The sequence below is a fragment of the Triturus cristatus genome, chromosome 4_2, assembly GCF_964204655.1.
Source record: "Triturus cristatus chromosome 4_2, aTriCri1.1, whole genome shotgun sequence".
Classification (NCBI taxonomy): domain Eukaryota; kingdom Metazoa; phylum Chordata; class Amphibia; order Caudata; family Salamandridae; genus Triturus; species Triturus cristatus.
This window is the reverse complement of record NC_140586.1, coordinates 349950442-350022530: the sequence shown is the minus strand read 5'-3', so window position 1 is coordinate 350022530 and position 72089 is coordinate 349950442. Positions and strand designations below refer to the sequence as shown.

General features: G+C 46.3%; 1 protein-coding gene and 1 long non-coding RNA gene across 2 annotated transcripts; both read left to right on the top strand.

The window, feature by feature from the left end:
* Positions 1-23277: 23277 nt before the first annotated feature.
* Positions 23278-38280, top strand: LOC146833866 (uncharacterized). The gene is made up of 3 exons (XR_014960280.1): positions 23278-23333; positions 37395-37451; positions 37612-38280. It is a non-coding gene; the product is annotated as an uncharacterized LOC146833866 (long non-coding RNA).
* Positions 38281-38695: 415 nt separating this feature from the next.
* LOC146833865 (collagen alpha-2(XI) chain-like) lies at positions 38696-55395 on the top strand. Its single transcript, XM_085600101.1, has 3 exons — positions 38696-38808; positions 52949-53173; positions 54076-55395. Exons 1-3 carry the CDS (start codon positions 38746-38748, stop codon positions 54223-54225), a joined length of 438 nt encoding a protein of 145 aa, XP_085456227.1. The 5' UTR covers positions 38696-38745; the 3' UTR covers positions 54226-55395.
* The last annotated feature ends 16694 nt before the right edge of the window (positions 55396-72089 follow it).

Genomic DNA, 72089 nt, shown 5'->3' with positions numbered 1-72089 from the left:
GTTCTGCTCTCATGCTGGTTAGAGCAGTCCCAGGATTGGTCAAGGGAGTTGCCGCATCCAGTTCTTGGAAGAAGAGGTCCAGAGCAGATCGTATATGTCTTCAGGTGAGTGATAACTTTTTTTAAAAATATTATTTTTGCGTGCAAAAGTTTGACTTTAATGGAGCAATTACTGGAAGGTCAAAACAAAAAATGGACATTCGAAAGATACAGAGAGGGCACAAAAATGAGTTAAACGAAATAAAGAAAAGTATCATTCATGCTGAAACAACCTAGTTATTTTGTGTAGCTATAAAATGGAAATGTTACATGTTTGTATTGTGTCAGTCACAGAGCAGCAGAGAACATGTAAGGCCTGGCCAGACAAATGTTTCCAGAGTAACACATGGATACCCATCTGACCCTTCTGTGGCTTTTTCCTGCAGGGGACCAAAGGAGTTCTCGGAGTCAAAGGGCGCCGTGGGCCTAAGGGAGCTCAGGTGGGAGACCAGATGTCATTCATGAGACATGTTCTCTGTCTTTTTCTATGCTTTAACCTGAAATCCCAAACTCATATTCCACATCTGCCACTCCCTTATAGAAATATACCTCCGAATTTCTTATCTCCTCTCTCCCTTATTTTATTTTCCAATAGAAGATCTAACCACAGTTTTCTCATCTTTTTAATCCTGCCTGACTGAAACCGGCATTTTATTCTGTAATAGCTCCTGGGTACTGGCAGGTGGTGGCGATGGACTCCATGGCAGCTCTGTGTCACCTCTGGAAATGACAACATGGAGCTGCATATTGGCACCAACTCTGTCTTCCTATTTTTCTATGCCCTTTTTTGTAGATCTGGAGCTCTGCTCCTATCTATTTTGACGTTTTCCCATTTTGCAAAGTGAATTACTGGACAATATGCAGGGATGTCTCCTTCAAAAACTGTAGGGTTTAAGTCATGATGTGCCTGTAGGAATTAAATGTTGGTCATAGACCCATGCAATGATCTGCCTCTAGTTGCTTCGCTCCAAGCAAGGCTCAAAGTCCTGCAACAAATGGTCCTTGATGCACCCGAAGGCAATCAGGGTGCACCAAGCTATGGCAAACTTAAAAGGTATGGCAGGTTCACTCGAAGTCTCACACCCATTGTAGATCATTCTCATTGCATAAGTTCAATTCTAAGATGAATGACAAGTCTTGACGGAAGCACTAGAAGGCCAAACAGTATTTGACTCTGTCTCTCTGTTCTTGCTCCGTAGACAAGTTGTACAGTCAGCGATGGAAACTTCCGACTCCAACATCGTTTGATTCGGACCCAATACCAATATGGGAGTCAATGCACACCAAATTTCCTAGGCATTTTTGACTCCTCCTCAGACTAGGGCTTTTAACTAATTCATGCTGAAATTTGTTTAGAGGGTTCTGGATCCCTCTTGCATGTTTTGGGACCCACAGACAAATCCTGGCCTGCGAGTGGACTTCTACCAGTGGGTCCTTCTACCAGTGGGTCCTTGACTGGCTGAGGTCAACTTCAGCCTGACCCCTGGTCAGGCCATTTATTGACACCTGTGCCACAGGCTCTGCCAGTAATGTTCACTGTGAAGCTGGACTTGGTCTCCAGAGGGACGCTAAGTTCAAATGTCGGATATGGAATCAATTTTAGCCAGATCTCAACCTACGTTGCACTATGAGATAACTGAAGCATAACCTGTAACTTTGGTTGATGATTCACCTACCATTCCTTTGCCCTGATGCCTTTGCTATCCAAGCTTGGAAGCCATTTTGGTCTGACTTTGATGCAGTTGAGGGTCTCGAGCAGGTTCCCTGCTACAAAGATGATGATGAGGAAGTGAACAATAACTCCCCCTCATTATACTGGTGCTGGATTCAACTGTGACCTCCAGAATGCTAGTGATTTAAACATGTCACCTGATATTAAATTGGATTTGCCATTGGCCCACTGAGAAAGGGGTCCTTTGCAGTAGCTGTTCGCAGAGCCATTGAGGTCTTGCATTCACAGTAGCCCAGATTTGAAACCAAGGCAAACATATTGGCAGAAATTTGCAGCTTCTACCATTAACTATGGAGCTCTTACTACCATTTAGCAAGGCTGAAACGGAGGCGTTAGGGCTACCTGGTCCAAACCATATTCTGTATTACCCATGCACTACCCAATTGCTTAGTGCCACAGGGCTGATCCTAGGAACCATCCTTCCTAAGGCAACTTCCAGATCTGGAAAATCTTGTATTTCAAGCTTCGGCAAGAAAGTGTCAGGTTCCCCACCGATTACCTGTTACCAGTGGAGATATCTCGCAGAGACGGCAGGAGCTAACTCTCCCACTCCCACCCTATCCCACTCTGAGTGTCTATACAAACTAGGACAAGGATGGGAGCTGGGATGGTAGCCAATAAGAGTGATGCGGGATCACGAGGAGTGGTGAACGTCCCTCGGTGCGGGTGGAAAGGGAACCCCAACTGCAGAGGAAGATAAGGAAATGGTTACTACCGCATGGCAGACCGGGACCATTCATACCATGCACACATGTGGAACGACGCTCACCTCCGTGACTCCTCCAGAAGGAGTAGGCTACCAGGCTGCTTCGCTGATGTGGCAAGCGCTCCTGCGCTATAGGTTAACCAAACAATAAGGACCCCCCAACTGGTGACGGTTGAGGAATAGAAGCACGTCCGTGCTATGTTTATAAGAGAAAACAGGAAGGTGCCAATCCACACCACGCTGATCAAGAGTTCCGAATCAGCACTGATGCACCGGTGTGGGAGCGCTGTCTGTAGGTGCGTATAGTGCCGTGATCTAGTGGCAAGGCACTTCAGGCACGGAGGAAAAGAGGCAAGCGCTTCAGGCGCTGTGGCAAAGGCAAGCGCTTCAGGCGCTGTGGCAAAGGCAAGCGCTTCAGGCGCTGTGGCAAAGCAAGCGCTTCAGGCGCTATGGCAAAGGCAGGCGCTTCAGGCGCTGTGGCAAGGCAAGCGCTTCAGGCGCGGTGGCAAAGGCAAGCGCTTCAGGCGCTGTGGCAAAGGCAGGCGCTTCAGGCGCTGTGGCAAGGCAAGCGCTACAGGCGCTATGGCGAAGGCAAGCGCTTCAGGCGCTGTGGCAAAGCAAGCGCTTCAGGCGCTGTGGCAAAGGCAGGCGCTTCAGGCGCTGTGGCAAGGCAAGCGCTTCAGGCGCTATGGCGAAGGCAAGCGCTTCAAGCGCTGTGGCAAAGCAAGCGCTTCAGGCGCGGGGACAAAGGCAAGCGCTTCAGGCGCGGTGACAAAGGCAAGCGCTTCAGGTGCTGTGGCAAAAGGTCCAGGCGCTACAGGCGCGAGTACATATGCGGAAGGCAAACAGCGCAACTTCAGGGGCTGTGGCTGTTTCAGCGTCGCGGGGATGAAGATCCAACGGGCTGTTGAGTCCCACCAGGGACGGCGTCTCGACGGCTGCAAAGGCAAGGTCGTTAATCAGAAGCACCGGCCGGGGAAAAAGCCGCCGCTGATAAGCGGATTCCCCTGAAGTGCTGGTGACGTTCCGCTGACGTCCTGAACGACTAGACTGCTATCGACAAACCCGGAAGTGAGGAGGTAGTCCCGCATACATTCGTTCGTGACCGGCAAGCAGGGAGAACAGCAGGCAAAGAAACCGTGAACCTGACACCACCCCCCACCAAGAAACTCTCACCTCCCCCCCCCTCCGGGAACACTGAATCAAACAGGGGCCGCAGGGCGAGGGCTAAGTGGATTCCGCACATGGAAGGCGCGGACCAATCGGGGCACATGACGGACATGGGACCAGGGCTCCCAGGACCGTTCTTCCGGGCCATAACCCTTCCAGTCAACCAGGTAGAAGAGTCGACCCCTGGTACGGCGGGACCCAAGAATCGCCCTGACCTCGTATTCAAGATGGTCATCCCTCAGAACTGGGGCAGGAGGGGAGGAACCATCGCACTCAGGGTGGACAGGGCGGAGAAGGGACACATGGAAGACAGGGTGCATCCTCATCTGAGGGGGCAGCAAGAGCCTCATGGCCACACGGTTGATTACCTTCTCAATAACATAGGGGCCGACGAAACGGGGCAACAGTTTCTTGGATCCGTGTACATTGAGATGGCGGATGGAGAGCCATACCCTATCGCCTTTTTTGTAGGCGGGCTCGGGTTGTCTGCCATCATCCGCATGCTGTTTGTAGTACTCCTTGGCCTTGGACAGATCAAAACGAGCTTGTTGCCAGAGGGCACAGAGTTTGGCGTGGTACGCCTGAACCGTGGGTAGAGGACTGGCAAGCGGTGCTTCCCAAGGCATGGTGTTAGGGTGTTTACCCTGTAGGCAAAAGAAAGGAGACATTCCAATGGCCGAATGCTTGTTGTTGTTTTAGGCGAATTCTACGAGCCAGAGCACTTCTCCCCATTCTTTGGTTCCTCGGTGGTAAGAGGACCACGAATGCTGCACTTCTCCCCATTCTTTGGTTCCTCGGTGGTAAGAGGACCACGAATGCTGCCTATTTGCATTGGTTCGGGCGCCTCGCCGGGCGGTTTCGGCTCCTCCTTGGTTTTCTCTTTCAAAGACAGGAATCGTGGGTCGCTTCCTTTGGTCCTCTCGTTTCTGCGTTCTTGAAGCCGGTAGTTGACCTTCACTACCAGATCTATGAAAGGGCCTATCTCTTCTGGTGGATCGGTTATTTGAGAGATCAGGTCCTTGATATCATCACGCAGGCCTCTGTAGAATACGGACACTTTTTTACTTTCGGGCCAGCATGCCTCAATGACCAGCCTGCTGAAGGTTGTGACATAGTGTAGCAGGTCCATGTTGCCCTGTTTCAGATTTAGCAGCTCGTTGTCTGCTGCTTGGACAAATGTGTGACGGGCAAACATGCGTCTCATGGATTCCTTGAACACAGGCAGGTTATACAGCATAGGATCGTCAGTGTCTACTAGTGGAATGGACCATTGTGCAGCATCGCCTCCCATATACGAAAGGATAAATGCGACTTTGGAAGCGTCGTCCGGGAAAGCCGTTGCTCTGGCCATGAAGTGTAGATGACATTGATGCAGAAAACCACTGTACTTGGAGCTGTCTCCATAGAAGCGTTCAGGTGGCGCTAGTTGGACGGGGTGAGGTGTTATGACCCGTATGGTGCTATCAGGTTGGGCCTGAGAAGTGCCCTCATAAGTAAACACGGGAGGTCGTAACAGCCCTTCTAGTCTGACCCTAGGAGAAGGGGCAGTACCCCACGGATTGGTTCTATCTGCGGCTACTTGGCTTTGTAAAGCCGTCATATCATGCAGTAGGCTCAAGTTTTCAGCCTGAATGTTTGCAAGCACAGCTGCTATGTCTTGCAAGGTGACCTCGGTGACGCTCATGCCGTCTGGGCGAGATGGATATCGTGGGCTTCTGATTCTGTCAGGTTCCCCACCGATTACCTGTTACCAGTGGAGATATCTCGCAGAGACGGCAGGAGCTAACTCTCCCACTCCCACCCTATCCCACTCTGAGTGTCTATACAAACTAGGACAAGGATGGGAGCTGGGATGGTAGCCAATAAGAGTGATGGGGGATCACGAGGAGTGGTGAACGTCCCTCGGTGCGGGTGGAAAGGGAACCCCAACTGCAGAGGAAGATAAGGAAATGGTTACTACCGCATGGCAGACCGGGACCATTCATACCATGCACACATGTGGAACGACGCTCACCTCCGTGACTCCTCCAGAAGGAGTAGGCTACCAGGCTGCTTCGCTGATGTGGCAAGCGCTCCTGCGCTATAGGTTAACCAAACAATAAGGACCCCCCAACTGGTGACGGTTGAGGAATAGAAGCACGTCCGTGCTATGTTTATAAGAGAAAACAGGAAGGTGCCAATCCACACCACGCTGATCAAGAGTTCCGAATCAGCACTGATGCACCGGTGTGGGAGCGCTGTCTGTAGGTGCGTATAGTGCCGTGATCTAGTGGCAAGGCACTTCAGGCACGGAGGAAAAGAGGCAAGCGCTTCAGGCGCTGTGGCAAAGGCAAGCGCTTCAGGCGCTGTGGCAAAGGCAAGCGCTTCAGGCGCTGTGGCAAAGCAAGCGCTTCAGGCGCTATGGCAAAGGCAGGCGCTTCAGGCGCTGTGGCAAGGCAAGCGCTTCAGGCGCGGTGGCAAAGGCAAGCGCTTCAGGCGCTGTGGCAAAGGCAGGCGCTTCAGGCGCTGTGGCAAGGCAAGCGCTACAGGCGCTATGGCGAAGGCAAGCGCTTCAGGCGCTGTGGCAAAGCAAGCGCTTCAGGCGCTGTGGCAAAGGCAGGCGCTTCAGGCGCTGTGGCAAGGCAAGCGCTTCAGGCGCTATGGCGAAGGCAAGCGCTTCAAGCGCTGTGGCAAAGCAAGCGCTTCAGGCGCGGGGACAAAGGCAAGCGCTTCAGGCGCGGTGACAAAGGCAAGCGCTTCAGGTGCTGTGGCAAAAGGTCCAGGCGCTACAGGCGCGAGTACATATGCGGAAGGCAAACAGCGCAACTTCAGGGGCTGTGGCTGTTTCAGCGTCGCGGGGATGAAGATCCAACGGGCTGTTGAGTCCCACCAGGGACGGCGTCTCGACGGCTGCAAAGGCAAGGTCGTTAATCAGAAGCACCGGCCGGGGAAAAAGCCGCCGCTGATAAGCGGATTCCCCTGAAGTGCTGGTGACGTTCCGCTGACGTCCTGAACGACTAGACTGCTATCGACAAACCCGGAAGTGAGGAGGTAGTCCCGCATACATTCGTTCGTGACCGGCAAGCAGGGAGAACAGCAGGCAAAGAAACCGTGAACCTGACACCACCCCCCACCAAGAAACTCTCACCTCCCCCCCCCTCCGGGAACACTGAATCAAACAGGGGCCGCAGGGCGAGGGCTAAGTGGATTCCGCACATGGAAGGCGCGGACCAATCGGGGCACATGACGGACATGGGACCAGGGCTCCCAGGACCGTTCTTCCGGGCCATAACCCTTCCAGTCAACCAGGTAGAAGAGTCGACCCCTGGTACGGCGGGACCCAAGAATCGCCCTGACCTCGTATTCAAGATGGTCATCCCTCAGAACTGGGGCAGGAGGGGAGGAACCATCGCACTCAGGGTGGACAGGGCGGAGAAGGGACACATGGAAGACAGGGTGCATCCTCATCTGAGGGGGCAGCAAGAGCCTCATGGCCACACGGTTGATTACCTTCTCAATAACATAGGGGCCGACGAAACGGGGCAACAGTTTCTTGGATCCGTGTACATTGAGATGGCGGATGGAGAGCCATACCCTATCGCCTTTTTTGTAGGCGGGCTCGGGTTGTCTGCCATCATCCGCATGCTGTTTGTAGTACTCCTTGGCCTTGGACAGATCAAAACGAGCTTGTTGCCAGAGGGCACAGAGTTTGGCGTGGTACGCCTGAACCGTGGGTAGAGGACTGGCAAGCGGTGCTTCCCAAGGCATGGTGTTAGGGTGTTTACCCTGTAGGCAAAAGAAAGGAGACATTCCAATGGCCGAATGCTTGTTGTTGTTTTAGGCGAATTCTACGAGCCAGAGCACTTCTCCCCATTCTTTGGTTCCTCGGTGGTAAGAGGACCACGAATGCTGCACTTCTCCCCATTCTTTGGTTCCTCGGTGGTAAGAGGACCACGAATGCTGCCTATTTGCATTGGTTCGGGCGCCTCGCCGGGCGGTTTCGGCTCCTCCTTGGTTTTCTCTTTCAAAGACAGGAATCGTGGGTCGCTTCCTTTGGTCCTCTCGTTTCTGCGTTCTTGAAGCCGGTAGTTGACCTTCACTACCAGATCTATGAAAGGGCCTATCTCTTCTGGTGGATCGGTTATTTGAGAGATCAGGTCCTTGATATCATCACGCAGGCCTCTGTAGAATACGGACACTTTTTTACTTTCGGGCCAGCATGCCTCAATGACCAGCCTGCTGAAGGTTGTGACATAGTGTAGCAGGTCCATGTTGCCCTGTTTCAGATTTAGCAGCTCGTTGTCTGCTGCTTGGACAAATGTGTGACGGGCAAACATGCGTCTCATGGATTCCTTGAACACAGGCAGGTTATACAGCATAGGATCGTCAGTGTCTACTAGTGGAATGGACCATTGTGCAGCATCGCCTCCCATATACGAAAGGATAAATGCGACTTTGGAAGCGTCGTCCGGGAAAGCCGTTGCTCTGGCCATGAAGTGTAGATGACATTGATGCAGAAAACCACTGTACTTGGAGCTGTCTCCATAGAAGCGTTCAGGTGGCGCTAGTTGGACGGGGTGAGGTGTTATGACCCGTATGGTGCTATCAGGTTGGGCCTGAGAAGTGCCCTCATAAGTAAACACGGGAGGTCGTAACAGCCCTTCTAGTCTGACCCTAGGAGAAGGGGCAGTACCCCACGGATTGGTTCTATCTGCGGCTACTTGGCTTTGTAAAGCCGTCATATCATGCAGTAGGCTCAAGTTTTCAGCCTGAATGTTTGCAAGCACAGCTGCTATGTCTTGCAAGGTGACCTCGGTGACGCTCATGCCGTCTGGGCGAGATGGATATCGTGGGCTTCTGATTCTGTCAGGTTCCCCACCGATTACCTGTTACCAGTGGAGATATCTCGCAGAGACGGCAGGAGCTAACTCTCCCACTCCCACCCTATCCCACTCTGAGTGTCTATACAAACTAGGACAAGGATGGGAGCTGGGATGGTAGCCAATAAGAGTGATGGGGGATCACGAGGAGTGGTGAACGTCCCTCGGTGCGGGTGGAAAGGGAACCCCAACTGCAGAGGAAGATAAGGAAATGGTTACTACCGCATGGCAGACCGGGACCATTCATACCATGCACACATGTGGAACGACGCTCACCTCCGTGACTCCTCCAGAAGGAGTAGGCTACCAGGCTGCTTCGCTGATGTGGCAAGCGCTCCTGCGCTATAGGTTAACCAAACAATAAGGACCCCTCAACTGGTGACGGTTGAGGAATAGAAGCACGTCCGTGCTATGTTTATAAGAGAAAACAGGAAGGTGCCAATCCACACCACGCTGATCAAGAGTTCCGAATCAGCACTGACGCACCGGTGTGGGAGCGCTGTCTGTAGGTGCGTATAGTGCCGTGATCTAGTGGCAAGGCGCTTCAGGCACGGAGGAAAAGAGGCAAGCGCTTCAGGCGCTGTGGCAAAGGCAAGCGCTTCAGGCGCTGTGGCAAAGCAAGCGCTTCAGGCGCTATGGCAAAGGCAGGCGCTTCAGGCGCTGTGGCAAGGCAAGCGCTTCAGGCGCGGTGGCAAAGGCAAGCGCTTCAGGCGCTATGGCGAAGGCAAGCGCTTCAGGCGCTGTGGCAAAGCAAGCGCTTCAGGCGCTGTGGCAAAGGCAGGCGCTTCAGGCGCTGTGGCAAGGCAAGCGCTTCAGGCGCTATGGCGAAGGCAAGCGCTTTAAGCGCTGTGGCAAAGCAAGCGCTTCAGGCGCTGTGGCAAAGGCAGGCGCTTCAGGCGCTGTGGCAAGGCGAGCGCTTCAGGCGCGGTGACAAAGGCAAGCGCTTCAGGTGCTGTGGCAAAAGGTCCAGGCGCTACAGGCGCGAGTACATATGCGGAAGGCAAACAGCGCAACTTCAGGGGCTGTGGCTGTTTCAGCGTCGCGGGGATGAAGATCCAACGGGCTGTTGAGTCCCACCAGGGACGGCGTCTCAACGGCTGCAAAGGCAAGGTCGTTAATCAGAAGCACCGGCCGGGGGAAAAGCCGCCGCTGATAAGCGGATTCCCCGGAAGTGCTGGTGACGTTCCGCTGACGTCCTGAACGACTAGACTGCTATCGACAAACCCGGAAGTGAGGAGGTCGTCCCGCATACATTCGTTCGTGACCGGCAAGCAGGGAGAACAGCAGGCAAGGAAGCCGTGAACCTGACAGAAAGGTGAACCCACAAACTTTCCTCTCTCCTCCTACAGATAGAGAATCCTCAGAGATTAATGCTCTAGGCTGAAGAGTTGTTTCTTTCTGCCAGTTTGGCCCTATGCTCAGTGAATGCTGTCTGCCTCTTGGGCTGTTATATTGACGTAATTTTCAATAAGATCTTCTCTGCAGTCCCTGAGGACTTTATGGCTTAATTTGCTCAAATTGTATGTGATTGCCAAGATGCAGCCAAATACTTCCGTGGGACCGGCTGGACTTTAGGAGCTGTGTCATTTGTGGTTAGATTACATGTTTGGATGCAGGCTACCGGATTTTCTGCGGCCATCCAGGTATAATTAAAACATAAGCCCCCTCATGGGGCCATGCTCTTCAGAATTAATCCGGATTCAGTGCTGGAGTCCTTGAAGGCTACCGGTGCCAGGGTGCACTCCCTGGAAATTCTGGCTTGTCAGTTCCACCAGCAATATCAGAAATTTTGGGGGTACATGAGGGGCATTGCCTGCTAACAGAGACAGCCTTCATAGCCTGTACAGCAGCTTTTCGTAGCTCCAGAGAAAGATGGTGTGAGATGCTGGGGCCAACAGCACACACAGCAGTCCTCACTGTCTTTCTCACCTGCGACAGCCCCCTCCAAAGGTCATACATAACTAGAAATGGGCAGCGTTCAAATCGGTCTACCCGGTTGGCACAGTTTCTTCAGACCGATGGGAACTTCCAATTGTTCCATTTTGTTACACCTTTCCCTTTTTGTCCACTCTTCCACCACTTTGTACTCGGGCACAGGCAAAGCATGCTGCTGTCTTAGCCAGAGAAGTTCAGACACTGCTTGCCAAGGGTGTAATTGAATTTGTGCCCAAGGTGGAGAGGGGCACAGGATGCTACTCCTGGTACTTCTGGGTCCCAAAGAGCAGTGTGGGTTTGATGCCAATATAGGATAGTAGGCTTTTAGATGTCTTCCGCAGAAAGGAAGGGCTGGTTTCAAAATGAAATAGTGAATAGCAGAGGCCAATCTGACAGGTGGTGGGCCATTCTGAGCTGTCCCATCCAGCGCTTGTGATAGTGACAGGCTGGGGAGGTCACCTGTGGAGTTCAGAGGACTCTGGTCAACAGTGGAACAGCATCACCACATCATCCTTCTGGAGATGTGTGCCATATGCTTGGCCCTCAAGACCTTTCTGCCTTCCATTAAACGCTGGTCAGTCCAGTCTTTGGTGCACAACATTACTGCCATATGTTACTGAAACAAGAAGGATGCAGTGGTATTCCATGTCCTCTGTCTACATGGTCTGAGGCTGTGATGGTAGCAGGGCCTTCACAGGATATATCTGACAGTCAGTCACAGGCAGGTATCCTGAACATCAGGGTGAATACGCTCAGCAGGCATTATCTTGCCTACCATAAGTAGCGTCTACTCCCAAATGTGGCTCAGGGCATCTTCATGCAGTGGGGTGTGCCCTCACTAGATCTGTTTGCTATAAGCTAGAATGTTCAATGTCCCTGAAACTCCCTAGTCTAGGTGATGCATTCTACATTTTATGGGATTCTAGGCTCTTTTATGTATTCCTGTCTATATTGATAATCCTGCGGGTCCTGAAAGTTGTCAGAAAGGACCCTGCCCGCCTCATCTTGATAGCCCTAGATTGGACTTGGAGGATTTGGTACCCCAACCTGCTGGATCTGAACATCTTCCGTCCACTTAGACTGCCTCTTCGGGAGGATCTCTGTCCCATCAGGGTGGCAGAGGCCTGTGTGAGACCATCCACAAACTACAATTCTCGGCATCGAGATTGAGCACAACTAGCTGAGTGGCTCTGATTTCTCTCTGGAGGTGCTGCATGTGTGATAGCTCTCCATTTATCCATGAAGTCCATCTACTCTGGCTGCAGGTGTAATTTTGTCACCTGGTAAGAGGACAGATATAATCTATGCTCTGGAAAAAAAGGATCCTCCTGAGGGTCTTCAGACTCATTCCACCGATGTGAAAACTTCACCCATAGCCAAGCTAGAAGTATTTTGATGTTAACATCTGCCCCTATTCTAGATGGGAGTCACGTAACCTTAGTTTGAAACGTACTTAATACATGTGATCAAAGTTTCAATAATCATTCAGTAAAAGACACAAAAGCACACACATATACCGATTTAAGAGATTCTGAAAATGAAATCCTTTTCACTCTGTTATATAAATCAACCAGATATTTAGCAAAATATTTACAGGACTAACCAACAATAAAACACATGGACCGTGAGACAATTAGTGACTAATAGTGCTTAGTGACATAGTGTTGACCACAGATTCACATATATAACACATATTTACAATAATGGACGCAGTTTTACAAAGAAAGTCCAAAGTCAAAAGCATAAACCACAACAGGATATAATATTCCTTATTCTAATTGTGGGGTTGCGTGGCCAAGTTGAACGGGCGACGTTTCGACCCTATGTAGTAGTGCAGGTTTGTAAGCATCTAAAGCGGGTCTTCATCAGGACAAAAAAAGGGGAATGGCAGCCAGGAAATATATGATTTGAATTCCTGGTATCCCATTTAAGGAGATGTCAGCCGACACCTCTCTAGGTCATCTTGAAGGTTATTTGCTCCAATGGGAAAGGTGGTGCCGTCAACGATCGCCACAAATTAGTGTTATATGGAAAGACGTCCGTGTCCGTCAGCTAACGGACGCGGACGTCTTTCCAGATAACACTTATACGCCCAGGTTCTGAGGGTTACTGGGTTACCCATTATCTTTAATGCCTATTCTAGATGGGCATCTATCCTTAACTTCACCAGGAAGGACTGCATCGACTCTCAGGTTTGTGGGCAGCATCATTTTGCCCACTCAGTTCTTTTTTAATTTAATATCCCTTTCTGTAGTCTTCTTATTGCCCTTCCCATGTCTTCATTTCAATGTTTCTATATTTGTCTCTTCACCTTCCCTGTTTTCTCCTCGCTTTCCTTTCATTGCTCTCTTAGAACATTTTTCTCCTCTATCCACGGTTCATACTCTCCACTCTCATTTTCAGCAATCTCCATACTGTTCACTTCATTCTTTCTCTCTATTTCATACCATTTACAGGTGTTCCTTCTCGCTTAACTCTTTCTCGTCTTTCTCTACTACTTCTCTTATTACCCCTCATCGTTCTCTATATTTTATGTTCTTGCTTGCCTTTTCTGTGTTTTTTCTTTCATCCTTCATTCAACTTATCTCCTAAATCTTTTTTCAGCTTGCTTTTCTTCCTCTGTCTTCCCCAAATTCCAACACTTATTCACAATATAACCTCTCACACTGTCCCCTAAGTTCTCTCTTGTCTCGTTATTTGTCTTGTTATTTTGTTTTTGTTGTGCTTTCTCGTTGGTCTCTTTCTTTCTACATCCTATTTCCTTTATCTTCCTTTGCATTCCTCCTTCCTTTCTTGTTCATCCGTCATTTGGGAAATACTTATTTTTATTTGTTTCTTTTTCCTTCCTTCTTCCTTAGTCTTTTCTCTTCCCACTCTTTTATCCACCTCCCTCCTATTGTTGGCCTCCATCCTATCATTCTCTCCTTGCACTTACCCACTCTCTGTTCTTTCTGTATACTTCAATCTATAATTTCTAGCACGTTCAGCCTCATTCATTACCCTTACTTCTCTGTTTCTTCTTTGTTTACAAATGTTTGAATATATTTCTTTCCTTTTCATCTATTCCAGGGAAGTGATGGAATTCCAGGCCCACGGGGACCCCAAGGGCCCCCAGGAGCCACAGTAAGTGATTGAAATTCCATATAGCATTAAAAAAAACATAGAGCTTTCTTAATCATAAATGAGTCTAGCTACATCAGAAGGATGAAAATGAAACTGAGTAAAACGTGCCAGGAGTTGTTCAACATCTTTGATTGACACTGCATTTGTCCATTGTATTGAAGTTTTAATTGGAAGCAGTTAAGCAAATCTTAAGGTGGTCTTCAGTAAAAACATACCTACCTAGAGAGAGCCATGTAAGGAATATACAATTTTTGGCAATGTGCACTGCACTAAAGTAGATCTTTTTTTATTCGGGTGAGAGGGGATGTTTAATCATTAGTGGGTTGAACAAATTATCCCCAAATGAGTCAATAAGGTTAGACCCAGAGGCCGAAGATGCCTCGTCAGATGTCCCTTGTTTACTAGTGGGTGTATCATCATAGTCAGAGTTGAACTCAGAAGAGCAGGATAGATCAAGCTCTGGTTCATAAGTTTGGTCCTCATCTGAGTCAGTATCTATAGGGACAAATGGGCCGTCATGCCCATCTACAGTGTCCAACACACTGAGTCTATCACCGGCGTCATCCGGTACACCCTCAGTGGCTCTTTTTGATTTCTTTGATTGTTTTCTGAGGGTGCTCACCCGATGGTCTTTTCTTCTGCGACTTATCTTGCCAAGTAGAGGAGCCAGGATCATTATTAGGAAGGTTAGAGAGGTTATATATCTTTTTATTGATGGCGTCATCCAACGACCCCATCAGTTTCGTTAAAGCCTTATTAACAAGATTTTCCAATTTGTTTTCAACTAGTGGATCTAGTTCTTGCTCAGACATTCCCCCCCCTTTTAAAAAAAAATATATATATTAATTAAAATGAGTAAGTACAGTTTAATTATAAGGACAAGAGTAGTTATGTAGATTTTAGGTAAAATATTATTAAATTGTGGGAGTATAAGGGGTTAAAGACTCCTATTTAAGGTAATTTGTTGAAAATACTGATCAGCAGGGGACAGCTACGTCCAATAAATCTTCTCTTCGGTGAGGGAATGTTGTTTGCGGTTGAATCAAGGGTTTGAAGGTGCTCCTAAGGTATTATAAAGGGTCTTTCCTCTAAAGGGTCAAAACGAGGCTTATTTCCTTGTTTTGAAACGAAAGGTCCCGGTGCGGTCTCGTTGGAGATTACAGCCGCACCGGGTGCGAGATGAATATCGTGCCCCAGGAGGTAAGGGGTTAGTTATATGTTTCTTGAAAATCGACTTTGTTTAATGGGACGTGTAAGCGCCGGCAGCAGAGCCGGTCGCGTGAAGGGCAATGAGAATATACACTGCGTGCGGGGCCGCGAGAGCAAGATCGAGGCCCTGGCGCGTCTTTCAAGAGCGCATTTTTCAAAGGTGAGCAATGTAGTAAGCCTCCGGTGTGTGTTCGACAACAATAAACAGAGCCGGTCGCGTGAAGGGCAATGAGGATATACACTGCGTGCGGGGCCACGAGAGCAAGATCGAGGCCCCGGCGCGTCTTTCAAGGGCGCATTTTTCAAAGGAGAGAGGTGGAGTAAGCCTCTGGTGTGTGTTGGGACAATAAATAACACATAATTTTGATTGGTGTCTCCGTGTGAGACGGGGGAAGGGAGGGTTGGTAATAAGTACAGAGGAGAAATGAGGTAAAAGGATGCAAATAGTGTGCAAAGATTAAAGAAGTTTAAAATAGCATCTTGCAGGCATAGAGATGAGATAACAGGAAATAGCGCTGATACATATTAAGACATTTCAAATATAAGTAATAATGTAAGCATTGCTAAAAATGAATTGGAAGAGAGAAGTAAGGAGTACTTATCTGGTGAGCAGCAGCAATAAAAGAAGGAAGATGGCTACCTGTTACTAGACTATATACATGTTCAGAATGTTTTGAAAGTTTTAAATTCTTACTTATTGTTGCTGCTGTGTGAGCTGGCAATAAAAGCAGATTGCATAATCTTAGCCTCCGTGTCCTTAATAAAATCCAGATTTTCTTTTCAGCAGGCTGTGGAAAATCTACATTTTTCGTACTTGTCGGAACATTTAAATTTGTAAGGATTACAAGAACTATGGACATTTTAATGCACCTGGATGAAAAGGCGTGGGCCCACTTTCTAACTGTTTTTGTTTCAAGGGTGAAAATCATTTACAAATCACTGCATTTTTTACCCATCTCTAACATTACAATTTTCTGATGGCTACATCTCATGCAGATTCCTTACCTGGTGAATGTTCTGCAGGTAGGGTGACTACCTTCCTCCAAGTCATAAGGGTCTCTGTTTCTAGTCCTGAACATTTGTGTGAAGGTCTAATGCATTCTGGGTATTGTAGTCTTATGTTGCTTCCATTGAACGTATTAGGCTAACAGTCCTGAAATCGCTGTTTTTGAAGGGGCAAAGTTTGACCTGGAGAAATGTCCGCAATGTCCTGTAGTGAGGTGGTCACCCTGCCTCTAGGCACCAGACTTGATATGGAAACTAATCCGCAGCATTAGCTATCCAACATCCTCACAAGTGGAGCTTCCAACCTGCTCCACCTGAAACTCTACCTGCCTGATGTGATGATTTTAGAGTATATCTGACAGAGACTTCTAGCCACAGAATCCTTAGCATAGAAATAATCCCCAGGCATCAGACTGGATCCAGAAATGTTCAAGGAGTACCCCTGTGCACCAGTAGGTGGTGTAGTTAGGCTCTGTGTCAGTGGCATCTGCACCAAACGTGACGTGTGCAATGTCTATACAGGTAACACCCCCGCACGCAGACATCAGTTCTTTTCTTTCCCTGCTAGTCAGCGCAGTTCCGAGAAGTGCTACCGCCAGGCAATTTTTGACTGACATTTTCTCGACTTTTGTGCAACACTTTTTGAGAATTTCTTCTCCTGCTATGCTAAGGATGTCTCCTAAGAAACCAGTGAGTTTCAAGCCATGTGATGCTTGTTAAAGGCAGATGTATGTGACAGACCCACACTTGGTTTGTCTTTGGTGTTTGGAAAGGGACTATAGTTCCAAGACCTGTAAGCATTGCTGCCCCATGCACCTTAAGGCACCAAGGGACTGTTCCCTCAAGTTCCTCACCACCCAACATTGGACGATTCTGCAACGCACACGATCCTGGCCACATGGAAGGTCATGGGACCGCTCGTGGAACTGCTCCAGAGTTGCCGTCCAGCTCAAAGTCGTTGCTTTTGAGTTCTCTGCACCCGTTCAAGTCCTTGGATGAGGTGTGGAAGCGTGGGCACTCTAGGCCTCACTCCTCCGTGGAGCCCATGCCATGGTCCACTCCGCATCACCCTGATTTTCCCAGAGCCGGATTGATCCCTGCCCAACTGAAAGAGTTCTATGAGGCCTTGAACCTTATCTTTGAGTGGCCCGACCCCTTTAGAGTGCCTCTGGGCCTGCAGGTGTGAGAGGGGCCCCCACTGGATTCACGCAAGCATATTCATCCACTGCACCAGTCCGGCCCACTGATTCCAGTGCTTGATCCGAAGCGGTTCCGCCTTCGAGAATACAACCTTCCTCACCGCCTGCTCCAGTACCTCCGTTCCCAGCGCCGCTGCCACCGGCCAGACGTTGGAGCCAGAGCCTTTTTCATTTGACAGGCCTGGACTGGGTCGGATGATCCTTATGGACACCTAAATCTCCTAAATGACATAGAGGACAACTGGTATGAGTAACTGGCGCATGTTAATAGTTTGTACACCTCACTAAACATAGGCTTGGTCTCTTCCCCTACCGGATCGCCCAGAGCTCCAGCAGGTTGATGTGAAACCCGGACCCTGCCGGAGACCAGAGTTCTCTGATCTCCACCTCTCCTAGACCCCTGCACAGGAGTGCCACATCTGTCACTACAGTCAACTTGGGGGGATCATCAGTGATCCAATAGCGATATGTCAGCCACCACTGCAGGTCTTCTGCAGTTTCTTCAGAGATCTGAACCATGTTGGAGAGATTCCCTGCTGCTGTGCCCACTGGAACTTCAGGTCCCACTCCAGAGCCCTCATATGCCAATGGGCATGTGTCACCATAAGGATGCAGGAGGCCCAACACCCTCATTGTCATTATCACAAAAATCCAGGCTAGATGCTGAAACATCAGTATCATGGCCTGACTATCCTGGACTCGCCTTTCACGAGGATAGGCCAGAAACTGCAGTGTGTCAAGAACCGCTTCGATGAAAGGGAGCATCTGAGAGGGAGTCAGGTGTGACTTTGGCAAGTTGATAGTGAACCCCTGCGAATGCAGGAAGTCTGCCGTCAGATGACCTCCAGTCTACGGCGATGAGTTCCGCAGATGAGCTGCAACCACTGCCGGATGTATGACGTTACAACGCATATTTTTACAACGCATGCACTTACAACGCAATTTTTACATCGCAACATCCACTACAACGCATTCCATTACATCACATGACACTACAACGCATTTTAAAAAACTACCTTTACAACGCATTCCATTACATCGCATACTACCTTTACAACGCATACCATTACAACGCATACTGTTACATTGCATTTACGGTAAGTATTGGATAGTATAGGGGTAAAAATTACTATTCTTACTACAGGGGGTGCAACAGTAGGGTAAGTGTTGGATAGTATAGGGGTAAAAATTACTATTCTAACTCCAGGGGGTGCAACAGTAGGGTAAGTGTTGGATAGTATAGGGGTAAAAATTACTATTCTAACTCCAGGGGGTGCAACAGTAGGGTAAGTGTTGGATAGTATAGGGGTAAAAATTACTATTCTAACTCCAGGGGGTGCAACAGTAGGGTAAGTGTTGGATAGTATAGGGGTAAAAATTACTATTCTAACTCCAGGGGGTGCAACAGTAGGGTAAGTGTTGGATAGTATAGGGGTAAAAATTACTATTATAACTCCAGGGGGTGCAACAGTAGGGTAAGTGTTGGATAGTATAGGATAAAAATTACTATTCTAACTCCAGGGGGTACAACAGTAGGGTAAGTGTTGGATAGTGTATGGGTTAAAAATTACTATTCTAACTCCAATGGTATGCATTGTAATGGTATGTGTTGTAATGCCTGCGTTGTAGTGACATGCGATGTAGTGTCTGCGTTGTAATGGTATGCGTTGTAATGGTATGCGTTGTAGTGTCATGCGTTGTAAAGGATGATCCGTTGTAATGCCTGCGTTGTAAGTGTAGTGCGTTGTAATAGTTGCGTTGTAAAGGTTGTTTTCCACCACTGCCATCACCTTTGTGAACACTTGAGGGGGCTGTAAGGCCAAAAAGGGAGCATAGCAAAATGTAAGTGCTCTTGGCCCACCCTCAACAGCTGGATAAATCCTGTGAACAGGCAAGATGGGTATGTGGAATTATGCATCCTGCAAGTCCAACGCTACCATCCAGTCTACGGAGCAGACAGTTTTTCAGGAATCAGCCCAAGAGGCATGTGGTGTTCACGGACCGCAGTGTAGGCTGGAAGAAGAGAACATCCTCTTTCCAAAGGTGTCTTGTCTCTTGGATTCCCAATCCAGTGGAGTGGTAGCGAACTCTTGGACCACCAAGCCCTCCAGTTCAGGCTGCTGGGTGAGGAAGACAGGAGCAGGGCAATGGTGCAGGGCAATTATCCTGTGCACAGGAGCTCCTGTGCAGGGCTTGGCCCAGGCACAAAGAAGTAAGGGCTTCATTGAAAATGGGTGTAAGGATTCTGGGAGAGCAACTCCAGGCTGAACCACCCCCGTCAAAACATTCATCTTGACTGCCAAAGAGGGTAGTGTAGGGTCCAAGACCTAAGCTGGCCTCCGTACCACCATTGCAAATGAAGCATTGGAACTACGTATACCTGGTGTAAGGCTACGTCTATCATTTTGACAAAGATATCTTGCAGTTCCCCATTACAGTTGGAAAGTGTTTGCTTCCCTTCAATAAGACACTTCTTGAGCCTGTTTAATTTCAGATGCATGCTTCTACTGCAGATTCCTTACCAGCTGAATATTCAATGGTGCCAGAAACATTTACATGCCGCTTACGTGCTGTTAAGAAGGTGCTGGCTCCACCATGGGCATGTCACTGGAGCCTTACAGCGCCCAACCGGGTGAACGGACGTAATTTCCCTTTTTTACTACGCTCTTTGATGTGGAGCTCCTGTCCTCCATTTTTGTTCCAATTTTTTTTGTCCCAGTCCAGTGCATAAGCAATATCACTTCTGAAGAAGTCTTGATTTAAGTCCTGTCACAGCTGTAATGGAAAATGCCCTTCTCAGACCCATACAAGGTCTTTGTTTGGTGCCTGTGGTTGAAGCACGATTCAAGGTCATGAGAGAAATTCAGACTCATGCACCCTGAAGCCAAAAAACAGTGTGAGGCCAAACTTTTAATGGCTCCTTTCCGCTACGAGTATACGGCTCAACACTGATTGCAATTCAGATCGAAGTCTTCATCTAAGTTGCTCTCCTCTCCTTCATTGAAGTCCTCTAAGGAAAAAAAAGAATTAGCAAATAAAAACAAGAAAAACACAGATATGACTCCCCTCAATGCTATTTGAGGTCGAGAGGCAAGTCCTGTTGACATACTCCACCTCCTACAAAGTTCTATTCAGAGCCGTAGAGGGATGATGATATGTCGCCTGAGGAGCATCCTACAGCAGTCCCACTGTTGCAGCCCATACCAGGATTTCCTCTTGCTACTCCGTCACCAATTTAATGTGCAGTACTAACACTGGCTTATCCAGATCCACCTCTTTTCTTCAATGGAATTATGGAGATATTCTTGCATGTTTTAGTTCTCTCGGGCGCGCCATAGGGCCCAATAGGACGTTTTGGAGCACCGTTTGGGTTCCTGCCATCAGGTCGTCCCCAGGCACCATGCGAACCCACTGTTCCTTGGGAAGCACCTGCATAGACCGTAGATAGTCCGGTGCGGAGACCCTCACCAGTAGCTTCTGCATTGGCACCAATACCGGGCCCATCACTGTCTCCACTGACACTGACCTCGCCACCACTAATATTAGTCCCACCTACAGAGCCGGCTGCGTCGAAATTCATCCTCCTAAGGTCAGGGAGGGGAGCCCCAAGGATAGTGGTGGAGGTTTGATACAGACAAGAACTCCAACAAGACTAATTCTCATGATTGCATTGGTAAGAGAAAAGAAAACTGTCATAACTGTATAATATGTGGGAAAATAGGACTTCTATGTAAAAATTTTCTCTTGAAAACCAAAAGTAAATTCTTCATTAGAATCTTCCTAGCAAAGTGCAAAAACAAGAGCAAAGTTTAAAAACAAGAGGGCTGACTATGATCCTTAATATAATTTAAGTTGACTTTTCTTGACTTTCATAAACTCACTAAAATGGTTACATCATCAGGAATATCATCAGGAATATTGTCCCTTACTTAATATGTACCATTTGACTGCCTCTTGGCAAGAACACATTTAAAATTGTACTAATCATAGCAGTCTCATTCTGCCACAGGTACTGTTATGTTCCTGTGAAATGGCAATTGTTCACACCATCCATTGTTATATTTACCAAAGAGACCTGTTGTGCGAGGAACTACATTTAGCCTCACTAATACAATAAATGTACAGTTCTCTTGTGTTCTAGCAATCACCTTATATATTCATTTGAATATTAGCACCAAGACCTCTTTTATGCATATTTAGGGACATAGCAGGCACTTAAGTGAGACTGTGTAATAGTAATAGTGAGGGTGCCTGTACTTGTCACAGCTGTTTCACCTCGCATTTTATTATAGTGGAAAGTATAATCATATTGTAAACAGCAAATTGTGTTCTACTCCTAGTATAATCATATTGTAAACACTAAAATGTGTTATATTTCTAGCTGGTGTATTCACCTCTTTTAAAAACCACAATGTGTTCTGATGTCAGCTGCTGTATTCACCTATTGCACAATTGGAGTAAAGTTAAAATATTTATGTTTTTTCAACAGGGACCTGCTGGTGCTAAGGTAATGCATGCCTGTACCAATTACTAACCCTCATACTTGACTTCAAGGAGATTGCTATCACTTGGGCTATCAAGGGCCAAGGCGAACAGTGTCAGGTCTCTAAAAGCTGTAGTACTAAGAAGCATGTGATACCATAGTTCAGGTGAGCATAGCTTATTATACACAAGTTTGGGGCTTACAAGGCTGTAGTGCAGTGGAAATACTGACATGTTGTGCATGTGTGTGGTATCAATGATGCTGTAGTATTGTTGCTGTGACTGAGTGCTGGATCCATTAAAGTTGTAGTAAAGCTCATAGCAACACAAAAAAAATGATGGAAGGCATGCTGAACATTGTCAAACATTCACCCCAGTCACAGATCTGGGTTAAATCCATTATTGTTTTGCTCACTATGCTAACCCAGTTTGGACTCAGCCTTATGCAAATCAGTCTTCACCCTGCTCCCCATGGGGACAGTCAAGCCTGAACCGCCAGGCCAGGTCCCCCCGGACCAGAAAACAAGCATCCTGGGACCAGTTATCTGTGACTGGGGGTGAATGTTTGACAATGTTCAGCATTCTGTCTATCATCTTTTTGTGCTGCTATAGTCACCCTAAGTGGGAAGGGTATGCCCAGACATGGGTCCCATGCATACTATTTCACTGGATTCAAACTAGCCAGCCTGATGCAGGATGAGAACCTGAAACTGGTCCTATGAAGCTTGTTTTCTCGTCTAGGTAGGCCAGGCCTGGCAGTTCAGGGTGGACTGTTTCAATGCGGTGCAGGGTCAACACTGATATGCATGTGACTGGGTCCAAACTGGAATGACATGGTGAGCAAAACAACAATGGATTTAACCCAGATCTGTGACTGGGGGTAAATGTTTGACAATGTTCAGCATTCCGTCGATCATGTTTTTATGTTGCTGTAGTAAAGATCATAACATCGACTCTTGTGTGTGTCATCCAGATGTCTTTAATACTGAATAGAACCTGGCCAGGCGTAAGACCCATCTGTTAACATAGGACCTACACTGCTCTCATATGGCAGAGCACAATGTTTGGTGTTTAAATGTGGTATCCTTGCAGTTGTAGTACTTGGGAGGATCATGTTCAATATCAGAGAAAGAGGGATTAATAAGGCTTTATTGTTGGTGGAGGGTGTCAAATTTAATGTGCTATTGGTTTGCTGTGTGAAGATGATAATCTACTAGTGTAAAGTGCAGTGCGTGCGCCTTACATGACACTCCAATACTGTTGAGTTCTAGGGTTGTTGGAAGTGAGCCTACATCAGTAAAAGAGAGACCCCTAAAGAGGTAGCACTGGTGACATATTTCCCAGAAAACGTCACTTTGCAAGCTGTAGCACTGCTGAGTTTTCAGCAGGAGCTCATCGGAAGGCCTTAGAATGGGCTGTAGAGTATGGCTTACAGTGATTACACATTGGGGAGCTGCATTGTAGCCTCTGTGAAAGGACACCCGATAAGTGGTATTAGCACCACTACTGGCATTGGTAGGGAGGGGGACTCTAAGCCTTGGTATTAATGAGTGAGGTATCCATGCAGGCATAGTGCTGAGATGTAGTATACTGACTAAATAGATTTTACTTCATCCTCATCCTCAACTAACCATAATCCACAGTCCATCCATGTGTAATGCTCAGCTCCCTATTTCACTGTGCCAGTGTCTGATCTCTTACTCTGTATATTGTGAGTTAAAAATCCCTCGTCATTTGTGGATTTCCACCATTATTTCCTACTCACAAGTAGCCATGACCATATACTCCAGGTTTAATGGTAGCATGTCTTCTGTTCCACAGGGTGAGAAAGGTCTACGAGGATCTATCGGACCCAAAGGAACCCGAGGAAAACAAGTAAGTGACAGAACCATGCAGGAGTGGAAGGCCTTACCAATGATTACTTGGTTTTCCAGATGCAGGGTCTGCCGTTAACGTCCAGCTCTCCACTTTTGGGTTAGAGGGCAAAGATTCTGCCATTCAGACATGCCTCCACCTTGCTTTGTGGGCACTGGGATGCAGTTGTTTGTGAGGCTGCATACACATTAAGCCCCTGAGCAAATAGCAGATCAGGCACAAACTCCTGCCTGTGCCTAGGTGCTAGCACCTAGACGGAGGCAAAAGTGAGCTTTGCCCAAACTCTTTTACCTATCAAGAACACCCCAGATTCCTTTTCCTATATGGGGGTGTTCTTAATAGGTAATAGAGTCTATAGGATGGGTGTATTTAAAGCCTGAAGTGAAGAATCCAAACTTTTGTGATGACTCCTCGAGACAATCTACTCATGATCAAGCCAAGCGATGCTGACAGCGCTTAATAGATGACTGTCCTAAGGAACACTTCTACTACCAGTGATGAGATCAGTTGGCAATCATTGTACCTCATGTTTTCATTGTATTGAGCTTCCAAAGCTTGAGATAACGAAAACCTCCCCTCATGAAAAATGTCTTGGGGGCTTGATTGTGTATGGTGAAGTGCAGAATTTTAGGTCCTGTAGTTCGTAGGGCATTGACCTAATAATTAGAAGATGACCATGTGATGAAGGAAAAAGTAATGTTGGATATTACTACTGCTAAATTTACTGATGCTCTTTAACATCTTAGAAGAGGTTGAAGGGCAAGTCAGCCTTCCTAGGATTCAAACCTTTGACTTTGAGGTCACATGCACATGCAAGAAGAGCATTTGGGATTATGTTCATAGTAAAGTCACAAAGTTCTCATTGCACACGCTAAAGTTATTCAGTTATCAATCTGATGGGCCTTTAAAAAGAAATGAAATTCTCCTTTTCATCATGCTCGGTATCATGAAAGTTAATTAATTTACAATCCATTTCAAAATCTGAGGTTGCGCCCTCTTCTTCGGGCTTCTTCCAAGCAGTAGTCAACTGCTTCCCTTCTGCTTCTACTGGGTTACATAATAAATCACATGACATCACATTTATAAGAAAAAAGGCCTGAATTATACCACATTTTGCACATAATTGAAGATCATAGTTTCGTAAAATATAATTACATTAAATACAGCATGTCCTGCTCTTTCTTGCTGTCTACATCAAAGGCCACCACTGCTCTTCCAATGTTCCATCAGCCCCTCGCTCACTGTCTCCTGTGTTTTTACCATGCCTGTAACATTGAGCACAGCTCTTGGAGTTGTGCTTTATTTCTTATCTCCAATGAATCTCCCGTTCCACTCTTCGGCTTCTCTCTCCCCTCTCCCAGCTTCCTAGCCCTCCACTGCCACCACTCTCCTTCTCCATGCTGGCCATCACCACCACTATCGGCTTTGCCAATGCTAGATGCTTTTAAAATTGCTGTGGCACTGGTAGAGAAAATAGCGGCAGCCAACCATCATGAAAGTCTATTTTTCATACTTTCAAGATAGCCGGCACATTGAGTTATTCAACCTGGTATCCATCTTGAAAGAATGAAAATCTTATTTTCCATACTTCCCTCATTCTACATGGAGGCAATCTACTCGGAGACCTGAACTTCCACCTCGACAACGGCAATGACCCCGACTCTACTACTCCCCTCGACAACCTCGACAACCTAGGGTTGAAGCAGCTTGTCAACACACCCACCCACAGTGCGGGTCACACCCTTGACCCCATCTTTGCGGGAGGAACTAACATCCGCTTCTGCCACACCACCCAGCTCCTCTAGACTGACCACCACTGCGTCAATTTCACCTTCAACACCACCACAGCACCCAAACCCACCCCACGCCCGCCAGAACGGAACTGGAGCAAGGTCACAGAGGAGCACCTCAACACCACCCTCCGTCAACAACCCCCCCCATCGCTGCGACCGACACCAACTCCGCAGCCAGGGAATTTCACCGCTGGATCTCCAGCTGTGCCGACAAGCTCGCACCCCTCCGTCCCCTACCAAACAACACCTGCTGAAAGCCGCCTGGTTTACCACAGAACTTCAAGAAGCCAAATGCTCCTGCAGACGTCTATAGAAAACGTGGCGAAACCTGAAAACCACGGAAGCACGGAACAACCACAAGCGCGCCCTGAAGGAATACCACCAGCACATAAGAGATACCAAACTTACCTTCATAAGAGATAAATTCCAGACCAACGTGACCAACACCAAGGAACTGTTCAACGTCATACACCAGTTTGCAAAACCCACCAGCGAAGCCACGGACGTCACACCTTCCCAGGACCTCTGCGACAATCTCAGCTCCTACTTCCATCTCAAGATCAAGTCCCTCTATGGCAACTTCAGCGAACCACCGATGAGCACCCCTCCCACCCACCACCACCGACAAGCCGATCATCACGTCCTGGGATCCTGCTACCATCGAACTCATCACAGCGCCCATGAAGAAACCCACTCAGGAGCTCCTACGGACCCCTGCCTGATGCACATCTTCCACAGAGCCGCCACCATCATCGCACCCGAACTAGGACGCACCATCAATGCCTGCCTCACATCAGGTATCTGCCCTGACGACTTTTGCAGCCTAAGTCACTGAGGGACTCGTAAACGCCCAGCTGACCGCCTTCATAGTAGAGAACTCCATCCTGGACGCATCCCAGTCTGGATTCCGCAGCAACCACAGCACCGAGACCGCTGTCCTCGCCGCCACTGACGACATCCGCATGCTACTTGACCAGGGACACACCGCAGCCCTCATCCTTCTAGACCTCTCCGCAGCCTTCGACACCGTCTCTCATCGCATTCCCGCAGCCAGACTGCATGACGTGGGATTCCAAGGAGCCGCCCTCGACTGGATCCATTCCTTTCTCTCTGGCAGAACCCAGAGGATCCAACTCCCCCCTTCCTCTCCAAACCCACGGAAATCAACTACAGATTACCCCTGGGATCGTCACTCAGCCCCACGCTCTTCAACATCTACATGACCCCCCTCGCCGCCATCGTCAGACAGCATGGGCTCAACATCGTATCCTACGCTGACGACACCCAGCTCATCCTCTCGCTCACAATTATCCGAAGACACCAGACTCTGGGGCAGATTTACAAGCGTATATACTAAGAGGGTAACTGTTCCTAAGAAAGTTAGAAAAACGCTAAAGAATTGATATGTGTGCTGTAAATGCGGTCGGGTGAAAGTGAATGTGGGGAATTTCTCCTTTAGAATATAGTGCCCTCACACACCCTTTCGAGTGTCATGCTTCATCATAGGGCGTTGCTCCTCGTGGGGGTGGCGCTGCAGTCCCTCATGGGCCCCGCTGGAGGGCTTTTTATCGGAGATCTTTTATGGAGACGCCCTAGTTGTGCATGGGGGTGTGTGGGCCTATACCAATCCCGGCGCACCACGGAGGAGGGGTGACACTCGAAAGGGTGTGTGAGGGCACTATATTCTAAAGGAGAAATTCCCCACATTCACTTTCACCCGACCGCATTTACAGCACACATATCAATTCTTTAGCGTTTTTCTAACTTTCTTAGGAACAGTTACCCTCTTAGTATATACACTGTATTCTGAGGGAGCACGGGTACTGGACCTTTCTCTTATTACGCTCCCGGTCCCCCATTCTATTTGTATGCAGATTTACAAGCCCCTTGTGCCACTTTTGCGTCACTTTTAACATGGGAAAAGTGACACAAAAGTGGCGCAAGGGGTTTGTAAATCTGCCCCTCTGTTTCCAGGAATGTAAGAAGAACGTGGCCGCCTGGATGAAAGACAGCTGCCTGAAGCTGAACTCAGAGAAAACTGAGGTCCTCATCCTCGGTCCCTGCACCTCTGTCTGAGACAACATCTGGTGGCCCTCCACCCTCGGGAGCCCACCTACCCCGACAGACCATGCTGGGAACCTCGGCATCATCCTGGAATCCTCCCTCTCCATGACCTGCCAGATCAACGCCGTCGCCTCCACTAGCTTTAACTGCCTTCGCATCCTCCGTAAGACCTTCAAGTGGATCCCCCCAACTGAAAAAGACAGTCACCCACGCACACATCACCAGCAGACTGGACTATGGCAACGCCTTCTATGCCGGAATCAACAAGACTCTTCTGCACAGGCTCCAGACCATCCAGAACGCCGCAGCCAGACTAGTCCTTGGGACACCACGCCATGAGCACATGACCCAGCACCTACGAGGCCTCCAGTGGCTCCCCTTCGAGCAGAGGGTCACCTTCAAACTCCTCACCCACGCCTACAAATCCCTCCACAACATCGGACCCAAATACCTCCCTCAACGAGAGACTTTCCTTCCACTTACCCAAGGGGAACCTCCGCATCTGCAGAAACGGAACCGGCGGGAGAGCCTTCTCCTACACCGGAGCCAAAACATGGAACGGGCTCCCTGTAAACATCAGATGCCCCCCGACCCTGCACACTTTCAAGAAGGACCTCAAGACCTGGCTCTTCGACTGATCCGGAGCTGACCACCCCTAATTGATGGATTGATTGATCTTGAAAGTATAGAGAATATATTTTCGAAATGGCTGGCTTCCTTTGTTTACTTTGACAGTCCTGGCACAATTTAGAAATCATGAAAAGCATTGAAAAAGCAAGACTAACTGGCTTACAATTTGGAAATTTTAATTGGCCAGAATATTTATTTTAATAGCTATGAACTGAGCGTCCCTGTGGTCTCTTACAGAAGTGGGGAGATTCCTTTTATTGGACAAAAGCCCTCACTCACCTGCCAGGTGGAATGCTTATTCATAGGGCTCCTCCTCACACCCATGGGCATGGGCTGCAACTCTCAGAAGGTGAGTGTTCATATGACAAGTGAGCCATGTGGAAGGGACTAATGAGGGTAGGCTGAACCCTCTTGTTAATATATTTAGAGATTCAGGAGGGCTAATAAAAATACCTCTAAGGTAGACTTATTATCTTTATACCTGTCTCCTGATGGGTATTGTTAAAATAAATAGGGGGATAATTCAACCCTGTGATCAGGTCAACATGTTTGGGCCCAAACCATAGCGCCCCAATTGGGTGTGAGCAGTCTTTCTTCAGGACCATGAGGTGACAACTGTTACACTGTAAGGAGGGCTATAATAGGATAAAAACTTGACCCTCAAAAGGTGCTCTTCTTGTCTTAAGGTCTCGTTAGCAGAGGCACTGTTAAATGAAAAATATATAACATGAATCATCATAATGAAATATTAACATTACAATATGGCACACATGATTGTGATGTGACACTGCACATGAATAAAATACATTGTGGCAACCCAAACCAGTGAATGTACAAGCAACACATGATGAAAACTCAATATACAAAGTTCATGCTTTTGGGCGCCTTCATATCTTATTTTGCAGCACACTGGCTGACTCTAAATTCAGACCTTTGGGACTTTTGGATTGTGGAGACTGGGTATGCTTCCCATTCCAAATCATGCCTCCTCACATTCTCCCTGTTTAATTTTTAGTGTCTCCAGAAAATTCTCTGATTATTTCCAGGCCTTTTTCACTCCATCAAGCTGGTTTCCTTTGTAGGGAAGGGCTAAGAACCTTTGTGTGAGCTGTTGCGTCTAAAGAAGTACTGAACCTTCTCACTATCTGGGACCAAAAGGCACTGAACACCCATAGACGCAAGGAGGAATTCAAGGTGCTCTCTCTCTTTTTAAAGTTTATATTACCTTGGAGTCTGAGGATTGGATGGTGTCCCTGGCATTTCAGGGTGTGTATTTTCATGCTTCGGCTCTGCAGTCCCCCAAGCTGTAACTGTGATATGTGTTGGGTTTTACTCAAGACCAGTTACCGGCAGTCCCCTTCAGGTTTAGTTCAGCCGATCAGACCTTTACAAAGGTCATGTTGGTGGATGCTGCATACCTTCACCGTTTGGCATACATGTGCTCCTGTAGGTCGCCTACTTGCTGTTGAAGGTGAGCTTTTCATTGCACACCTTGAGCAAGATGAACATCTTCCTTGGAGTGATTCAGCACACTGTTACTCTGGAGGACTTCCCCCCTGAGGCCGGAATATTCATGATAGGATCCAAATATTTTGGATTGGGATTTGTACAGTGACCCTGGTCTTATCGCTGTTGAGTTTCCTGGCCTCTTGCATTCTATGCGTCCCAACATTTGTCATGGCACATGAGAACACTTCAATGGTACTGCTACATTCAATGGGTGCAGCACTTGGGCAATTTCTGAGGGAACATTTAGATGTCTCAAGAGATTTCCCGAAACTGCAGTGGTGGCAGGTACTGGACCATATGCCACTGTGGACACCATTCTGTCTACTACTGGCAATGACCACTGTTGTGACATATGCACCCTCCCTTGGTCTGGGGGATTGCCTGGATGTATAGATCCAGGACCTTTGTTCCCTCATAGAATTGAGGTGCCTCATCATTCTGCTTGAGTTGCGTGTGGCATGGTTGATCTGCAAGGCATTCCTGCTTTCACTTCAGGGAGAAGCTGTTCAGATGGTCACTAACAACCTGACCACTATGCGGTATGCCAAAAAGCAGTGCGGTGTGGCCTCTCATCTTCTGTTTACAGGTGCAGAAGTTGTGGTCCTGGACCATAACTCATGATGTTAATGAGCTTTCTTAATGTGAAGGTGGACAATCTTAGCAGGCACTTTCTTGCTAATCCTGACAGGTCTCTTGATCAGGCAGCTATGCAGTTCATCTTCTCTGGTGGATTGTGCCGAAGTTGAATGTGTTTGCCTCAAAGAAGGGTTGGCGTCCATTGCTCTGTGCTCTGCAGTTTCTAGTACCAGGGGCTTTTGTGGATGCATTCCTCATGAGATGGAATTTTGTGATGTATTATGCATTCCCACTTCTCTCGCAATTCCTCACATTCTGAGAAATGTGAAGCAGGTCCTGCTTTAGGTGATCGTAATTGCTCCTGACTGAACAAGGAGAGTCTGGCACTGAAAACCTCTGGAACATTCTCTTTATTTTCCACTCAAGGAGGACCTCCTGTCACAGCAAGAGGTTGTGGACGTTATACCCCAGCCTCTCATTCCTATACTCCTGCCATTGGTTAACGTTTGGTGAGTTGGCATGCCTAAGAAAAAGTTGATCTGCTTAAGGCATGTTCTGCCGCTTTACAGTTGGCACTTTCTATGGCTAGACATGGCTTTGCTCTATAAACAGTTAAAGAATAGCTTTGTGTTTAGCAGCTTTTCGATGTTGTCTGATCAGCTCTCATTGTTAATGGTTGATTATTGTGATGCAGTTTTTGAAAGCACTGACTCATATGTTTTCTCCCACTCCATTTATCATGCCCCACTAGGATATGAATGTGGTCCCTTATTGTTTTTTTTATGGGAGCACCTATTGAGCCATTGCACATCTGTTCTCTGAGGTTTCTTACTTTGAAGGCAGTTTTGCTCATCACCTTCATATTGGGAAGGTCGGTGAGTAAACATCAGGTGCTCTCATCATCCTTTCACCTCTTTCCTTCTGGAAAAGTGGATACCTCAGATGTAAGCCTTTTTCCGCCTATGGATGTATCACCACTTCAGATGGGACAGTATGCCACGATACCGGTGTGCCTCTCTTCTCCACATCCAACTAAAGAGGTGGAGAGGCTACATTGCTTGGACCAGTGGCAGACTCCAAGCTTCAATGTTAAGATAACCTGGGGATGGCATGGATTCCCAGCTGTACCTCTGCTGTTCTTGACAGAAGAAGGATAAAGAGTTCCACAAGAGGACTGTTTCATGCTGGATAGTTCTCTGAATCAAATGCCCTGCCTGAACACTTTTGGGTGCATTCCACCAGTGCAAAGGACAATTTCGCAGCTTTGGCCACAAGTATTCCTGTTGTGGACATCTGTTGGGCTACATATTAACCAAGAGTTGAGAGTAACAGCAATTTCTAGAACATCCTCCCAAATAACATTATCACTAAAAAGTACAGTGAACCGGATCAAAACAGAAGACACGTAACCGTTAGTTGGTCTCCCTAAAAAAATTATTTTCCCTTATGATTAAAGCCTATAACCACATTTTGTGGCATGTTTTATTACAGAGGTAATATCTTGTCCCATTTAGATTGGCAGATAAATACATGTACTTCCCTATACGTTGCCTTGAGTTCTTTTAATCTTGTCAATGAAATCTTAACATTAAATTTGGATGAATACCCTAAGGCAACTTTAACCCACCCATTTCCACCATATGATATCTAGAGCTCCCCTATTGTGGTTGAGATACTAACTCTATAAATTAAGTATGCTGTGAAATGTGGGTGATGGTTTTTATCTTATAAGGATTTTCTTTAGGCCAAGAAATGGTAAAGGTTGATTGTTTATTTTGATCCACAGCCATTGAGCCAATGCTCAACTTCATTGAGGTACTAATGAACTCCATTTTGTCACAGTGAGCAAATTAGTCTGTAGTGAACCACTCTTTTACCCCAGGCTACTGGCTTGCAATCTGTATCAGCAGGTTCTCCAAATGTTGAGCAAGGGTGGTGTGTAATTGGTAAAGAGAACAGGAATAGGCAGGGATGCTACTCCTGTTATTTTCTTCATCCCAAGAAAGACAGTGGTCTTCATCCCATTCTGGATCTTCACATTCTGAATGCCATCCTCTTTAAGGAGAAATTCAAGATACCTTCCCTCAGACAGGTTCATTTGGCTCTGGAACTGGAAGACTGGTTGGCATCTTGCAACTTGCAGGATGCATATTTTCATACACCAATTGTGCAGTCGCACAGGGCGTACTTGCAGTTTGTGGTGCGATCCATGCACTATAAAATTGTGGTCCTTCAATTTGGGCTAACATAAGCCCCTCGACTCTTCCCAAAGGGGTTTTCAGTGATTGTGGTGTATCTTTACAGGTTGGGGATCTCTGTCCTCCTGTACCTTGATGACTAGTTTCTGAAGGTGTATTCGACGCAGCGGGTATCACACCATCCGCAGACTATAATCACCCTGCTTTTTGTGTTAAAATATTTGTCTTGTCACCTGCATCTGCTTGCCCCTACGCTTCATCCTTTTCTGATGGATACTTCTAACCGCAGATTCCTCACCGTTAGTATATCCTCAAGTGCCAGACTGGATCCGGAAGCTTAACACAGCAATGCTCCTATGCCTGTAGGTGTCATTGTGTACCTGTGCATTGACATTGTTTCACCCAAGACGTGATGAACTGAGCTGCATATAAGCGCCACTTTTGTGTACTGATGTCAGTTCTCTTCATTCCTTGCATTCTGACACTGATCTGGAGCCCACTCCCCCTATTTTCCTAGTCGGCTTGATAAGATTTTTCTCCACAAAATTGCACGATTGCCAGTGGCGTAACAAAACTTGAGGGAGCCCCCCTGCAAGGTACTTGGAGGGGCCCCCTCTGGACTCAATCAGGCGTCACCATCCAGGGTACTGTGCTGAGGGAGCCCCCTGAAGTATGGGGACCCCCCGCACCACAGGGGCTGCAGGGGCCTGTGTTACGCCACTGATGATTGCTTGAGCCAAGCTGTCTGCACCAGTGTGGTGCTCCATCTCCATGTTTGGAAGAGGTCTACAAGCTTCTCTGGGGATGTCCAGGAGTTCCTTATGGATATGCTTTTTTGATTTTAAGGCAAGCTGAGCCACAGGATGATACTTGAGGCTTTCTGCACTTGCCAGATAGTTTCATCAGCACTTTCGCCCCTTTCGAGGAAATTCCAGAGGGTTGGTGTACAGGCAGCGCTTGGCACCCCTACCACTGTGGCAGGCACCCCAGTACTTTCAGGGCCAGGAATGGGAATTGGGCAGACAGCATCCAGCTCACCAGGGACAATGACCCTCCTAGTCCACCCCACCCAGCAGCATCAGCCTTGAAGCCACTTTAACGTATCCTTAGTAGTGCATAACCACCCTGTAGGAGTCTGGATCTAGTGAGAGTGGCTCTGAGGCTTCTTGGCCTATTGGCTACCTGCATACTGCTTGTCAATCATGCCAGATGCATATGCAGGCTCTGCAGTAGGATCTGAAATCTCAGTGGACCCAGCACCAAGGGAACCTGTCAGATTCTGTCCTGATTTAAGATAGGACTGTGGGACATCTGCCGTTTTGGCTGCTCAAGCACAATTAGACCAGAGCTATCCCTGACCCAGAGCTGATGTTAGTGACTGATGCATCATGGTTGGGGTGGGGAGGTCATCTTGGAAAGGTGGAGATCAGAAGACTCTGGTCCCTGGCAAAAACCCGACTCAATCTCAGTCTGTTGGAGTTGCATGCTATTCACCTGTCATTGAATGCCGTTTTATTGTCCATCGAGGGGAGGATGGTGCAGGTTATCAGGAACACCACCGTCAACATGTGGCACTGCAACAAGCAGGACAGAGTGGGATCCTGGGTCCTGTGCCAGGAGGCTCTTCACCTCTGGTATTGGCTGGATCATCAGGGCATCCCCCTGGTTGTGAAGCACGTGGTGGGATCTTTAAATGCCAGGGCAGACAATCTCAGCCAACAGCGCCTGGCGGATCTGTATGGTGGTTACACCTTGTGCTGGCACAGGGATCTTTCAATAATGGTGATAACCTTGGCTGGATATGTTCGCCATAGTTCAAAGTGTGCAATGTCTTTACTTAGGAGTACTGGAGTTTCCAAGAAGGCTCTCTCTAAGAGACACATTCTGGCTTGAGTGGAGCACAGGACTCCTATACGCTTTCTGGCCCTACCTATCCTGCCTTGCAGTCTGAACATGATTAGAAATAACTGGACCCAAGTCATCAGAGTGCTCCCAGATTGGGCCAAAAGAGTTTTGGTACATGGAACTTCTGGGCAGGAGCATCTGTCCTCTGCTCAGGCTACTGCTTTGGGGGGCTCTACTGTTGCAGCACCAGGGCCGGAATCAGCACCTGGGTGTGCACAATGTGCACCTCTATGCATGGAGATTGAGTGGCAGCAGGTGACTCCATTCCATCTACCTCCTGAGGTCATGCATGATATCCTTGCTGCGAGGTACCCTTCTACAAAATCCATCTACACCGGGTTCTGGGACACATTTGTGGCTTGGTATGGAGTCCGCAACTCAGACCTGATGGAAGCCAAACTGCTGGATGTTTTGCTGTTTATTTTGTCTTTGGCCCAGCAAAGACTTGCAGAGGGCAGTATTAAAGGTTATTAAAGGTTATTTGATGGCCTTTTGGCCTTTGTGTGTTTGCTGGTTCAGCCATTGGTGTTTAAATCACGAGTTGTGATGAGGTTTTTAAAAGGGTTGACACATATGTTTCCCTCAAACCCTTTATGATGCCTCATTGGGATCTCAATTTGGTCCTCTTTCCTCCTGTATACTTTGAACGGATACACATCTGCTCATTACGTATTCTCACTCTGTAAACTACCTTCCTCATTTGAATCACTTCAGCTAATTGCATGAGTGAGCTTCAGACCCTCTCAGTAAGCCACTCTAAACAATCTTTTTTTCAGGCAAATTGGTGTTTAGGACCAAAAGTCACCCCTTTTCCTGTTTGGCTGTCCATTACCGTCCCAGTGTTATTTGCATTGCCTCACCCCTCAAAAGAGGTGAGAGGCTCCATCATTGGGGCCCCGAAAGAGCTTTAAGCTCTTAAGCATCAATTATATCAGAGACCATCAGGTGGACAATCAGCTTTTTGCGCGGTGGTCTCTGCATCAAAGAAATGGAAGGCAGTGCAGAAAAGGGTTTTGTGAAGGTGGATAGTCCTCTGCATCAATATATGTTGAGTATTTGCCTCAAGGAAGACTCTGTAAGGGCTGAGAGCCCATTCCACTAGGGCTCGGGGTGCCACCACTGCATTGGAACATGGAGGGCCTGTTTAGGACATCTGTTAGACTGTGCCATGGAAGTCAGTGCACACGTCCACCAAGCACTACTGTCTTGACAGCCATATCTGATGTGAAGGTCATTTCACTTATTCGGTTCTGCAGGACTTTTTTTTATCTGAATCCATTGCGCAGATCCTCCACCAAGGGAGGTCCTGCTTTGGTATCTATTCTAAAGCTGAGGAATATGCTGTTAGAATCATGCATCAGAAAAACAAGTTACTTTCCATCAGTAACGCTCTTTCTGGTGGATGCTGTATCTAATTTCAGATTCCTCACTTCCCTCCCACATTTACATTCTGTAGAATGGTCTCTTTTCTCATCTAAAAGAGTCCTAAACTAAAGATCTGCACAGTGGCACCTTTGATAGGTCTTGGTCTTTGGGCTCTGCATCTGCGGGTGCGAACAGACTTAAAAAAGAAATTGATGTTTGCACGCAAAGGTGGTGCTTATATGTGGCCGTGTTTGTCACTTCTGGGGCGGAACGGAGTCACTGTGGAGACACATTATTCCACCTACCACCTCATGGTGGTATTGCTGTTTTAAGCTTCTGGATCTAGTCGGGCACCAGGATATATTCGAAAGGTCAGGCATTTGTGAGTAGATAGAATATTCATCAGAGTGGAGCATTACTTAAGATAAGTAACTTTTTCTTCTCTCCCACATCCTTGCTCTCCGTTCTCCTCCACTCATATCCTGCCCCTGCTCTCTATTTACGTAGTTATCCTCCTAATTGTGCACATGAGATCCCCTTGTCTTTGATCATTGTAACCCCTTGATGGCCATCTTTATATATTTTTCAAAATAACCAAGAAGATCTTCCCATATATGAGCACACAAAGATGCTATCTTGGAATGTATTTTTTCTAAAAGCAAATACAAAGCATTCCAATATGTCAACCATGAACACACATGCATGGAAAGCCATCTTATGAGGGTTTTTTTCCAAAAACAAGGACACGATAAAAAAAAATTGGCAAAGCCAGTAAGCCTGGGTCCTGGTGTCACAACTATGACTTAATGGCTGTGTCAATCATTGTTAATATGTAAGGGGCTATTCATTTTCATTTCTCCATGCTCAGCCTTTGTCATTTCAAAGTCAACTGCATTGCCCTATTGAAACCACCCTCTCGTGCACAACCTCCTTTGGGGGAAGCATACATTCAGCCTCCCATTATTAATAGGTAGAACATCTCTACCGACTGAGATTTGTTTTGAGTGAAAAACAATGATGTCCCTTAATGTCAGTGGCAACTACTGCATCACCTGACTCATCCAATTGCTATTTTGGATCGAATGAGTACTTATAGAAATAACATAGTTACTGTAACACGGGGTTGTCATAATCCAGGTTCTGTTCTCTCTTGTTTTAAAAGTGCAAATCGTTACCTCTTTTATATAAAGAAATCATCACTTGTATGCTGCTGCATAGAGGCTTAAATCAGCGCTCGGAACCTAAAGATCTGGGCTGCATTCTGAGCTTTGGCAATTGCTAAAAATGTGAAAAACAGTCCACATAAGTTAGCTGTGTTGCTGAAACTGTAAATATGTGCAATGTATGCAATTGTGTAATGCAGTAATGGGCAGGACAAATGTACTTTTCAATGATTTACTGATTATCTGCCAAATCCTAGTGTCATCAGTAATTCTGTTTCCAGAACAGCCTGGCATGAGTTTTTATTTGTTCTTAAGCTTACAGAAGGAGTGAGTTTAAACTCATCTGCACTCACAATAGGGCCCCTGATAACATTTGCAGAAGTCCGTCCCTCCCGTAGAGCTGCGTATATGGGCGTGCCACATAAGCTTTAGGAAGCTTAACAACTTACCAAGTCTGAACATTGATTTGTCTTTAAATTGCAGAGCAGTAAACAGCCTGAGAGTCTGGATGGATGGTTAGTGCTCAGAATTGTATAGCCCCGAAGAAGTCTGTGAGGAAACGTGTTGGTTAGAATGAAACAACTAAATAGCTAGAGTGAAACAACTGAATAAAGAAGAACTGGAATACCAGCAGTCACTGGAACTATTATCCTTGCATCACTATGTGGGCTGAGAGCTCGAGAGCATGTGTTTAAACTTGGGACTTCTTGACCAATGTTAAGTATTGGGTAGCACCCCCCCCCCCCCATCTTGAAGCACTGTGGAAACCTGGACTGATATCACCTAAAGTGAGCACCCGCAAAATCTTCCTAGCTACTGGATTCTTGGTGATATTACTTTTTTATTTGGTTCCTACAGGGTCCACCCGGGCCGCCAGGTGCTCCAGGAGAAGTGAGGCAGACAGGACAACAAAAGGTAGTGTTTAGTGACTCCTGCTTAATTGTGGCTAATCTATGGGGAGAGTTTGGGATTGGTGAATTTGTTCACGATCATGGGTGGGGATAGAGTGCCCACATGTGCAGAGTACTTTTTACTGTATCCCAGGCAATGATAAAATCTTCCGTTTCTATTGTAGGAAAAGGTGAAGTCAAGGTTGATACCAAAAGAGGAGCACTTCTTCAGGACAACGTTACAGAAGGGTGTTTCAGGGAGTAGGAAACCAGCACGGACAAGGGAATCAGAAGTTAAAAGTAAATCCAGAGTGCAAAAGAAAGAGCCAATACCAAATAGAAAATCTTTTTCAGATCCTAAAAAGGTGAAGGATCTTATTCTGCAGACTAAATTAACCCAACAAAAACCTCAGAGGGAAACATCAAGAAATAAAGAAGAGTCTGCCCAGAAGAGGAGCCCCATGCAAAAACCAGCACAAAGGAAAAACACAGCGCAGAGAAAAGGATCCACCCCGAGGCAGGGGTCAGTAGTCATGAAGAAACCTGGCTTGAGACAGGTACAAAGGGAGGTTACACAGGTGAAGCAATCTTTCTCAAAGCTTGCAGAGACAGTGGAGCCACTGCAAAGAAAAGTACCTAAACAGAGGAAGATATCAACTTACTGGCAAGAAAAGAAGACAGAACCTGGTATGAGATCAATAAACACTGTGAAATCTCTCCAAACCTCAAGAAAAAGAAGGGAAACAACACCAATGGAGAAACTCCAAAGTAGAGGAGTACAGAACAAACAACCACCTGAGAGGCAAGCACAGGGGACATTTTCATCAATGAGTCCAACCTTAACCAATCATTCCTTACCGAAGATGGATCAGGCATCCTTTCCTTCATTGTGGTTCTCCTTGGGAACAAAGGAAAACCCAGCCACCACATGTGCTGAGCTTCAGCTAACCAACATGAACTTAGCAGATGGTATATCAGAAATGTTAAGACATTTATGGGTTGATCGAGTGCATGAGAACTGTGATTGTGATTTCACCCTGTGTAACTATGAGCCTGCCTCAAGTGAGAGGTGACTCACACCTACCTGTGACTTTCTTTCTCATCTGCTCTGTGCCTTGATACTCCTTGTCCTTTTCTTCCCTTTACACCTGGCTGTGTCTGCATGTGATTGCCCTGTGAGTATGTGTGCTATATGTGCATGCAGACGAATGAAGAACAGCTCACTTGAATGTGGTGGGCCACGCTGCTTCTTGCCTAATTCCATGTATCCCACAGGCTACTACTTTATTGACCCGAACCAAGGCGCTCCATTCGATGCAATGAGAGTGCTGTGCAACTTCACTGCTGGTGGTGCCACCTGCTTGACTCCACTTTCATCACAGGTGAGTGTTTCAATCCCCCTCAAGGTTATCTATAATAACATTTGTAGCCTCTTGAGCGTCTATTTTAGTAATGCCTTTTTACCAAGCCTGGGCAAAGCACTACACTACGCTCGCGTAGTTTGCGAAGTTTGCGCTACTTCGCCCTACGCGAATTGCACGTCGCACAGTGCAAACACATGTAGCGTAGTGCAGCGGTCATTTTTTGCATGCTCGCGGTCCTCAACGTCAAGTCGGCGAGCAAGCAAAATGACATCCCTGCGAGACTTTTTCCTCGTTCGCGATCAGCAACATCAAGTTGCCGATAGCGAACGTGGAAAATAAACCTCCCGGCGAGCTTCTCAACGCGGGGAGGTCAGGTTTCTCATTGCGAGTGGTCACATATGCTCGCGCCCGTTCGCGATGAGAAACTACCAGTCCGCGTTGAGAAAGCTGCCGCTCGAGTAGAAATCTACTCGAGCGGCAGAAAACGACCGCTTGCACTGTGCAAGATGCAGTTTGCACTGATTGCACAGTGTGGACAAGCATCAGGCACTGTGCAATCAGTGCGAACAGCATCTTGCACAGTGCACTACGCAGTTTGCAAAGCTACGCGTAGCTCGCGAAGTGCACTTCGCGTAGCTACGCGCAGCGCTGCTTTGCAAACTACGCCCAATGTTACTATTTACTGATAACCCTTTGGTCGTATTTATGGCTTTACTCCATTGATCTCACCTCTGTACAACTACCCAGAGCGAACTCCTCAGATCTGCTTTCAGTATTAATGTATCGAGCTCTTTTAGATTAGTTTATTATTGTTTTTAAAACACTACTCCTTTTGTTATAATCATATTATTGTATCCGTGATACACTCATACAATAATATCTTGTATGCACCAGATAAACTATAAATATTACCTTCTATGTTTCTCTGATTCTTTGGCTGGATCTCTTTCGGCTGTATCTCTTTTGGCCCAATCTCTACATTGTTTTCTGAAACCTCTCTAATCCAGTCTATGTGATATAGACTTCTGGCAGCAGATTCCTTACCTTAGAGTATTCCCAGGCATCAAACTGGATCAGGAAAATCTTGAGCAGTACCTCTGCGCCTAGGCAGGCAACTCCGATTGACTCCACATCGGCATCATCCACTTCGGTTGTCACGTGTGCGCTGCCCATACAAAAGCCACCCCACATCAGTTATTTTCTTTCCACGCCATCAACTAGACTGGTCTCCTGGTGTGCCAGGGATGTTCCTTAAAAAGTCCTGTGGTGCCTGTCACAGGCATATGTCTGTGACAGACCCTCACTTGGTTTTTCTGTGGTGCTTGGAGCAGGACTATCACTTCAAGACCTGCGAGGACTGTGGCGCTATGAATCCTAAGGTACTTTTGTTAAAGCTCGTTGACATTGAATAAACCCATGATGCTCAAGATCTCGGTCATGTGAAAGCTCCCAGGACCATTCCCTACCACTCCACCAGATAGGCAATCTGAAAGGCTAGATACCTTTGGAAAGGGGATCTTCTCTTCCACCAGACTATCACGGCGGTCAGTGAACACTGCGCGCCTTTTGGGTTGATACACTACACTGTGTGGGATTCGGCTGCACAAGTGCTACCTATAGTCTCGGAGGAGATCCGTGCCATACTCACCCAAGCTATCACTGACGGGCGAAATGCAACAAAGTTCACCATTCCATGTGGGCTTGACACAATCGACTCACTAGGCAGAGTAATTGCGTTGTTGGTGGTACTCAGGCACTACACCCGGTTGAGAGCCACTGGTTTATCATGGGGTGTCCAGGCTTCCCTCAATGGCATGCCCTTTAAAGGCTCTCTCCTTTTCAGCGAAAAGGAAAACTCAGTGCTGGAATGCTAGAAAGACAGTAGGGCATTGGTCAGGTCTTTGGGTCTATACATGGCCCTTGCCAACCCCAGTTTGCCTTTTGCATGGCTATGGTAGGGCTACCAACCATGTCCTTACCCAGTCAGCCACTTAGGCCAACAGGCTTGCCAGCCTTTTCATGGCTGTGAACGTGGTCATAACATCAGACAAGTGGGTACGCCAAATCTTCCAGCGAAGTCACTCCATCCCCATTCTGGAAACCCCGCCACCTATGCCCCCTTCTCATGACCGGCTGACAGAGGGCCATCTCTCCTTCCTCCGCCAGGAAGTTCTGGCTCTTTTGGCCAAAGGAGCTATTTAGAGGGTGCCAGCATCAGATGTAGGTTGTTGCTATTAGCACTACTTCCTGGAGCCCAAAACAACGGAAGCATCTGCCCTATTCTAGACCTGCATCCTCTCAACCTCTTCCTGGAGAAGTACAAGTTCAAGAAGCTTACTTTGGCTCAGGTTTGGTCTGCTTTCGACCGTGGGGACTGGATGGTAGTGCTGGACTTGCAGAACACCTACTTCCACATCCCCATCCTCAACAAACAGGACGGGTGGGGCCGGGGACCCTGCTCAAGATGCCCTGTGTCTCTGGACATGGCTGGAACATCAGGGCATTTCCCTGGTGGTTCAAGACCTGGAGGGTCCTCTGAATGTCAGAGCGGAAGAACTCAGCTGTCGATACCTAGGAGGTCATGAAAGGCGTCTCCATCCACAGGTGGTGCAAGGTCTCTTCTGAGAATGGGGATAACCTTGGTTAGATCTGTTAACCACTTTAAAAAACACAAGCAATGTCAGCAGTTCTGCATGCTGGAGTTTCTAAGATGGCTCTCATTCAGAGCCACTTTTCATTTCAAGTGGAGCGCAGGCTTCCTATACGCCTTTCCACAGATACCACTCCTGCCCAGAGTTCACAAGAAGATTAGGAACAAGCGGACTCAAGTCATTTTTGTGCCTTCGGATTGGGCACAAGGAGTTTGGTATCCAAACTCCTGAGCATGAGCATCAGCCCCCCGATCAGGCTTCCCCTTCTGGAGGATATTCTGTTGCAACAGAAGAACAGGATATTGCACCCAGACCTGCGCACGCTCCGCCTTCATGCTTGGAGAGTGAGCGGCAACAGTTGACAGTTTTTTAGCTTTTCCTTACAGTCTGCAATGTTATTCTGGCAAAAAGGCATCCCTAAATCCAGATGGTATATGTCTGCCGTTGGGAAAATCTGCGACATGGCGTGCCTTCAAGATTATTGACCCTCTTTCTCTATCCTTATTCCAGGTTTTGTTTTTTATTCTTTCTCTGGCCCAGCAGGTCTCTGCTTTCGGCACTGTCAAAGCTTATCTTTCAGCCATTTGGCTTTCTTGCGGTTGCAGTCCAACCTTTTTTGTTCAAGACACCCATTGTGACTTGTTTTCTAAATGGACTCCAACACCTATTCCCACTAAGACTATTCATTATGGCCCATTTTGAACTCAATCTGGTCTTGACCTTTCTAATGGGTGCACCCTTTGAGCCTCTACACAACTGTCCACTTCATTTACTCACCATTAACATGGATTTTTTGGAGCCCATAACATCGGCTGGGAAGGTTAGCAAACTGTGTCTGCGAACCCTCCCTAGACAGCATTCTATCCAAACAAACTGGTCCTGAGAACTCATGCCTCATTTCTCTGAAAGTAGGCACACCTTTTCATGTGGGTCAAAATATCAACCTGCCTGCCTTCTTTGTTCCACCTCACCCTTCTAAAGAAGAGGAGAGATTCCACTGCCTTTACCCAAAAAGAGCGTTGTTATTCTACATTGACCGTACTAAAGAGTTTGGGAGGACAATCAACTCTTTGTAGGGTACGTCAGGGCAAAGAAAGGAAAGGCTGTGCAGAAAAAGGCCATCTCCTCATGGATAGTTCTCTGCATAAACGTTAACTACACATTGGTCAAGAAGCAACCTCCTGTGGGCTTATGCACTTATTTTTCTAGAGCCAAGGCTGCGACCACTGCTTTAGCTTGCAGAATCCCTGTCCTGGACATCTGTCAGGCAGCTACGTGGGCATCTCTGCACACGAACACTAAGCATTACTTCCGGGACAGACGGGTCCATTGTGTCAGGCACTTTGCCTGTTTGGTCCCCCAGGGCTTTTTGGTGTGAACCAGTTTGCAGACTGTACTAGCGAGGGCCATTCACGCACCCCCAACCCACTCTCAGACACGAGGTCACAACCCTTTTGTTAGTGAAGATAGCTTTATTTCGTATCTTTCTTGCTCCAAGGGCTATTCAGGATTCATAGTACTTTCAGGGTGTAGGGGCAGTTCCCACTTAGGTTCAAACATCTGCTTTCGGGTCTCCTGCTCCGTTTTGGTCCTTTGTCCACATCGGGTTTGTGGCCCTCAGGAGGGATGCAGAAACCCCAAAAAAAGACAAAACAAAAGAAAGGATTCAGGCTATTGTTTCCCTGACTCACGCGGGTTTTGGGTAATTTGCCCATCCGCCAGTGCCCTATCCGTGAAGTGCCTAGGTGCGGGGAGTAATAGTGCTCAAGGGTTTTTGGTCCTCTACCCTGCCCACCAACCCTTTAAAGTAAGAAATGTGTGGACGCCACTTGCCTGAGTCCACGACCCTCCTGCGCCGTGGTGATGGGAGACCCAGCCTCCTTGTCCCTCCTGGGAAAAATGGTCTCTACAGAGGTGCTCGCTGAGTGTTTTCCGGGTCTGGGATCCTCTCGCGGAAAATTCACGACCTCTGGGGGTCTTCTTCAGCCTCAACGCTGCTTCCGTTCTCCTCTGCTCCGGTGTTCTCGTCACGCTCCTCTTCTCCTTCGGCTGTTGTCGGCAAAAAGCCCGACTCATTCGTCTTCCTCCCTCTTGTTCCGCATCGTTCCCGAGACGTATTTGGACGTCTAGACGCGTCCCTCACTTCCTGGTTGGACCAACACCGCCGCCATGTTGGATTTCTCGCATTGCTCATGAGAGCCCTAGCTGGGCTCCTCACACAGACCCACCTCTGAGATGGTATTGGTTTGGTGTCTGCTCTAAGGTAAGGAATATGCAGCTAGAAGTCTCTATCAGATGAGCAAGTTACTTACCTTAGGTATCATCTTATCCGGTAGAGACTCTAGCTGCAGATTCCTTACCGACCCTCACGACTTCTCTGCTTTTGCGAACCAGTCTAACTACCTAAAAATGGTACCTGTAGGTCTGCAGTTCAGCCTACTGGTTAATCAGCCTTCTGGTGTGGCACCAGGCTTCTGGCATGGAAGGAGTCACATAAAGGAAACCAATGTCAGTGCGCTGGCGTGGTTCCTACTTAGGTACAGTGTTATGTCATATCCGATGCAGACAACATCCACGCAGAGCCGATTGGTGCCGGCATGCAGAGGCACTGCTCGAATTTTTCAGGATCCAGTCTGACGCCTGGGGAATATTGCAAGGTAAGAAGTCTGCAGGTAAATTGAGCCTCTACTAGATAAAGTGTTACCGGAGGTAAGTAACTACTTCTTCTAGTTCTATTGTGTCATGTGTAGGCCTGGGCGGTGAACTCCTCTCTGTTCGCAGACTTTTCTGCACTCCTCACTCCCTTGAGCTTGCAGAGTGCAGAAAACTCTTCTTCGCAATGTGCAACTGAGTTTTTTCCCCACTCGCGAACAGTAAGTTGACGATCGCGAATGGCAAGTTCACGAGCGCAAGCTGTCGCTCGGGTAGAATTTCTACCCGAGCGGCAGGAATACCAGCACAAACTGCAGTTCGCACTGCACTCTGCCACTCGTGGAACTTCGCAGAGTTTTTTTGTAACTTCGCAGAGTTCCGTGTAGCAAAACTCCGCAAACTATGCCCAGGCCTGGTCATGTGAGCGCCACACGTAAAGTGTATGTGTGCCAATATGTTGGCTTACTAGTGCAAAGAAAATGAACCAACCACAGAAATTCAATTGGAGTGGTCACCATGTTGTTAATCTGATGCAGTGGTAGCAGAGCAGATCAATTACTGTGTAGATGGCCACGTCTTGATTATTTTTCAGGTCCAAAAATGGTCAGAGAGATCTGAGATCTCATAGAGTCTTACCTAGATCAACTACAAGGGGAGTAAAAATGTAGCCACTGAAAGGGCCTGGCCCATTAGTGCTAGACCATTTCTAGAGACATACTCTGATGGTTCTTTTTCACAGCATTAAAGTGTAAAGGGGAGAAAAGTCATTAACAAACATTCAATTCGCCAATAATTATTTTTGATACATAATAATCCACTGACAACTACTTAAAGGTAGTTAATTACAAAGCCAAAAATAACGACTTAGAGACACCTCAACATGAGGTTATAGAAATACAATGAATTAGCATGAAGCCAAGTTAATCAGGGGGCACAAGTCCAAATTTCCCTGCATCGAGGGCTGGTGAGTGAAAAGAATGAACTCTATACCTGCTCCTCTAACACTAGGATGACATCCCTACGTTACTGGGTAAGCAATTTAAGTCAAGAGGAAAATAAGGTGTCAGTCGTGGAATCTTCCTAAGATGTCTCGCCACTGTCAAGAGGGGTCAGGCAGCATAAAGCCACCATCGCAAAAAAAGAGCTTGTTCTAGGATGCTCTCTCTGGAGGCAAGAAAGAAGTGGGGCCCTGCCTCTTGTTTCAACATTCAGTTATCCACAGGTAGAATTCCCATAGTGCACCTCGCACATGCCATCCACTCTGGGTACAGTCCTGAGCGCACTTTTCCACGGTGTCCTCCATGTACCTACCGCACAACAATTTGTCCTTGGCTCCCAGGCTTTCTCTCATTGAATCGCAAATGTCCTTCCTTTATCGACCCAAGTTACACAATTGTAACTTCTCTTCTTGCCTAGATAGTCAAACAAATACATTATTCTGCCTAAAAGAACGTTTCATCACCTGCAATACAAAACGTGACAAAGAACCGCTTCAACAGCGCACATGAAATTCAACTACTAATTCTAAAGCGAGTGTTGTCAGGGACTTACATCTCAGGCCTACTATTTCAGCCTACATAAGAATGCACCATGTAAGTTTTCGAATCCACATGATTATTAACATATTTTCAACTAATGCATTTATCTACGTATGAAATGTCATAACCACTTTTAGTACATGAATATTTGTCAGTTTCACAACACAAGTTATTTATGTTAACGTTTTCTGCTAGTTACATTAATTTCTTACGTTGATTCTCCATACTACTTGTCACTAACCTAAAATACATCTCGCAGTTACGTTAATACATTTCACATTTCTAACACTTCATGTTAATACAGTTTTCCAAATTATATGCGGTTGCTTTCTACACATGGTTATGATGTACCCCTACAAATTAGATGGGATTTCTGCTCCATCACTCTCCTTTATGACGTATTTGACTTTTGGAACCGTGACTAGGCTCAGGGCTGAAGGCCAAAGTGAGCAGGTGGGACAATAGTGTATTCATTTATTCAAGAGAAGGATTGGACCCTGTCATAAAATATCAGTATTGGAAACCCACTTGTTAGGTAGTACAAGGAGTGGAGCAATATCGACGTGTGTAGGTAAAGATACCAGAAGCTGGCTATGCTATTCTGGGCTCCCTGCAGTCTACCCAAGAGGTTGGCAGTAATATAAAGATAGTGCTTTGAGGCTGATTTAGGGCTTTTTAGCTGCTCTGTATCTCGAGGATCAGCATGCCATTATGTTCTGGGAGAGTGGTCAATCTGGGTAATGAGCAAGGTGAGTGTTGCAGCTTCAAGGCACCAGGTGCTGGGATGGGGAAGGTAAGGTAGGGAATGGTAGTTGGGAGCCAAAAGCAGATATGGTGCTCCAGTCAGTCAGGGACCAGAGGAAGTATGCTGGGGGAGAGTGGGGGGCGAAGGGGGTTGTTAAAAGGGATACAAGGGGAAGAAAATTGGCACAACTATACGCTATGTCTGTGTTTTTTAAATGTCTAGTTAAGAATAATCCCTCCTAATGACAATGTCTTAAATAAATGTCATAGAAGAAGTAAAGGGGCATATGTATCAATGAAAGGTTTTGCGATTTTCAAATAGCGATTTTTAGAGAATCGCAAGAAAAGATTTATTCAAAAAATCGCTAATATTTTGCGATTCCCTCATATTCCTTAATTGCGACTCACAAATTGCGAGTCACAAATAAGGAATCCCTTCCCATTCATTCCTATGGGCCAAGAGGCTCATAGGAATGAATGGAAATTGCGTGCGCAAATTGCGAGTACACAATAAGTACCCGCAAATTGTGCACGCAATTTCAAGGGTGTAAGGGTTCCAAAAGGACACCCTATTGCACCTCTGAAATGTGCATGTGTGCACATGTGGCGCTCATGCATTCCCTAAGGGCATGTATATGTGCCACATGGCACTTTGAAAAAAGCAAAAAGTGCTTTTTTCAGAGAATTCGCAAATTACCACCAACTGTAAGTTGGTGGTAATTTGCGATTTCTTATGCCAAATTCGCACAACTTTAGTGCTTTCTACATCGCATTTAAGGAATCCCAATTTGCGATTCCTTAAATGCAATCGCTAAATAGAGAATCGCAAATTTTGCGATTCTCTAATTTGCGATGCCTTTTTGGGATGATACATCCCAAAAGACCTTTTACCATTCACAAACGGGCCAATTTTTAGAATCGGCCCGTTTGCGAACGGGAAAAGGGCTTGATACATATGCCCCATAGTAATAGATTGGCTCACAGATAGGAAACCTTCATTAGTTATTTTTACAGGAAACACATTTGCAAATAAAAAATTGTCTAAAATTCCAATTTTGTTGGATCAAGTGCTATTTTTTTCACTTCAGCATCAGTCACTTACAGGTTGACTAGCAGTTCTTTTTCTTTTCTAGAAATACCTTGCTATTTGGATCATTTCATCATTTTCAGATCAGCAAAAGGAGACGGTCATAGTTTTCATTTTCTCCAATTGTTTGCTATAATGGCCCAGTCACAGTTGATCTAGGTCTTTATGATCATCTCATCACAATTAGCACACTTGTTGGGGGCTTTCATTGCATGAGCTGACTTCTGGTTTGCGCAGTGTAATTTGCTGGACTCCTCCAATTCAAGGAGGTGCCTGAATAAACCTCAAGTACCTACAGCCATTAAGGCATTTAAGATGGCGCAATGGTTCTGATTTTACCTTGGATCAATTATGTCTGATTCTCTTCACTACAGTTGTATTTCAGATACCTGGGAGCTTTATTATTGGATTTTTTCCGGATTCCAGAGTTTGAGGGAGGTAGAGTTTTTTTGTACTCCAGATTGTTTCTCCAATTATGCAGCCATGCAACTGGAATTCTTTATTCAGATTCTGGTGCGGGCCCCAAAAAGATATCAATTGGATGAGTCACATTTGCTAGAAGATACAATCTTAGATAAGCTCCATTTCTTGCTGGGAATATAGGCACTGCAGATGTAAGTACTGTGGGAGAGGCCTTCAAAGCCGCTTTGGTGTAATAATGTCCTTCTTCATCTGAATAATGAATAGAGCACCTCCTGCTGCTTGGCTGTGAGATCAATGCTGAAGGGATCCAAGAAGGAACATCTCTATAGCAGCAGCTCTCCAGCGCATTACGGTGTTGTGACTCCAGTTGTGGGTCTGTCCACCTAGGCAGTGAAAGCCAGCCTATGTATCTGGGCTGCTTGACACGCTGGCGTTACTTCCTAACTTTTTTGTACGTCCAACAGAGGCTTTCTGAGAGTGATCACACATGTAACACAATAGCAGAGTTTTTCCATTTTGATGTAATATACTCTAAGATAGTATGGAAACGTGCCACTTCTTCAGAGAGGACGGTGAGGAATCTACGAGAAGGTACATCATCCACCAGAAAAATGAGTCCCAAAGCAGTTTGCACCGGGAAGCGGGACTGGGTACTCCTGATTAACCAAGAACATCATGCAGAACCACTCTGACAAAGTAGCCATCTCTCCCTGCCTCAGCCACCAGAAATAATGCTAATAATAATAGGGCAAAGGTATGCAAAGTATCTGGCACTCCTCACCTGAGCAGCCACAAACCACTGCTTTGAAAATGTAAGCAGAGCATCTGTCACTCCTAAGCTCAGCAGCAATACAGTAATGCTTGGCAAATGTCAGCTAAGTGAACAGTGGTTCTGCCACCATTTAGTTTTAGAAAGCGTATAAATTATTTGTGCAGTTGGTCCCTCTATCAAAAAGAGACTAGCATTCAATGGGAAATATCAAAATTAAGATGAAGTCCAAACAAAAGAAACTCATGTACTCCTGAGTCAGTGTATGATTTTATTGTAAATTGCTAGAAATTGTGTACTCAAAAATGAGAAAAACAAACAAATAAATGCACACACAGATATATACACTATACAGTTACACTTAAATTGGTGACGTGAAGTGAAAACAAAAATATGTACATATCACAACACAATATATACTTAACGAATGAACATATTTTAAAGACACACATTTAAACACAGTGTGAGGTATAAACGTGATTCAACCCATCTAGCAAATAGTCTAGTTATTCGCAATTGTTGTGGTTGATCATTAACACTTGATCGTATACGTCGACGTTTCGACCCCTGGACAATAGTGCGCTAATGTTATCGTCTGTGGGGGGGGGGGGGGGGGGGGGGAGTCTTCAGGACTAAACAGAGTCTGTGTGTGGCCTCAAATAGAGTTCCACCCTGATACCAAATTAATGGATAAGACAGCACGGCAGCTTGTAAGATTATAGATGGTTAACCTGATTCAAAAAGTAGTACTTCATAATCTGCTGTTGTATTTGATCAGTGGCACATCGTGCCTGCAAATCTCCGGCGTCTGGCGCTCAGGGTCTGCAATGGTTAATCTCCCTTAACGTCAGGGAAAAGTTGTCGGGGCCGGCCACCTCCAGACAAGCCTAACTTGTGGCAATCAAGGCTAGTTACTTGCCTTTGAGTATTCTCTCAACTTCAATATCCTGGACTGAAACTCAGGAAGCTGCAAAGACCAAATATCAGCAGCCAGGCAGTAGTAGCCGCCATGATCCTCATAGCATGCACACAAATGCCAAGGCATAACTGAGCTTCATGCAACTTAATGGAAAGAGTGACCCAATGAGGATTAGTACACTTATTTTTGGGGGGGCGAAGAAGGGTGGAGCAATGGGCAACAAAAAAATTCTGTACACTTCTGATCTAATTCAATCAGTGTACTAGAAGACAACATACCACCCTTATTCCTTGAAAGGGTGAAGAAAAGCTGGGAGAGTGAAAGACTGTCCCCACCCTCTTTTGCAGAAAAGAGGGGCAAGAATCTAGGACCACCCTGTTTAGGTAAAACTATGTAAACAGACTTACCAACCCTCCTTTGCAACTATTGGTTAGAGTAATTTCCACCAAAAAAAGCAGTTTTGAAAATCGAAAAATTAATAGAACTGCTGTGTATCGATCTATACCATGATGCCATAAAGAAAATCAGAAATAGGTTTAAAATTGCACATCAGCACAACACATGGTGTGGGGAATCATATAGATTCGCTCTTGAGTATTTTCCATCACTCCACACCTGATCTGCCAGACAGTAATGTTTAGCAAATTTATATAGGGAAGACTTGGGGCCAGATGTACGACCACTTTATTGAGTCGTAAATTGCGTCAAATTGCGACTCGCAATTTGCAACTCGCTAAAGTGAATGTACAATAGTGTCTCAGACACTGTTTGCGATTCCCAATGGGGTCGCAAATTGCATGCTTCATCAATATTCATGAGGCAAGTGTAATTTACGAACCCATTGGGAATGGCTAGCACTCCCAGGGATGTGACTGCTTTTTAAATAAAGCAGTTTTTTAAAAAATGCAGCCCGTTTTCCTTAAAGAAAAACGGGATGCATTTAAAAAAGAAAAATGAAACTTTTCAGTTTTTAAGGGCAGGCAGTGGTCCCTGGACCACTGCCTGCTCTTAAAAATAAAGGGCCCGATTCACAGAACTAACTTAAGACAAAATCCTAAACTTACTACCATTTTGGTATTCACAGAAGGCACTTACTCATTTCGGTATTCACAGAAGTTAGGAGTCCTAACTTTAGGACTCCTAAATGCCTTCTGTGAATACCGAAAGTCTTAAAATTAGGATTTTTCTCAGTTTAGTAGTAGTATAGTTAGGACTCCTAACTTTAGGACTCCTAAATGCCTTCTGTGAATACCGAAAGTCTTAAAATTAGGATTTTTCTCAATTTAGTAGTCCTAAATCTAAACTTAGGACTACTAAATTGAGAAAAATCCTAATTTTAAGACTTTCGGTATTCACAGAAGGCATTTAGGAGTCCTAAAGTTAGAAGTCCTAACTATACTACTACTAAACTGAGAAAAATCCTAATTTTAAGACTTTCGGTATTCACAGAAGGCATTTAGGAGTCCTAAAGTTAGGAGTCCTAAATTTAGGACCACTAAATTGAGAAAAATCCTAATTTTAAGACTTTCGGTATTCACAGAAGGCATTTAGGAGTCCTAAAGTTAGGAGTCCTAACTATACTACTACTAAACTGAGAAAAATCCTAATTTTATGACTTTCGGTATTCACAGAAGGCATTTAGGAGTCCTAAAGTTAGGACTCCTAACTTCTGTGAATACCGAAATGAGTAAGTGCCTTCTGTGAATACCAAAATGAGTAAGTGCCTTCTGTGAATACCAAAATGGTAGTAAGTTTAGGATTTTGTCTTAAGTTAGTTCTGTGAATCGGGCCCATAGTTTTGCACACGCTCACAAAGGGGAAGGGGTCACCTGGGGACCCCTTCCTGTTTGCAAGTGGTTTACTACCTACTGGAAGTAGGTGGTAAACTGCAAGTGTTTTGCAGCCGCAAATGCGGTTGCAAAACATTAGTACATGGAATTGAGACTTGCTATTAGGAAGGGACGTCCCTTCCTAATAGTGAGAGTCGCTGACTCGCAAAATCTCGTTTTACATGCCAGGACCCTTTTCTGCGGTCGCAAATGGGCTGATCTCCCATGTGCGAGTGCAAAAAAGGGTCGTACATCTGGCCCCAAGTGGCCAACCAGCAAATTGGAGCCCCTGGCAAATGCAATAGAAGCAGCCACTGCCATCATAGAGGGCACTTGAATGTCAGTGGAGTGAGTTTCATAGTTAAGTTATAGCAGATCTTAATATAAAGGGTAGCCCAGCGTGAAATAGTAAACTTGGTCATCCCTTTGTCTTTCTTGGCCCCTGCAAAACCTACTAACAGCTGGTCACACACCCACTTTAATCTCATTAATTAAACATATCAGGAGACAAATGACACATGCTCGAGCCAGAAATATTTGGGGTTTCCGCTTGCTGAGGGACTTTGGATGGATGTTGAGGAGTCACAGCTCAAAGGATAGTGGTCAAGCCTGACATGACATGCAGATGGCAGCTGGACAAAGACATCTTCTGACATCAGTAGCAGAGTTTGAACTCTGGGACCTTAGAAGCGGACTGCTACTGTAGGAGAAACAAGGACATTTAGTAAATACAGAAGAAGAGCTCCAGATCAGCAGTTGCACATTATGGGCAGGCAGAGACATAACTAGACTTGTGGAGTCCCACCTGGTGGCACTTGGAAAGCTATTGAATAGTTTTCTTGATTCATTTTGGTGGTTTGCTCACTTTGCCACTGGATTCTAGTTTGCCTGGCTGATGAGAGGTGTTGCCCCGAAACCGGTCCCAGGATGCTTGTTTCCGGTTCAGGGAAGACTTGGCTTGGCAGTTCGGGCTGGACTGTTCCCATGAGGCACAGGGTCATGAGTGATTTGCATATAGCTGGGTATGAACCGAGGTTGTGAAGTGAACTAAATAACGATGATGGATTCAACCCAAATCTGTGACTGGGTGTGAGTGTCTGAAATGTTTTAGCGCTCCACCCATCATCTCCTTTTGTTTGGCTGAGGGATATTGAAAATATGATATATCTGTGGGAAGAAATATTCATCAGAACATGATACTTACAATTCTGAAAAAATATATATTCCAATCCTGTCTTCTATTCTGGCTTGATTCTCTTTATCATGATTGGCGAAACATTCACTACTTGAACCAAAAGGTATTCAAAATATATTCTTAGAAAACAAGATGGGGCAAAATTGCTTGCAGGAATTCTGCATAATATGCCATGTCAAACTTGGTTGACTTTGCCCTCGGAAAACAGTAATGAACTGTGTACTTGTGTAGGAGGAAGAGCAGGAACACACAGCACTCAGCCAAAAAGAAGATGAATATTTGTCCTTCACTCTTTGACCCTAAATGTGCCTCTATGGTGATATGTGTGTTTTCTTGTGTTTACATTTGCAGCTAACTAACAGCAGTGATAATTTCTCCTACCTGCTGTATCCTGATCTTGGACCAGTTCAGCTCAGGTTTCTTCGCCTGTTCAGCCGCCACACCTCTCAGCGTCTTATCTTACCCTGCCACGGTTCATTTCACGTGTCCGTCATAGAAGACCTGCAACTTCTGGGCAATAATGGCCAAGTGATTGACTGGAGATACCAGAGCTTTGCTGTGCTGAAGCATTGTCAGGTAATTAGTAGTAACCAATTGAGAAAAATTCACTTGCTCATAAAACAGAAAATCAGCATAAAGGTCACATTCATTCATCTGCACCCCAAAAAATCATCAGGTCAGAGGTCACACACTCTTGCTTCTAACTACTCCTAGAGAAGAGTCTCTGCTAAAACATCACAGGCGCTCACCTAAAGGCAAGGCCTTTCCTCAGAGTGCACATGCAGCTACCTATTCCTAAACCACAGCCCCAGCTTACACCCTTTGACTTTCTCTTATAGAAGGACCTCAGATCAAACATCACACTTTTTCCCTGCAAGATAAATCAGGCCTCAGGCGGGACATCAAACACTTTCATGTGCTTCCAGACCTAAGTGCCAGCTTAGAGGTTCCTGTGTTCTCCCAGCACAAGACCCCTATTCACTGGTGATTATATTACACTATGCCTTCATTGATTTGCATTCTCCACTAGTCTAGCTCTAGGATAATATTGAACCAGAACCTCACAGTATGTTAAACAAAATAATGGACTCAATCCCACATGGACCACCAAGGACTGTTACTAAACAAACCCTTCGGTGCATGGATTCTAAACCTGATCTGGTGAAACCACCATCAACTGTGGTGAGAGGGCAATGTAATCTTCAAGTTCATTTGTTCTTGGCCTTCCGCCCCAACACACATACACAGCTTCTCAGGTAGATTGCAACTGAGGCTTGAAGCTCCTTGCTCTCCTTTTTTTTTAGCATACATTTGCCTCCAAGTCATAAAGTCCTGAGCACCCTCCCACACACATGCATGCTCACATATTGTTTCACCAAAGAAGCCCCACCCTGTACCAGTGGTAGTCCCATCTCTAGAGCTGAGGATTATTATTTGACCCCCAGTATAATCTTTTTCTACCTTGATTCTCTCTGCAGGAGGAAGTGGATCACAATTGGGCAGAGGTGGAAATCTCATCTCCTGCTGACATAGAACTACTGCCTCTCAGCGGCTTGAGCCTTAAGGACTCTGTCCTACACATGGATCAGGATTATTGGTCTAGTTTGTCACCTGTTTGCTTTCTGTAGTCTTTTCTGGGTCCACCACTTCCATTTAAAGATCTTTTCAGCCATACCAAATTCATTTGTGACTCCATACCTGTATGGAAGATGCTGCTCATCACCTGAAGGAGATATCACAAGAGAGCTACATGATCAGCACAGTGGCCAAGAGGACTGATGAAGGTCAGGCCCAACAGAGTGTTTAGATTGTGTAGGTGGAGTGACTGGGGTACCAGAGAGTGTACAGAGGATTACTTTTCCCGTTTAACTCATTCATTTAGAAAGAATACTGATTGGATGGGTGCTCCATGATGTTTGAAAGCGACTCGAGGGCTGTAGGGTCTAACAAGATCTCTTAAAATCATATTTTGAACATGCAAGCATTTAGGTCCTCAAGATCCTGGATCAGAAAGATACAGACTATACTTTGATTAAACCTAATTTAATTGAATAAAAAAAGATAGTTGGCTTTAACTGCATCTATCAGCTGAAAAGTGGATCAGTGCAAGGCTGAGGAATCTCTAATAGATGTACGATCTGTTTGTCAGACAGAAAAGAACATTAACATTTGCAATGAGGAACATCACGAAGACTTAGTCGAAGCTGCATTCTTCAAGAGCACATAAAAAACTATTGAGCAGCAATGCTTATTCCAGTGAACTGAACAAAGGAGCCATTGGTTATACTAAATATTGTGGGGTGGCTTGAGATGACTATAATTAATTCAATAGTACAACCTTGTGCACACGACTTCCATCAACAATTTGAGTAGCCTGAGCCCCAGTTTTTTGCCAACTAGCCTTCCTTTTTAACCGTTTTTGATGCTCTGAAACCATGTCCTATGACAAAGTGTCAAGAGGTGCCTGGACAGCTAAGGAAACAGACTAGAACTATACAGAGATCTAGAAAGCAGTACAACAAACATAACAACCTTTCTGCATAATCTGGCAGGATATTTTTTAATTTTCACACCTTTGCCGTGATCTTCTATGGCTCAAACACTGTATGGCTTAGTTAGCTACCTAACTAAGAGGCTGAAACCGTTGTGGTGCATCAGAAGCTGACTTGATCAGGCATAACGAGAGGAGGACGTCACTGCTGGTGGACATCTATAAACTGATAGATGCCAAGTGCTTTGTTGAAAGGATTATGGGAGATGACAGCCTTACACATTCCATGTGGACTATAATTAGGCGTCGTGCATCCTGAATATTGAATATAGATAATTGTGGGACACTAAGACCGTAGAAAAAGTAAGTATAGATTTTCTCTGCCTAAGTCCAAATATATGTACCTTGACGATACAAATATATATATATATACACACACACATATCTATATATATATATATATATATATATATATATATATATATATATATACATATATATATATATATATATATATATATCATTTTTTTCCCAACATATATAGATCTGGAGTTAAGAACAGAAAATCTATATTTCCCTATATGCACTTAGATTTTAATATTTTGCCCCTCGATATTGTGTCTACAATAATAGTGTGCCACGATATTCTTGTACTCGAACAATGATGCAGTCCAGTGTTCTTACTTCTTACATGCACACAAGTAAATCTGTCGGCAACTCTCCCACCACCATCCCCCCTCCCCTGCATACGAAGGTGCAAGTTGTTCTATTTTACCTGGTAACAATAGTTTGCTCATGCCATCCTTAACCATGTAGATGTGACATGTAATTTGCAGCATGCTGCTTTGACACACATACAGGAAACTGCTGCTGAACTATCTAGCCCTCCTATTGCCTTAGACTCATTATTTTGCTTTCCTTCAGGAAGTTGGAGTTCAGCATGTAGGCACTCACCAGTGTTTTGCTACCTATTGCCTTGGTCACCAAGTTGTGAGCATGACAACAACGATTCACGTACCTCTAATATGTAAGATAAGAATGTGTTCTCATCGTGCAATAAAATATTTTTTTGTAAGTTCCGTATTGTTGTCTAATGGAGACCTAAAATATAATGCATGAAAGTGTGTCTCCAACATCTCCGTTCAGTAGAGGGCTGCAAGCTCTTTCACTTGTTATACATTTGTTCATAAGGGTCCAGAGAGGGTAACACGAGAAGAACAGATGCTGCAAGTGCAAACTTCAGTGCCATTAATCTCAGAGCCACTCTGCAACCTGCTAAAGCTGAACTAAATCATCGGATGAGAACAATTTAATATTATTTGTGTCAGATTATATAAAGGACATTGATATTATCCTCATCAGAAATATTACATTTTTTGTATAATAAAGACTCTATGAGAAGAAGATGCAGTTGTTTGGAGATACACTTCTAAATCGGAAGAGACAATGGAAGGAAAACCATTCGGGCAGGAGTCAAAAAGAGAGTTACAAAGCAATTCATATTTAGTACTCTCTGATGGCAATAAATGAGATCTATGTTTTAAATCCTCAAGACTTAAAAAGGCATTATTATTATTATAAATACCAAATGGCCGCTATAATCCAGGAATTCCAATTGGCCGCTATAATCCAGGAATTCCAAAATTTTGTGTGACAAACTAATTTTACTAATGAGTTATACCATAGTGTTAAACTCAATGTATTGGAAAATAGAGTCTAGATCACGTAAAATCAGTCTAGTAGATTTCAACATTACTGATTTCTTTAAAAAAACACAAGAATTGGACATTGTAAGCAAAGCAGTTAGAGGAAAAGGTGATACTAAATTCTGTTCAATACATAACCACGCAGGTGAATTAAGATCTGAATGTTGAAACCCAAAAATTCTTTGTTTTAAAATAAATGCTTTATGATACTTTGGAAAATCTGGTAAACCAAAACCTCTATTGGATTTAGACAATTTCATTTTTTTGTAACTTATGCGAGGCGATTTATTACTCCAAATAAATTTAGACAGAAATGCATCTATAATTTTATAACACTTGAGAGAAAGTTGAATAGGTATCATTAAAAATGTAAAAAAGTTTAGGAGCCAAAATCATTTTAACTGCATCCACTCTAACCCACCAAGATAAACACAAGGAGGACCACTTTTGAATATTAATCTTAATATATACCAAAGTAGATTCAAAATTCAAAGTCAAAGTTTGTTTTACGTTGTTAGCAAATAAAATGCCTAAGTATTTAAGTATATCCTTTTGCCAAACAATCTCCTTATTGGTTAGCATATCAGGTGAAAAGTGAATATTTAACGGAAAAAAATCTTTTTTTTTGTGTTAAGCTTATAACCTGAAATAGTAGAGTATTCATCAATTAAATTTAACAATGAAGGAATTGAAGATTCAGGGTTAGCAATATATAAAAGAATATCATCAGCATAAGCGGAAGTTTTATTAGGAACATTATTAATTTGGAGGCCTTCAATTTCTGTGCAATTTTAAATAGCAGATAATAGAGGTTCAATTGCAATAAGAAAAGTAAAGGAGATAATGGGCAGCCTTGTCTGGTCCCTCTAAATACGGGAAACTTTTGTGAGAGTCTACCATTAATAAACAGTTTAGCAGAGGGATTTGAGTAGAGTGCTTAAATCATACGCATAAACAAAGGACCAAAATTGAAAGCTTGTTGGGTGCGGAAAAGGTATTGGCAATGCACTTTATCAAAAGCTTTTTCAGCTTCTAATGCTAAGACTCCAGCAGGAAAAGGCAGTAATGCTCCAGTATCAATTGAATGAAATAGAAGTCTAATATTGTTTGACGAATATCTTTTTTCCATAAATCCTGACTGATCCACATGAATAACATCAGAAAGTATACAGGCTAACCTAGTTACAAGAATTTTAGCATATAGTTTACAGTCTTGCTTTATTAAAGAAATAGGTAATTGGTGACTTGTGAAGAGTCTTTGTCTGGTTTCGGGAGGTTAATAATCAAAGCTTCGGTGAACGATCCAGAAATATACCCTGTATTACTAAAGTGTGAAAACAAATCAAGCAAATATGGTGAGAGGTTTAGTGAAAATTCTTTATAAAATTCAGCTGGGATACCATCCGAACCTGGAGATTTCTTTAATTTTAGTGACTCGAAAGTATTTCCTCAACTGTAATAGGGAGTTCCAATTTATTTCTATTGGTTTGTGAAATTTTAGATAAACCACATCCTTTCAAAAAATTATCAATAAGCGCTGTATCTGAAGAAGGTAGATTATTATATAAGTCTGAATAATAGTTCAAAAATTCCTTAATTATAACATTATGGGATAAAACAATTGAACGATTTGGAGAATGAATAGCATCAATTTGAGTTTTATCATTTTTATACGAAGATAATTAGCTTAAAGCCTACCAGACCTATTGGCACTAAAACAGTATCTAGCTTTGTTATTAGAAATTTGCACTCCAGCTCTATTGCTCAAAATAGAATTCAGTTCATAACGAAGTTTCTGTAACTGTTTCTTATATTGAAGGTTCTTAGAGGAAATAAATAGACGTTCAAATTTGGCTGTTTGTTTACCCAATTCTTCAATTTTAGCACTAAATAATTTATTTCCATGTGCCATAATGGATATGGCGTCACCTCTAACATACTCTTTAAATGCATCCCATCTCTTATAATAGAAGTGGAGCCTATAGCCTTGAATGAAAAAAAAAATCTTTAATAGCAGATAAAATTCTGGGTTTATTCTTGTCATTCGGAACAATACTGGTATTCATACGCCATCGATTATGATTATTCTGACTGGAATCACCAGAAAAAACGCAAGAGATTAAGGCATGGTCAGAAATATCTATATCCTGAATATCTTGATTGGAGATTGAGGAAATTAGATTACGAGAAATTACAAAAATAATTCAATCTAGAATTAGAATCATGAGGGGTTAGAAAAAAAAGTAAACTGTTTATCCGTAGGATTATGTAGACGCCAAATATCTACCAATTTAGTAGTACTAAAAAGGGATTTGAGAGAGAAAAATGCTTTTGGAGGGCGAAATTTGGCTTGAGATATCCTGTCCAATAGTGGGTCAGAAATAAGATTAAAATCTCCACCAATAATTAGAGGTACATTACCTAATTTTAAAACCTCTGACTTAAATCTTGACCAAAACTCTGGATCATCATTAGTAGGCCCATAAACATTAATTAGATGGAAAGCCTTATGTCTACTTTTATATTAGCTATGATAAAACGGCCTTCTGAATCAGAGTGATTATGTAAAATTTGAACATGTAACTTTTTAGCAAAAAGCATTGCTACCCCGTTCTATAGAGAGCTGGAGACGAAATTACAGTCCCTACCCATTTTTTATTCTTATAGGATAAACCTTTTTCTTGAAGTATACAAATATCTGCTTTATGTCTAGCTAAATAATCTAAAACTTTAGTGCACTTAACAGGGTGCCGCAAACCTTTAACATTAAATGAAACAATTTTAATACCGCAGCAGAAAGAAAAAAGGGAGAATAAAAGATAGAGAAAAAAGATAAAATATAGAAAAAATAGTACCTCGAGTGGTGAAAAATAGAAAACACAAAAAACACCAACGAAAATAATAACTATACGATATAGAAACATATATAGAATTCCTGAATCACACACACGCATATCAAGATGACCTACTCAAAAAGTCCTAAAATAAATACTGCAAAAATACATTAATCAGTTAGACATATTGACAATAAATCAAGCAACAATGAAACCATGTAGTGACCTCATTTGTTTCCTTAGATGACTGAGACTGCATGTTCAGAAAACGATGAAGATCTTCAGGATGTTGAAACGATTTAGAAAATCCATCTTTCCAAAGTGGATGGATCAAACAATCCATATTTATAGCCAGCATTTCTCAGTCTGGGACGAAGATTTGCAAATTCTTTGCGGACATTAACCGAGTCTTTAGCAAAGTCTTGATGGATAAGGATTTTATTCCCATTGACCATCAATGAAGGGCTATCTCTGGCAGCTTTACGTATCAAAATAAGATGGTGATGGCGTAACACTTTGAATATCATTTGACAAGGCTTATCTTGTCTGGGATTGCGATGAGAGGGAATTCTGTGCAATCTCAAATTTTTCAGGAAACTTAATACGTAAATTAAATTCTCAAGATAACCCATACAGTCATTACCTTCCACGTCTTCTGGCAAATAAAAAATACGCAGGTTATATTGCCTATTGCAATTTTCCAGAAGTAATTTATTAATTGGTTCAATCTTTGCCTCAATAGGTATAAGATGGTCAATTTTAGTTTTATTTTCTTGAATTTTAATAACATTGTCAGAAACCTTCATGGAAAGACCAGCCATGTCTTTACATAACTTTTTGATCTCTGTAGCAATATTATCAGTATTCGAACATACAGCTTGTAACTCCTTCAATAAAGTGGATAATGAAGGTTCATTAATGTCCACTAATTTGGATTTGACTGGTGGAGGAGAAGTATTTTGTTTCCTTTTGGTAGACATATTATAAGACTGCTTATTTTCCATAAGTAAAAGCAAGTAAATAAATGAAAATAACAGTAAAAGAGCAGTCTTGAGCAATATTGTAGAGACAATATGCAAATAAAGGAAAGAGGAAAAATGCTGTCTGGATAAGCAGGGTGCAGCAGCTATAACCAGCTGTGGGAGTGGCCTAGGCCTCAGTCGCACCCTTCCCTGAGCTTGCTACCTCCCCTCTGACAGGAATTCTAGGGCCAGGAGCAGTCTAAGCACCGGAGAGCACCGGAGAGCAGCTCACCTCAATTAACTGCTGCCAAGCGTGACCAAAAGCACTCAAAAAGTAACGTGCAGGATCTGTATTAGTTGTTTGCAGTCGTTGAAGAGCTAAAAATAGAAATGCTTGCCTTAAAATTTCTTAATTGTCGTTGAAAACAAGTTAAATCGCCACTGTTTAGCGAGAGGCGGCCATCTTGCAAAGCGCACTTGTGCGACTCCAGTGCCATCCCCTTGCTAATGTATGCAAGGGAGGGGGCATGTTTGGGCAGGCCAGTGCTTTAATCAGAGGATTGGCACAAAGTTGGATTTGCAACAGTAGCATGATCTGTCTTTCCCTCAAATCCTACGCCATGTAGAACCAAGGGCAAGCAAAGGGTTAAGAGATATATCGCCTAATAAACTTATGTGTCAGATGTGTGCTTTACCTTAAAGCACACATCTTAGATGTCCAACTTTTGTGTTGCTGTCTACACATAGGAATTTGTACTGGAGGATTAGCCTCTGCAACAAACCCTGCACTAGACTCTACTTGCTAGCTCACCTTTGCGCAACATCAGTTTCAAGGAAGCCACATGGTCTGTCAAAGTGACCTAAATAAGTGATGAATTTCACGTCCTGTAGAGGCGTTGTTTAATTGTTAGAGCATTTTGTTTAAATTATTTTTTCCCTCATAATAAAACTTCAAAACAAAAAGCCATACAGAGAGCAGTCGTATAAATCAGAAAAAGAGCATACTACGTAAATGGAGACTGAAATCATGCGAGAGGCGATGTGGTTTCCACAGTTTTCACAGTCAACAGCAGGCCGCCTGCACATATTGTCTCTTGTATTTCTTACATTTAAGGACCCTTTTGGGGACACTGTGCGGACAATGCCTTCCATATTGTATCTAACAGAAGCCATGCTTTCCAATTGAAGAGGTGCATCATGTGTTAGGAGACAGTCCTGTAAAGGACTCCAGATGTTTTTTTAGCCGGTTAGTTGGTGGGACTGTGGAGTAGTATATTTTAAGCTTGTCATTGTAGTATATCATGTTGGTGAACCAGAACCTCACCGTGAGAACTTGGTTACTGCCCCACAAGTCACCCATCTCCTGGCCAACAGCAGCGTCGCTGACATAAACCGCCTAACGCTGTTAGGTAGAACCCTGAGACAGCACAGCAGTGCCAGCCTTGGAGACGCTGCTGTGGTGTCGTAATTCATAGCAGACAGGAGCTTGAACACATCAAAACCATATTCGGCTACTGGAGGGCAGAATCATGCCACATGGAGAAAGTTCGCTTCAGAGGCGCAGCATCTGGCATATATGAAGTAATTTCAGAGCATAATATTGAATAAATTCATTGGTGTGTGGTATGTCTCATAAAGTGACTTGAAATGTAGGAGGCGAAGGCGACCAGTTTTTCGCAACAATAGAGCCAGTCTTCGTCTGAGAGTTGCCAGCTAGTATCCTTCTCCCATTTGGTTTTTGCCCCAGGAATCTCTACTGGGGCCTCTGACTGCACTGAGCAGTATAATCTAGACCCAAATGTTTAGCTGCAAGTATCTCAGTAGTAGTATGAGTGTTTGTGGTGCAGGTGGCTCTTGAGGGAAGGTTGAATATTGATTTTCCACAGCGTTCAGAGCTGGAGGAAGGTGAGGGAATGGTGGTAGGTGGGGTGAGTCACAGCAGCCGTGATCAGGTGCCTCAGGCAAATACGCCAGTAGGGGATTAGTCCCCAACAGTGCAGACTCCCCAGTTGGTCAGGCACTGAAGAGCTGTCAATCTGTTCCTTGTTAAGCAGACATCAGAGGAATGTTTGTGACTGCCTGGTGAGGTGAATAGATAGCGGGAGAGACCATTCTTTTAGGAAGCCCATCCCAGACCAGCTGGGTACAGGCTATGGGTTTTTTTCTGTGCAAATCCTTTGTGGCTTTTGCCTAAAGAGAGCATTCAGTGAGTTGGGGTAAGCTGTATCATACTCGACCACCAGGTGGGGCATGTACGGGGGTGGCCCTAGACAGTAGTGTACACAGTGAGTCTGTGTGCAATAGTAGTAAAGCTCGAAATCTGGAGCAGCTAGGCCTCCCTGGTCATAAGGTAGTATAAGTGTCTCCCTTCAGACACGAGGCTGCTTGCCAGCCCAGGTCAATGTGACCATCACGGATCTAAGCATTTTTTAAAACTGACTGGATAGAGGGATTGAATTTTTGTAGGATATATATAGTAGTTTACGGAGAATAATCATCTTCATTAATGAAATTCTACTCATGAGGGACAGCAGAAGTCTATTCCATCTTTGTATCTGATCTCCAAATTTAGCAATGGCTATACCATAATATCTGAAAGAAACACGTTAGTTAGATTCCTCACCTTAGAATATCCCCAGGCGTCAGACTGGATCCGGAAGATTTTTGTAGCAATACCCCTTGCGCGTCGCTAGGCGTCGTCTGCGGCTCCGCGTCCGTCGTTGGCGTCGTGCGCCGGAATGACGTCGTCGGAGTACTTAGACGCCGCCCTCGCGCGCTGACGTCAGTTCTTTTTTCCGCGCCAGTAAGCGCCGATCCGGGAGAGCTACCCCTTTAGTCAATTTTTGACTAACTTTTTCGACTCTTTTTGGTCACTTCTCGACTCTGGTGCCGGTAGGATGCCTGGTTTCAAGGCCTGCGACGACTGTCACCGACTGATGTCGGTGACCGATCATCACCGCCGGTGCCTGTACTGCTTGGGCCTCGACCACGACGCGGAGTCGTGCTCCGATTGTATGGCCCTGACCTTGAAAGCTAGGCGGGAGCGGTCCCGCAAGCTTCTCGAGCTTCGCCACTCGGCTCCGCGCCCCTCTCGATCCCGGTCCAGGAGGAGGTCCAAGGATCGGTCGCGGAGCCGCACTCGACATCGTCGCTTGTCTGGCTCGAAGTCTTCGGGTAAGTCGAAGCGCTCTAAGAAGTCCAAGAGGCGACACTGCTCTTCGGACACCCCTCGCGCGACTCGGCCGAGGGTCAGGGTGGTTCCACCCCCGCAGCTCCGCTGGAGCCGCAGGCGCTGCGCAAATCCCCATACCCGCCGGTCCCTGGGATTGACGCGACGCCGACGGAGGTCAGTGCCTTCCTCTCGGCCATGAGGAGCCTGGCCCTGCCGTCGACGCCCTCTGGCGCGCCTTAGGGCCCCGCGGACTCGACTGGGCGAACTTGCGTGCCGGCGGCCCCGGCACCGTTGGAGGCTCCAGCCCCGACGCCGCAGGTCCCCGAGGGGCCCGAGCCTGGGCCCCCGTCGACGCCGGTCGACCTCGTCACGCCTCCTCCGCCGGCGTCGACACCGGTACCACCCCCGACACCGACTCCGGTCGACGACGATCCCCGGTTCAGCCCCTGTCCGGTCCCGACGCCGATGTGGCGCCGCCCGACGCCGCATCCGACGCCGCTAGAGACACATTATGTCTATCGACCGGCTCCGATCATTCCTCCTGTTTACCAGGAATCGGATGACGGGGGCGACTGGGAGGGGTCTGAGGACCCTATGGCCCTTCAAGGGCAACTTTCTCAGGACTGGGCAGATGAACTGGGGGAGGCCAGTGGATTGGATACCTCACCGGACACTGGATTCATCTCTCCTCCGACTGTGGCTTCGGAGGAGGGTGCAGCTTTTTCTGTGGTGCTGCGCAAGGCGGCCGCGGCCCTTGGGCTTGAGCTGCCTGCCGTGGCTGTGAGGACTAACATCCTCACTGAGGTGCTTCAGTCTGCCGCATGCTCCACTGAGCCTCTGCTGCAATTCAATGAGGCCCTCACTGACGTTCTGCAGGGCACCTGGTCCAAGCCCTCCACAGTCCCTCCTGTGGATAGGAACGTTGCCAGGCGCCACCACCCTGCTCCGGGCGACCCCAGTTTTCTGTCCTAACACTCCACCCCCGAGAGTCTGGTTATCCAGGCCTCTACCTCCCAATCCTCCTTCCCGTCCGCTCCTCCGGACCGGGATTACAAGAGACTGGAACAGTTCGGTAAGAAGCTGTTCTCCTCGCTCAGTTTGGGCCTGCGGTCTTTAAACACCGCCTGTCTCTTGGACCGTTATTCCCACTCTCTGTGGGATACGGTGGAGGACGTGCTGCCACTGTGCCCGGAGGAGGCCCGGGCACGGCTTTCCTCGGCTCTGGCCGATGGGAGAGATGCAGCGCGCCATGCCATCCGATGTGGACTCGACACTACGGACTTGCTGGGTAGGGCGATTTCTACCACGGTGGCGCTTCGACGTCACGCCTGGCTGCGGTCCACGTCCTTTTCAGGGGATGTCCAGAGCACACTCATGGACATGCCTTTTGATGGCGCTCGCCTTTTTGGTGAGAAAGCGGACAGTGCGCTGGCTCGCTTCAAGGACTCCCGGGCTACGGCCAAGTCCTTGGGCCTCTCGGCCCCGCGGCCACAAACTTCCGCTTTTCGCTCCTTTCGTGGCCAAGGAAGGGGCACCTCCTCATGTCCGCCTAGCCACCGGCTGCAGAACCAGCCTGCACGCGGTCGCGGACGTGGTTTCCGCCGAGGCGGTAATGGAGGACAACGCGGTCAGTCCACATCCACCCCGGCAGCATCCACCTCAAAGCCTTCCTAGTCCGAGCTTTCAGGCCCATTCCTCGCCAGTGGGAGGCCGGGTTCGCCATCACCTGCTCCACTGGCGTACCATTACTTCGGACAGGTGGGTGCTGCAAATCGTCCGAAGGGGCTACTCCCTCCCCTTCGAGACGACCCCTCCAGCCATGCCACCGCAGCACCACCGTATCTCGGAGGATCATTTGAATCTTCTGCAAGAGGAAGTTTCGGCCCTCTTGGCCAAAGAGGCCATCGAGCGCGTTCCGAGCCCAGAAGTAGGTCGTGGTTGTTATACCCACTACTTTCTGTTTCCCAAGAAGGGCAAAGGAGGCCTACGCCCTATCTTGGACGTCAGGAACGTCAATGCCTTCCTCCGGAAGGAACGGTTCAAAATGTTGACTTTGGCTCAGGTTCTAGCTGCCCTAGACCCTGGAGACTGGATGGTAGCGTTGGACTTGCAGGACGCATATTTTTATATCCCCGTCCTGCCGGCCCACCGGCGTTACCTGCGGTTCACGGTGGGTCAGGAGCACTTTCAGTTCACCGTGCTCCCCTTCGGCCTTACCAGTGCCCCTCGGGTGAGAAAAAAAGATAGAGAAAAAAGATAAAATATAGAAAAAATAGTACCTCGAGTGGTGAAAAATAGAAAACACAAAAAACACCAACGAAAATAATAACTATACGATATAGAAACATATATAGAATTCCTGAATCACACACACGCATATCAAGATGACCTACTCAAAAAGTCCTAAAATAAATACTGCAAAAATACATTAATCAGTTAGACATATTGACAATAAATCAAGCAACAATGAAACCATGTAGTGACCTCATTTGTTTCCTTAGATGACTGAGACTGCATGTTCAGAAAACGATGAAGATCTTCAGGATGTTGAAACGATTTAGAAAATCCATCTTTCCAAAGTGGATGGATCAAACAATCCATATTTATAGCCAGCATTTCTCAGTCTGGGACGAAGATTTGCAAATTCTTTGCGGATATTAACCGAGTCTTTAGCAAAGTCTTGATGGATAAGGATTTTATTCCCATTGACCATCAATGAAGGGCTATCTCTGGCAGCTTTACGTATCAAAATAAGATGGTGATGGCGTAACACTTTGAATATCATTTGACAAGGCTTATCTTGTCTGGGATTGCGATGAGAGGGAATTCTGTGCAATCTCAAATTTTTCAGGAAACTTAATACGTAAATTAAATTCTCAAGATAACCCATACAGTCATTACCTTCCACGTCTTCTGGCAAAAAAAAAAATACGCAGGTTATATTGCCTATTGCAATTTTCCAGAAGTAATTTATTAATTGGTTCAATCTTTGCCTCAATAGGTATAAGATGGTCAATTTTAGTTTTATTTTCTTGAATTTTAATAACATTGTCAGAAACCTTCATGGAAAGACCAGCCATGTCTTTACATAACTTTTTGATCTCTGTAGCAATATTATCAGTATTCGAACATACAGCTTGTAACTCCTTCAATAAAGTGGATAATGAAGGTTCATTAATGTCCACTAATTTGGATTTGACTGGTGGAGGAGAAGTATTTTGTTTCCTTTTGGTAGACATATTATAAGACTGCTTATTTTCCATAAGTAAAAGCAAGTAAATAAATGAAAATAACAGTAAAAGAGCAGTCTTGAGCAATATTGTAGAGACAATATGCAAATAAAGGAAAGAGGAAAAATGCTGTCTGGATAAGCAGGGTGCAGCAGCTATAACCAGCTGTGGGAGTGGCCTAGGCCTCAGTCGCACCCTTCCCTGAGCTTGCTACCTCCCCTCTGACAGGAATTCTAGGGCCAGGAGCAGTCTAAGCACCGTAGAGCAGCTCACCTCAATTAACTGCTGCCAAGCGTGACCAAAAGCACTCAAAAAGTAACGTGCAGGATCTGTATTAGTTGTTTGCAGTCGTTGAAGAGCTAAAAATAGAAATGCTTGCCTTAAAACTTCTTAATTGTCGTTGAAAACAAGTTAAATCGCCACTGTTTAGCGAGAGGCGGCCATCTTGCAAAGCGCACTTGTGCGACTCCAGTGCCATCCCCTTGCTAATGTATGCAAGGGAGGGGGCATGTTTGGGCAGGCCAGTGCTTTAATCAGAGGATTGGCACAAAGTTGGATTTGCAACAGTAGCATGATCTGTCTTTCCCTCAAATCCTACGCCATGTAGAACCAAGGGCAAGCAAAGGGTTAAGAGATATATCGCCTAATAAACTTATGTGTCAGATGTGTGCTTTACCTTAAAGCACACATCTTAGATGTCCAACTTTTGTGTTGCTGTCTACACATAGGAATTTGTACTGGAGGATTAGCCTCTGCAACAAACCCTGCACTAGACTCTACTTGCTAGCTCACCTTTGCGCAACATCAGTTTCAAGGAAGCCACATGGTCTGTCAAAGTGACCTAAATAAGTGATGAATTTCACGTCCTGTAGAGGCGTTGTTTAATTGTTAGAGCATTTTGTTTAAATTATTTTTTCCCTCATAATAAAACTTCAAAACAAAAAGCCATACAGAGAGCAGTCGTATAAATCAGAAAAAGAGCATACTACGTAAATGGAGACTGAAATCATGCGAGAGGCGATGTGGTTTCCACAGTTTTCACAGTCAACAGCAGGCCGCCTGCACATATTGTCTCTTGTATTTCTTACATTTAAGGACCCTTTTGGGGACACTGTGCGGACAATGCCTTCCATATTGTATCTAACAGAAGCCATGCTTTCCAATTGAAGAGGTGCATCATGTGTTAGGAGACAGTCCTGTAAAGGACTCCAGATGTTTTTTTAGCCGGTTAGTTGGTGGGACTGTGGAGTAGTATATTTTAAGCTTGTCATTGTAGTATATCATGTTGGTGAACCAGAACCTCACCGTGAGAACTTGGTTACTGCCCCACAAGTCACCCATCTCCTGGCCAACAGCCGCGTCGCTGACATAAACCGCCCAACGCTGTTAGGTAGAACCCTGAGACAGCACAGCAGTGCCAGCCTTGGAGACGCTGCTGTGGTGTCGTAATTCATAGCAGACAGGAGCTTGAACACATCAAAACCATATTCGGCTACTGGAGGGCAGAATCATGCCACATGGAGAAAGTTCGCTTCAGAGGCGCAGCATCTGGCACATATGAAGTAATTTCAGAGCTTAATATTGAATAAATTCATTGGTGTGTGGTATGTCTCATAAAGTGACTTGAAATGTAGGAGGCGAAGGCGACCAGTTTTTCGCAACAATAGAGCCAGTCTTTGTCTGAGAGTTGCCAGCTAGTATCCTTCTCCCATTTGGTTTTTGCCCCAGGAATCTCTACTGGGGCCTCTGACTGCACTGAGCAGTATAATCTAGACCCAAAAGTTTAGCTGCAAGTGTCTCAGTAGTAGTATGAGTGTTTGTGGTGCAGGTGGCTCTTGAGGGAAGGTTGAATATTGATTTTCCACAGCGTTCAGAGCTGGAGGAAGGTGAGGGAATGGTGGTAGGTGGGGTGAGTCACAGCAGCCGTGATCAGGTGCCTCAGGCAAATACGCCAGTAGGGGATTAGTCCCCAACAGTGCAGACTCCCCAGTTGGTCAGGCACTGAAGAGCTGTCGATCTGTTCCTTGTTAAGCAGACATCAGAGGAATGTTTGTGACTGCCTGGTGAGGTGAATAGATAGCGGGAGAGACCATTCTTTTAGGAAGCCCATCCCAGACCAGCTGGGTACAGGCTATGGGTTTTTTTCTGTGCAAATCCTTTGTGGCTTTTGCCTAAAGAGAGCATTCAGTGAGTTGGGGTAAGCTGTATCATACTCGACCACCAGGTGGGGCATGTACGGGGGTGGCCCTAGACAGTAGTGTACACAGTGAGTCTGTGTGCAATAGTAGTAAAGCTCGAAATCTGGAGCAGCTAGGCCTCCCTGGTCATAAGGTAGTATAAGTGTCTCCCTTCAGACACGAGGCTGCTTGCCAGCCCAGGTCAATGTGACCATCACGGATCTAAGCATTTTTTAAAACTGACTGGATAGAGGGATTGAATTTTTGTAGGATATATATAGTAGTTTACGGAGAATAATCATCTTCATTAATGAAATTCTACTCATGAGGGACAGCAGAAGTCTATTCCATCTTTGTATCTGATCTCCAAATTTAGCAATTGCTATACCATAATATCTGAAAGAAACACGTTAGTTAGATTCCTCACCTTAGAATATCCCCAGGCGTCAGACTGGATCCGGAAGATTTTTGTAGCAATACCCCTTGCGCGTCGCTAGGCGTCGTCTGCGGCTCCGCGTCTGTCGTTGGCGTCGTGCGCCGGAATGACGTCGTCGGAGTACTTAGACGCCGCCCTCGCGCGCTGACGTCAGTTCTTTTTTCCGCGCCAGTAAGCGCCGATCCGGGAGAGCTACCCCTTTAGTCAATTTTTGACTAACTTTTTCGACTCTTTTTGGTCACTTCTCGACTCTGGTGCCGGTACGATGCCTGGTTTCAAGGCCTGCGACGACTGTCACCGACTGATGTCGGTGACCGATCATCACCGCCGGTGCCTGTACTGCTTGGGCCTCGACCACGACGCGGAGTCGTGCTCCGATTGTATGGCCCTGACCTTGAAAGCTAGGCGGGAGCGGTCCCGCAAGCTTCTCGAGCTTCGCCACTCGGCTCCGCGCCCCTCTCGATCCCGGTCCAGGAGGAGGTCCAAGGATCGGTCGCGGAGCCGCACTCGACATCGTCGCTTGTCTGGCTCGAAGTCTTCGGGTAAGTCGAAGCGCTCTAAGAAGTCCAAGAGGCGACACTGCTCTTCGGACACCCCTCGCGCGACTCGGCCGAGGGTCAGGGTGGTTCCACCCCCGCAGCTCCGCTGGAGCCGCAGGCGCTGCGCAAATCCCCATACCCGCCGGTCCCTGGGATTGACGCGACGCCGACAGAGGTCAGTGCCTTCCTCTCGGCCATGAGGAGCCTAGCCCTGCCGTCGACGCCCTCTGGCGCGCCTTAGGGCCCCGCGGACTCGACTGGGCGACCTTGCGTGCCGGCGGCTCCGGCCCCGGCACCGTTGGAGGCTCCGGCCCCGACGCCGCAGGTCCCCGAGGGGCCCGAGCCTGGGCCCCCGTCGACGCCGGTCGACCTCGTCACACCTCCTCCGCCGGCGTCGACACCGGTACCACCCCCGACACCGACTCCGGTCGACGTCGATCCCCGGTTCAGCCCCTGTCCGGTCCCGACGCCGATGTGGCGCCGCCCGACGCCGCATCCGACGCCGCTAGAGACACATTATGTCTATCGACCGGCTCCGATCATTCCTCCTGTTTACCAGGAATCGGATGACGGGGGCGACTGGGAGGGGTCTGAGGACCCTATGGCCCTTCAAGGGCAACTTTCTCAGGACTGGGCAGATGAACTGGGGGAGGCCAGTGGATTGGATACCTCACCGGACACTGGATTCATCTCTCCTCCGACTGTGGCTTCGGAGGAGGGTGCAGCTTTTTCTGTGGTGCTGCGCAAAGCGGCCGCGGCCCTTGGGCTTGAGCTGCCTGCCGTGGCTGTGAGGACTAACATCCTCACTGAGGTGCTTCAGTCTGCCGCATGCTCCACTGAGCCTCTGCTGCAATTCAATGAGGCCCTCACTGACGTTCTGCAGGATACCTGGTCCAAGCCCTCCACAGTCCCTCCTGTGGATAGGAACGTTGCCAGGCGCCACCGCCCTGCTCCGGGCGACCCCAGTTTTCTGTCCTAACACCCCACCCCCGAGAGTCTGGTTATCCAGGCCTCTACCTCCCAATCCTCCTTCCCGTCCGCTCCTCCGGACCGGGATTACAAGAGACTGGAACAGTTCGGTAAGAAGCTGTTCTCCTCGCTCAGTTTGGGCCTGCGGTCTTTAAACACCGCCTGTCTCTTGGACCGTTATTCCCACTCTCTGTGGGATACGGTGGAGGACGTGCTGCCACTGTGCCCGGAGGAGGCCCGGGCACGGCTTTCCTCGGCTCTGGCCGATGGGAGAGATGCAGCGCGCCATGCCATCCGATGTGGACTCGACACTACGGACTTGCTGGGTAGGGCGATTTCTACCACGGTGGCGCTTCGACGTCACGCCTGGCTGCGGTCCACGTCCTTTTCAGGGGATGTCCAGAGCACACTCATGGACATGCCTTTTGATGGCGCTCGCCTTTTTGGTGAGAAAGCGGACAGTGCGCTGGCTCGCTTCAAGGACTCCCGGGCTACGGTCAAGTCCTTGGGCCTCTCGGCCCCGCGGCCACAAACTTCCGCTTTTCGCTCCTTTCGTGGCCAAGGAAGGGGCACCTCCTCATGTCCGCCTAGCCACCGGCTGCAGAACCAGCCTGCACGCGGTCGCGGACGTGGTTTCCGCCGAGGCGGTAATGGAGGACAACGCGGTCAGTCCACATCCACCCCGGCAGCATCCACCTCAAAGCCTTCCTAGTCCGAGCTTTCAGGCCCATTCCTCGCCAGTGGGAGGCCGGGTTCGCCATCACCTGCTCCACTGGCGTACCATTACTTCGGACAGGTGGGTGCTGCAAATCGTCCGAAGGGGCTACTCCCTCCCCTTCGAGACGACCCCTCCAGCCATGCCACCGCAGCACCACCGTATCTCGGAGGATCATTTGAATCTTCTGCAAGAGGAAGTTTCGGCCCTCTTGGCCAAAGAGGCCGTCGAGCGCGTTCCGAGCCCAGAAGTAGGTCGTGG

Excerpts from the sequence above, each read along its gene's own strand:
- LOC146833865 (XM_085600101.1), top strand. The coding sequence starts at position 38,746 with ATGAGAGTGCTGTGCAACTTCACTGCTGGTGGTGCCACCTGCTTGACT. Across the intron at positions 38,809-52,948 it reads TGACTCCACTTTCATCACAG|CTAACTAACAGCAGTGATAA; the intron begins GTGAGTGTTTCA and ends TTACATTTGCAG. Across the intron at positions 53,174-54,075 it reads CTGTGCTGAAGCATTGTCAG|GAGGAAGTGGATCACAATTG; the intron begins GTAATTAGTAGT and ends TTCTCTCTGCAG.